This window comes from Hylobates moloch, unplaced genomic scaffold, assembly GCF_009828535.3.
Source record: "Hylobates moloch isolate HMO894 unplaced genomic scaffold, HMol_V3 SCAFFOLD_11, whole genome shotgun sequence".
Classification (NCBI taxonomy): domain Eukaryota; kingdom Metazoa; phylum Chordata; class Mammalia; order Primates; family Hylobatidae; genus Hylobates; species Hylobates moloch.
In genome coordinates, this window is record NW_026652286.1 from 69,357,948 (window position 1) to 69,430,036 (window position 72,089).

Here is a 72,089-nt window from a genome sequence, read left to right on the forward strand (position 1 = left end):
TAGAAATCAGAACTCTGTAGAATACTTGTGGGAGTGGCCGGAGACCCCAGCTGGGAGGTCCCTCCCTGTGAGAAGGAGTGGATCAGGGTCCTGTTTAAAGAAGCATTCTGGCCACACCTCAGGAAAACAGCTGTGCTATGCTGGGGAATCACCTCTGCCCTGGTCAGCTCGGAATCTCCAAAGTCTGCAGGCTGGATCGGTGGATTCTTCCAAACAGCAAAGATGGTGGCCTGCCCCTTCCCTTGGGGACTCTGTCCTGTTTCAGGCAGGTCCACCCTGTTGGAAGTGGCTGGCTAGAATTCAAAGTCAGTGGGTCTCATGAGGTGCCGTGGAAGTGGGGCCTATAGACAAATATTTCTCAGCCCCCTGGTTTTAGCTCCCTTCCTAGGGGTGTGTAGGGACCCTCCTGCCTTGCCTGAGTTTCAGTGACTTTGTCAGGATTCTGGGGCTGGAGTAGGTAAAGCTCCCAGGTCTCTGTGCATGTCTAAGCAGCTGCTCTGCTGCAACTCCACACAGCTCTGTGTTGGCCCCAAGGCCCTGGTGGTGTGGGCTCATGAGGGGACCTTCTGATCTGAAGGTTGCAAGGATTTTTGGGAAAAGCGTGGTTTTTGCTGGTGTTGCACATTCACTCACTGCTTCCTTTGCCAGTGGAGTGGGGGTTCCCTTGGCTCTGTATCTCTCTCATGTGGGCCGTTGCTCCCTGCTGCCCCCGCTTTTATTCGTTTTCCCTGGGTTGAGTTGTTTCCTCATCAGTCCCAATGCAAATACCTGGATATTTCAGTTGAAGGTGCTGTATTCACTCACCTCTTTCGTTTCTGTCCATGTGTGTCACTCACTGCAGCTGTTTCTATTCGGCCATCTTGGCCCCCTTGATAAAAAAGCAAATTTCTGTAAATATATAAATATTGTTCAATCTTATTAGTCACTTGAAAAACAAAAATTAAAACCACAGTGAGATACCTCTATATACCTTCCAATATTGCTAAAATACAATGTTCTGCTAATACCAAGTGTTGGGAAGGTGCTAAAAGTCTCACTGTTGATGGTGAATGAATTATTTTAATTATTGGGAAATATTTTGCAACTTCTACTGAACATATACATAATCAGTGATCCAGTATTCCAACTCCCAACTTTATACTCAATAGAAATCCAGGCATATATGCATCAAAAGACGTAAGAATACTCATAGAAGCATTATTTATAATAGTCAAAACTGGAAAGAATCCAATTTCTATCAACAGTAGAATGAATAAATTCATAGTGACAATTAATATAATTTAATATTACCAAGCAATAAACTATAATGTGGATGAATCTCACAAACGTAAATGTTAGCAAAAAAAGTCAAGTACTTAAAAAGTACATATATTTAATTTTATTAATAAAAAAATCCCCAAACCAGCAAACTAATATATAGTAAGTTGGTTTAGATATTACCCTGTTGGAAAGTATAGATAGAGATTGGGAGAGGCCAAGTGGGGAATTTTCTCTCTAGTTGTTAATGTTTTATTTTTTGATCTGGGTTTCCATTGTAAAAATTCCCAGAGCTGTATTCTTATAATTTGAGTACATTTCTATATTTTTAAAACTTTCAAAATAAATATATTGAAGAAGTGGTTTCAAAACAGACAGATTGGTACTATTTTTCTTTTGTCCCTTCTATGCCTCTGAAATTAAAAAAAATAGAAATTCTTACATAAGCTGAGACTTCTGGAAATGCCATTGTTGACCTTTTGGAATTAAAAATGCCCTCTGTTTCCTAAGTTATCATTTCTCTTTTATTTTTGTTGAAAATATATGATAAGTGAAACAACTAAATAAAATGTTTAATAATTTCATTCCTAAATCCAATGGATCACCTCATGTTTCCTCAGTTTGTAGATATAGTTCCCACTGCAGAACAGTTGAATAAAAGTCTCAAGCTAATGGAGTCAGGCAGTAGTTATTTAAAAGTGTTTATAGAATCCTAGAGGTTCAATGAAGAAATTTCTTGGGCCCAGTTAGGCTAAAGGAATTTGAATGGAGATGACAAATGAGGAAGAAAGAGGTTTCAGAATGTAGTGATGGATAAGCATAAACTCGTATATTACCATTTTGAATTTTTTTTTTTAAAGATTGGTCTTCATTTGAAGTGGATGGAGATTCTGTTACTAAAAGTAGTACATAATAAAACAAGATACTGTCATGATATCTGGAAACAAAATGATATCCAATTTTTAGAACTGGGGAATAAGTTGTGATTTTTCATCACAGGAACAAGGAGGAGCCTAGAGATTAAAACTGAGAGACCAGAAATCAGAACTAAAAATGATGTTGGCTTGATTTTGAATAATCTGAGAAAATGGGAAAGAATAGGAGGGGACTTCAAAAAGTTCCTAGAAAAATGGAATTAAAAAATAAAAATAAGAAAAAAGCCCCTTTATTTCTCAACATAGGCTCTGTCAGGGTCAAGATACTTTTATAAGCAATGTACCAGCCACTTAGTTCATTCCTAAAGAACTGAAGGTCCTGGGATGCCTCAATTCAATCTTTAAAAAAAATATTTTATTATATTGTTAGCTGAAAAAAAATGGGTGCCCTTTACAGATTAAGATTAGGAAAGAAAAAGGAGTCAGGAGAAGCCAAATTAGGACACTAAGATACATGCCTGGTGATTTCTCAATTAAAGTCACAAAATCACCCTTGCTTGATGAGAGGAATGAGCGGGAGCATTGTCATGGTGGAGAAAGACTCTTCTGGTGAAATTTCCTAGGAAGTTTTTCTGCTGAATCTCTGGCTAGCTTTCTCAAAACACTCTCGTACTGAGAAGATACTATTGTTCTTTGGCCCTCCAGAAAGTCAAGTAGAAAAATGTCTTGAGTGTTCCCCAAAAAACTGTTGCCATGACCTTTGCTCTTGACAGGACCACTTTGCTTTGACTGGACCACTTCCACCCTCACTAGCCACTGCTTTAATTGTACTTTGTCTTCAGGATAGTACTGGTAGTCATGTTTCATCTCTCGTTACAATTCTTTGAAGAAATGCTTCAGGATCTTGATTCCACTTGTTTAAAATTTCCACTGAACGCTCTGCTCTTGTCTGCAGTTGATCTGGACACAACAGTTTCTGCACCCATCAAGTGGAAGTGTTGCTCAACATGTTCAGTCAGAATTCTGTAAGCTGAAACAGTAGAGATATTCTATGTTGTGGGCTATTGTTTCTACCATTAATTGTAGGTCTTCTTCAATTAAGGCATGAACAAGATTAATTTTTTTCCTCACAAATTGATGTGGATGGCTTGACACCATGGGCTTCAACATCAACATCATCTCATCCCTTTGTAAAATGAGTTGTCCATTTGTAAATGGCTGATTTCTTTGGGGCACTGTCCCTATAAACTTTTCATAAAGCATCAATGATTTTATTGTTCTTTTACCCAAGCTTCACCATAAATTTGATGTTTGTTCTTGCTTCAATTTTAATAAAATTTATGTTGCTCTGATAGAGGTTCTTTTCAAACTGATGTTGTATCCTTCTTAATGCCTCAAACTAGATCCTGTTCAGGCATACTGTAACACATTAATACAAGTTTATTTTAGTACAAAAAGTTCTTGAAATCTACCTATAATTTTTTGATAATATGCATTTTCTGTGATCTATTTGAAGAAGGCTTATATTTAAGATGTTCTAGAACTTATCTAAAACAGACTTTTATGGCCTCCATAGCCTCCTGTAGTTATTGTCCTATTTCTTTGCTCCTGCAACCACCAATTTTTCTAGAGTTATTGTGACTTTCTCCTGTTTACTTTTCAATCCATTGCAATTTGACTGCTCTCATCATGCCACTGAAATGTCTTTTGGTGAGAACCTTAGAGAGCTCATCTCACTTGCATAGCTTAACATTGTTAGCTCATGGTTTCCTTGCTGAAACACTTCAAACACTCTTTTCCACTGACTTTCATGACGCTACACTCTTCTAGTTTCCCTCCTGTTTAACTGATCATTCTAGACTTATTTTCAACTCTACTTCCTCTAATTGAATATTAAATTTTGGACATTCTCAGGGCTCAATCTTTGTCAACTACATTTACTTTCTGGGGAAATCTCTTCTACTTCCATGTTTGAAATGAGACCTCTATGCCAAATTTACAGTTCAGACCTGTTTTAAATTTCATAGCCATATATTCAACTGATATTTCCTTGTGCATGTCTCAGAGTTAGCTCAAATTTGACATTCTCCCCCCAAATATAACAAACAAATCACTTATCAATTTTTCTGTACCTCCAATAATTGGTAACATTGTGCTTCCAGGCATGAAAGCCAGAATTGGCACATTAGTATTTCCTAGACCCTATTTTAAAATCAAACAATATTTATTCTAACTTTCAAATAGTTTTAGAAGGGAATATTGTAAATTCCAAATAATTCCCTGGATTTTTATCTCTCTTCATTCCTACAAACATTCTGCTAATCAAAGCCACTATCACTTTGTCCTTGGACTCTTGCATTCTTCCTTGAATTTTGGATTCTGATAACTGGCTTTGAGTCATAAATTTTGGAATCTCCATAGCCTCTTGCCCATAAAAGAAAATAGGCAAATTTTTCTTAAAAGAATATATATAATCTTATTATTACCCTGCTGATAACTATTCAATGGATTCCCCAGAGCACTTAGAATAATGCCCCAAGTCCGTAACTGGGGTCACAGTCACAAGGATAACTGCTCACCTCTTTAGCCTTATCTTATGTTATATGTCCCTCTGCCCATGGGATTCCAGTCATGGTAGCCTCTTTCATTGTTCTTACTTACTAAGCTCCTTCCTAGCTCAGACTCCTCAGACAAAATCTTGTTTTCTTATTTCTGTGAGTCTGGGTTTTCTCACTTTCTGAATTCTGTCTTCCATCCCTACCCTGCTTTCCTTCTGGACATTACTAATCATTCTCCTAATGCCACTTCTTAGGGGCAGCCTTCTAAGATTCTTGTAGTGTTTGCTCTCATTGCACATTGCATATTTCCTTTGGATAAATTTTCACAATTGTTATTTAAGTGTACATTATTAGTTATTTAATGTCTATATTCCCACCAAATTAAAAATTACTTGAAGGCAGGGTTGTGTCTATTTATTTATTATTATAGCAGTGTTGTGTCTATTTATTTATTATGATACCAAGTCCTTAGGCCAGAATTTGGCATATATTGGTTGTTGGATGTATTATTTGTTGAGTGAATCCATAAGTGAATGAGTAAAGAATAGCCTTTAACTGAGCCACCCTTAGACATTACGTTAGGTAACTTGTTCTGACCTGTACTTAACTACTAACCAATACTGACCTTGAACAAAAGACTTGAATGATTCAGACCTTCATTTTTCCTCACTTATGAAAAAGGGGATTAATCTAAATCACTAAAATTGTACCTAATTCTATGACTTTGGGTTTGATTTGTCTGGATGGCTATGGAAACACATTTTACCAAAAAAGTTACGGTTTATAACAGGTTTCTACTAGAAAGTCACATTGTAACTATGATAAGTATATTAGATTCAGAGAGTATCTTTCATTTGCTAGACATCATTCTAGTTTAGACTGAATATTCTACTTTATTATGCTTTGAATGTTTGTCCCCTCCAAAACTCATACTGAAATTTAGTTGCCATTCTAATAGTATTAAAAGGTAGCACCTTAAAGAAGTGTTTAGGTCATGAGTGTGGAGCCCTCATGAATGAATTAATGACATTATCACAGGTTATTTCCCCTGCCTTTGCCCCTTCTGTCTTGGGATGAGACAGCAAGAAGAGCCTCACCAGATCTTGGCCTCTTAATGTTGGAGTTCCCAGCTTCCAGAACTGTGAGCCAGTAATCATCTGTTTGTTATAAATTACCCAGTCTTTGGTATTTAGTTACAGCAGCAAAAATCGACTAAGATACTTTAATATTTTGACTACATTTAGAATATTTTCGAAAACAAAGGGAAAAATATTTTCATAGTAACTACAGCCTGCTGGGTATTACTAAGGAATGATGTATCCATGTCTTACTCATTGTAGCAGTTAAATAAATTACAGTCTTTTAAAATGTATTATTTTATTTATTACTTTGATATCTTTAATCTTGTTCTAGTTAGTTTTCTTACGTACATAAAGGGTTCATAAATAGTACTATTAAACTATTTGATCCTAAATCCCTTATAAAATTTAGAAGTGGTGTAAGACATAATATAAAATGCTTAAACCTCAATGTAAAACTGTACAATCCTCCCTGGATTGACTAGCTTCTGGTTTTTAATATCATTAGTAAAATGATCTTCCTCTTACTGAATATTGTGCTCAGTTATCTTTCTTGTATTCCAGAAGAGAATTATTATTCTTTGCAGATTCTCACTCATGCAGACCTGACCATAAAAAGCAAAGAAGTTCACATTTCTTAGCAATTGAAGACCTGTAACACTGACATTTGTGGCTTTGAGGATACCGTAAAGAATGAGCATATGTTTGAAAGAATTTCAGGAAAACAATAGAACCTTAAAGGTGGCAAGCTATAAATACATGAAAGAACATTTTTATAAAAAGAAAAGAAAACACATTAAGAACCTACTCTCTCAAGGGATGTTACATGCATAAAATTTAAATATATTTATAAAGAATTTAAATAAATTTATAGGAGAGAGGAGTGCCTTTTTGGGAAGACCCGGGTTCTGGTACTTGTTGAGTCCTTGATAAAAATCACTTAACCATTATGAAGGGCTCAGTTTTTCTCATCTGAAAGGGCATGATTATAATGGTATGTGCTGTTTTTCATAGGTTGTTTCAAAGATGAAATCAAATAATGTGTGGGGAAGTGCTAGCATGAAATCTGGCAAACAATAAGCATTCAACAAATTTTTTTAGAAATCTGAGCCTATTTAACATGAAAAGCCCAGGGGAATGATTTAGGGGGATGATTGCAGGGAATGGAAGATAAAAAAATTAGAAAACTATTTGGGAGTTAGAATGGAAATTCCCTTCTACAACTATTTGGGAGTTAGATGTGCTATAGTTCAGGGCTTAATCAGGTGTTTATTGCAAGGGAATGCCATGAGTCTTTGGGAATAATTTCAAGAAATACAAAAATTATCAGGTGTATGAATTCACTTCTATTTGTCACCTGTAGATTCTTAGATAAGAAGGGAAGTAGATTTGAAGTGTACAGTTTAATGAACTTATTGTACAGAATGACTCTAACTAGAGGAGATAGAAAGCAAGTGGAAGTGAGACAATGGCCTCTTTAGTGCCAGCTTCAGCTTGGCAAGGATCTAGGAGACATCTTTGACCTTATAAAACTTGGATTGTGGCTTTTCTGGTTTTCAAAAATGAGTTATTATAGGAAAGATTTACAAACTTGTGATATTCTCCATAGCTCCAGGCTGAATGAAGTTTTACTCACAGCAACTGCTGGACTATAGATCTTCTCTAGGTGGCTTCATCATTCTCCTCTGTTGTGTTGTTTATGTCCTAAGTATTCAAGGATATGTGTGAGGACCCAGCAAGCCATAGGAAACAGGAAGAAGGAAAGCTCCAAATTCATGTGGAAGCGGAGAGTAAAGCAACGTAATGGTGCCCAAAGCAGAGAAACAGCAGCAGGGAGAAGTCTATGCTGGCAGGAGAAGCTCAGCATTGCCTGTCAGGAAAGAAAATGAGGTCCCACATAATAAAACTCCTGATGGGTAGCGCTGCAGCCATTGTTTCTGGAACAGCCTGTGAACTTGGCTAGGGCAGGATGAACTGATTTCTGGCTTGTTGATGACACAATAGTTTTCTCATTTTTATTTCTAGTCATAGGTAACTGTATTATAAGCTGAAGCAGAAAGACACAAAGGGAGGCAGCTCCTGTTCTATCAGGATGTGGGTGTTTATCTTCTCTACTTATTCTGATATCTGTACTTAATTTTGCAAACTGAAGCTCAAGTTCACTTCTTTTCTTATCTTTATAAAGGGCACTCAATAACTAAAAAAAGACTTAAAAGAGCCTGCGTGTTTCATATTAAATAATCAATATTCAGTTAATTTTTTTTAAAGGTCTCCTAGAAGAGTAAATCAGCTTCTTTAGCTTTTCGCTCATGACCCCTCTCTTATTGTTACGTAGCCAAATGTGAACCCATCAGTGTTCCCTCCATACTGTGTGGTACCAAAAACAAATCCATGATAAGGATAATATCGTTATCACACCCATGGCCTGTGCTGCATGCACTGCAGATAGAACTTACTCATTCCTTCCTGTTCTATGACCACATATTAATCTCCAGATAGCGCTGAATCAGGGGTTGCAGATCTACTTTGAACTAAATGTGAGTGTTCTTAGATTTATACCTTACCTTGTACAAGGGCATCTTATGTGTGAGACAAGACTCAACTTTCATCTACTTTGGGCCTTTAGACCATTTTCACCATGTGGTCATAAAACCACCTTTTCCTTTCTTTTAATTTGTGCACTTGGTTTTACTTCCCATGGATACTTAGCATAATACAAATTTTTCTGTTTTATAACTTCTCTGCATCTTATGATTATTTCGAATTCTAATTCTTAAGTAACTTACCATGATTATTCTGAATTCTGCAAATATAAGAAATATAATCAGTTTCCATTCTACTAGTTCAAAGTCATTATGTGAATTATAAATACTTTTGCTGACTATATGATATATACAATTTCTAGAATGAATGGAGACCTTTTTTATTAAATTACTCTCTGCAGTCAGTCTTCTAGTCTTATATTTTAACGTTCTCCCTTAGAACCTATTTCCTCATTACGCTTATATCCCTCACTTGGTCTGTTTCTCATAACTCAACTAGTATGCTTCCAATCAGTGTTTTCTCTTTTGTACTTATATTTATCCTGCTGGAGTCTTCTTTTTTTTAAGACTTGGTAAACATATACCGAGGTATAACATGTAGAAAAATTGCATATAGCATATATTTATAACTCACTGGATTTTTATAGACTCTACCATGTCCTTGCTTTTTCTTTACTAGGCTTACAGTCCATGGTCCATCATTATAATCACTCTTTTTCATCACATTCAACAAATTTGCTCCCTCTAGATTTATTGTGTGCACTTGGCAAAACCCCACTTCTGATTAAATCAAGCTCCATGCCTACCCAGTTCCTCCTCCTGCATAGTAAACCTTGATGACTGTATTACTTTCAATTCATGGCCAGTTCCTTTAAATTGACATTTAGTGCTGGGTGGCAAAAATACCAAATTCTCTTTCCTACTCTTGGGAACAAGTATTTTTGTCAGCTCTTTATTAAAAATTCCAACATCTCTTCTCTCATCTCATTCTCAGTTAATGATCCTTCTTCTACTTGCTAAAAACATAGACGTTATCAGAATATAGTTTCACAAGCTCCTGTCACAGCATTTTCCTACTTGGCAGTATCCTTGCCTCCAGATTGTTCTCTCCCTTTCTTCATGTTACTGAAGAGGGACCGCCCCCATGCCCCTATCTAAGTGTGTACTTGTCACTGGATCCTATTGGCTCTCACCTACTAGAGAGAATCTCTGCAGTAACAGTTCCCTCCCAACATCGCATCATGAAAACTTCCATTCATTTTGTGTCTTTCTTATAGGCATAAAAAACAAGTTTTCATTATTCCTACTTTAACCATTTAATCCCTTTTAACCCATTCATCCACCATGCACTGCCTCTTTTCTCAGATCCTCTTTACAGAAAATCTCTTTGGAAGGGTAGTCTCTATTTCTGTTCTCAATCTCTCTTTTCCCAGTCATGCCTTGATTCACATAACTTACTGAACACTACTCTTTTGTCAAGGCCATCAGTATCCTCCATATTGCTAAATCCACTAGTCAGTTCTACATTTTCATTGCTCTTCTATCATCCCTATTTGACAAAAATATTATTCCCTTCTCTATGAAATGCTGACTTCACTTGAATTCCAGGATGCCACACTCCCCTGGTTTTTATTTTATTGATCACACCTATCATATTTTCTAGACCAGTAGTCAGTATACTATTTCTGTAAATGGTTACATAGTAAAATATTTAGGTTTTTTGGACTACCTATGGTTGCTGTTGCATATTCTTTTGTTTTCTTTCTCTTCACAGCACTTAATATATGTAAAAACAACATTCTTAGCTTGTGGGCTGCGCAAAAACAGACAGCAGATGAGATTGGGCCCACTAGCCATAGTTTGCCAGCTCCTGTTCTAGACTTCTAAATTATCAAATGGTCCCAGATATTAGTCCTTGGATCACTTCTCTGGTATGTGTAGAGTAAAGATCATTCATGCACTTGGTGATATCATGCAATTTTAAGGCTTTAAATTTCATATATTTAATGATAGTGTATACCTAAATAGTATATACTTAGCTCAGGCCCTGCTGAATTCCAGGATCTAACTGCCTACTTGGTATCTCTGTTTGGACATTCACAGTTAATATGCTTGAAAGTAAAATCCCAATCTTTTCCCCAAATCTGTCTTATCTTCTATATTCCTCATTTCAGTAAATGCAACTCCCGTATTTCAGGCTCAGAAACTGGTGTTGCTGTTGATTTTGTTGTAGTTACTGCTATCTTATATCTCATATTTAATCCATCATCAAATCCTGCGAGGATGTGGGCATATATATACCTGTATCTATCTATATAGAAATGAGTCATTTTCCTTGACTCACACCACAACCAGGATTTAAGATGCCATCCTATTTTACTTGGCTCATTGCAGTCATATTGTAAAGCAATGCTTCACAAATTATGGCCCATCAAAGGCCTCATGGTCCACAAGGAGAGAAACAGCTTATACCATAATGTAAGTGAACTCTATTACTACACATACAGTTGAGTTTGTTGTTGTTGTAAGACTTTCTTGACACACGAAGCAGTGCTTTGGTTTACTTTTTGACATAAATATCTTACCTGTGAACTAGTATTTTGAGTATCCCTGTCCTAAAGGTCTTTTCTACTTATAGCCTTTCCCATATTTTATTCTTTTTTTTTTTACAGTTTCAAATTTTATTTTATTATTTATTTTTGTTTTAAAAATTTTTAATGGACAAATAATTGCATATATTTATGGAGTACAATGTGATGTTTTGTTCTGTGAATAGGGTAGAAAGACTCAATCAAGCTAATATATCTATCACCTCACCAACTTATCATTTTATTGCTGTGAGAATATTTAACAATCTGTTCTTTTAGTAATTTTGAAATATACAATACCTGATTATCAACGCTGGTCACCATGCAGTGCAATAGTGCAGTAGATCAATAAAATTTATTCCTCCAGTCTGAGACTTTGTACACTTTGATCAACACCTTCCCTTTTCCCAACTCCTCCTCAACCCACCTTTCTACTCTCTGTTTTTATGAGATTGACTTTTTAGATTCCACAGTATTTATTTGTCTTTCTTTGTCTGGTTTATTTTGCATAGCAAAATCTCCTTCAGTTCCATCCATGTTGTCACAAATAACAGGATTTCCTTCTTTTTAGGGCAGTATAATATTCCACTGTGTTTATATACCACATTCTCTTTATCTGTTTTTTTTCATTGGTAAATACTTACATTGTTTCCATATCTTTGCTATTGTGAATAAAATGCTGAAATAAAAATGGGAGTGAAGATATGAACATACCAACTTCAGTTTATTTGAATATATACCCAGGGGTGGGATTACAGAATCATCTGGTAATTCTACTTTTGTTTTTTGAAGAACCTCCATATTATGTTCCAAAATGGCTGTAGCAATTTACATTCCCACCAGCAGTGTACAAGGGTTCCCCTTTCTCTACATCTCTGCCAATACTTGTTATCATTCATATTTTTGATAGTAGCCACTCTAAACGGAATGAGGTGATATTTCATTGTAGCTTTAATTTGGGTTGCTTGCATTTCTTATGTATTTTGGAAATTATCCCCTTATTAGATGTATGGTTTACAAATATGTTCTCTTAATACATGGGCTGTCTCTTCACTCTGTTGTTTCTTTTGCTGTGCAGAGACTTTTTGGTGTGATGCAATCCCATTTTTCCGTATTTGCTTATGTTGCCTGTGCTTTTGGGCTCAAATCCAAAAAACGTTGCCCAGACCAATGTCATGGAGATTTTTCCCTATATTTTCTTCTAGTAGCTTTATATTTTCAGTTCATACATATTAGTCTTTTGTCAAATTTTTAGTTAATTCTTGTATATAATGTGATATGTGTCAAATTGTATTTTATTTGCATGTGGATGTCCAGCTGTCCCAACATCATTTATTAAAGAGACTTTGTTTGTAAACCGTTGATTGATGTGTCTGTTTTCATGGCAATTGATATGTTTTGGATCTATGTTCCTGCCAAAATCTCATGTCAAATTGTAGTCCCTTATGTCGGAGGTGGGCCTGGTGGGAGGTGATTGGATCATGGGGGTGGTTTCTCATGAATAGTTTAGCATCATCCTTCTAGCTGCTGTTCTCGTGATAGTGAGTTCTCATGAGAATTGATTGTTTAAAAGTGTGTAGCACCTATCTGCTCTCTCTCTTGCTCCTGCTCTGACCATGTAAGACGTGCCTGCTTCCCTTTGCCTTAGGCTATGATTGTAGATTTCCTGAGGGCTCCCCATAAGCAGAAGCTGCCATGCTTCCTGTACAGCCTGCCGAACCATGAGCCAATTAAACCTCTTTTCTTTATAAATTACCCAGTCTCAGGTACTTATAGCAGTATGAGAACAGACTAATACACTAATACCATACAATTTTGCTTAAAATAGCTTTATACTATATTTTAAAATCAGGGAGTGGGATGCCTCCAGCTTTGTCCTTTTTGCTCAAAATTGCTTGAGTTATTTGGAATCTTTTCTGATTGAATGAAAAAATTCATTACAAGTTTAGGATTTTTTTAAATTTCTATAAAAATTCACATTAAAGTTTTGATAGAAATTGAATTATATTTGTGGATCCTTTGGGGTAGTATGGACACTTAACCAACTTCAATTCTTTCAATCTGTGAACATGGAATAGCTTTCTATTTATGTCTTCTTCAATTTCTTTTATGAATGTTGTATAGTTTTCAGTGTATAGATCTTTCACTTCATTAAATTTAGCCCTAAATATTTCATTTTTGATGCTATTGTAAATTGTTTTTAAATTTCTTTTTCAGATAACTCGTTGTTAGTGTATAAAAAGTGCTACTGAGTTTGGTACGTTTATTTTATAACCTGCAAATTTACTGAATTTGGTTTTCTGTTTTAACAGGTTTTTGGTGGAGTCCTTAGGGTCTTCTATATATAAGATCAGGTCATCAACAACAGACAGTTTCACTTCTTTTTTTTTCCAATTTGGATGTTTTTCATTTCTTTTTTTTTTGTTTTCTTTTTTTGCCTAGTTGCCTTCTCTAGGACCTCCAGTACTATATTGAATGGAAGTGGTGAGTGGAAATCTTTCTCTTATTTCTGATATTAGAGAAAAAGTTTTCAACTTTGAACATCGAGAATATTAGTTGTGGACTTGTCTTACAGAGCCTTTATTATGTTAAAGTAAATTCCTTCTCTACCTTTTTTGAAAGAATTTTGATCATGAATGCATTTTGAATTTTGTCAAATACTTTTTTTTGCATCTATCAAGATGATCAAGTGGTTTTAGTCCTTCATTTTGTTACTATGGTGTATCACATTTATTGATTTGCATACGTTGAACCATCTATGCATCCCTGGAGTAAATCCCACTTGATTATAGTGAGTGATCTTTTTATTTTTTATTTTTTTTTTTTTTGAGATGGAGTCTTGCTGTGTCGCCCAGGCTGGGGTGCAGTGGTGTGATCTTGGCTCACTGTAACCTCTGCCTCCTGGGTTCATGCTATTCTCCTGCCTCAGCCTCCCATGTAGCAGGGACTACAGGTGCATGCTACCATGCCCAGCTATTTTTAGTAGAGATGAGGTTTCACCATGTCAGCCAGGATGATCTCAATTTCCTGACCTCCTGATCCGCCCACCTCGGCCTCCCAAAGTGCTTGGATTACAGGCCTGAGCCTCTGCACCTGGCCCAGTGAGTGATCATTTTAATGTGCTGTTGAATTTGGTCTGCTAGGATTTTGTTGAGGACTTTTACATCTGTGTTCGTTAGATATATTGGCTATTTGGAAGAGTTTGAGAAGGATTGGTATTAGTTTGGATTAAACATTTGGTAGATTTCAGCAGTAAAGCCATCAGGTCCTGAGTTTTCTTTGAAGGGAGATTTTGATTACTGATGTAATCTCCTTACTTATTATTTGTCCATTCGGATTTTCTATTTCTTCCTGATTCAGTGGTAGGTTGCATTTTCTAGGAATTTATCCATTTTTTTTAGGTTATCCAATTTGGTGATGCATTAGGTATTCATAATAGTTTCTTATGATACCTTGTTTTTCTGTGGTATCAATTGTAATGTTTTCTCTTTTATTTCAAGTTTTGCTTATTTGTGTCACCTCTCTTTGTTAGTGTAGCTAAAGATTTGTTGGTTTTGTCTTTTCAAAAAACCAGTTTTTGTTGATATTGTCTATATTTCTATATTTTCTAATTCTATTTTGTTTAATTCTTCTCTAATCTTTGTTATTGCATTTCTTCTGCTAAGTTTGGGCTTACTTTGTTCCTTGAGGTGTAATGTAAAGTTATTTTTCAGGTTTTGTTTTCTTTTAATGTAGGTGTGTGTATTGCTACAAATATCCCTTTTTGGATTTCTTTTGCTGCGTCCTATAAGCTTTGGTATGTTTTGTTTCCATTTTTGTTTGTATCAAGATATTCTTAAAGTTCTCTTGTAATTCCTCCTTTGAGCCCATGGTTGTTTAGGAGCATTAATTAATTTCCACATATTTGCGAGTTTTTCAACATTTTTCCTATTGTTAATGTCTGTTTCATTCCATTGTGGTCAGAAAAAGTATTCAATATGATTTCAGTCTTCTTAAATTTTTTAAGACTTGTTTTGTGGCCTAATATATTGTCTACCCTGGATAATGTTCCATGTACACTTGGGAAGAATATGTATTCTCTTGGATGTTTCATTCTTATTATAGCAGTCTAAGCAGCCATTTTAAAAACATGTAGTAGATCACGTCAAAATATCCCAATGGCTTTAAATCTCACTTAAAGTACAATCCAGTCCTTAAATGACCTTCATGATTTATACATTCCGTCTTTCCTATTTCCTCTCTGAATTTCTTCTTATTCTCTGCCTCTTGCTCACTTCATTCTAGCTGAATAGGTCTATGTTTTCCTGAAACGTGCCAGGGAAGCTTCCTCTCTTGGGATTTTGCATTTACTGTTTCCTCTTCCTGGCATATGTTCTCCAAGTTAGCTGTAAGTCTCACTTTCTTAAGTCTTTTGGATCTTTGCTCAGATGTTACCAAAGTTATCAACAAAGCCTTCCACCATCATTCTATTTAAATTTTCACTCTTATCTTTAGCACTCTCTATCCCCATTTCTTGTGTCATTTTCCTATATGTTTTTGTATATATATATTTATTATTTATTCAATAAGGCATTCCCAGTGTCTAGAACAATGCATGATAAATAGTAGGCACTAAAAAGATATCAGTTGAACCAGTTAATGAACAGGTTATATTGCAAGCTCTTATTATAGCACTTATAGTGGTGTAATATTTTTACATATCTCATTTTTACAATGTAAATTACTCAGTGGCAGAGACCTTTATTTATTTTTATAGCAATAGTTCTTAGCACAGGGTCTGTAGGAAAGAATGCAGAAGGCATTCAGGAAATAGTTGTTAAATGCAAGACTCTATAGGATTTTTACCTGCATTTTGAAATTTATATAATCAGATGGTGATATTTTATTATAAATAAATAAGATATACTGTCAAAGGTTTCTAAAAACTTGAAAAACAAAATTCGTGTACACAAAAATATATAAAATGGAATTTATTTTTATATTAAATAACAAGTGCAAACTTCAATAGCAGATCAATGTTGTATTAAGTTGTGTAATTTAGGATGCAATTTGATATTTAAAGGACATGAAATTATCACCCCTGAGGTACATTACCACATCTAATTTCCTATTATCTGTGACATTACATAAACTTTTAATGGCCAATTGATTTCAAAACCCTCTCTGATACTTCTTTTGGAATCAGGAGTCTTTTTAGATAAAATAAGTATTATCACTGGTATCAACTTTTGTGGGTTTTTTAAAAGCAGACTTTTATTAACTTTTCTTATTTATTAAAAATAGTTCTCACACTCTCATGGGCTTTAACACCGGGAAACATACCAGGTTGATGGTTAAAGATGAAGAAAAATTTCGTGAATCTGGGAAGGGGAAGGGATGGTATAGTTGTCCCTCTGTATCCACGTTTCAGGAACCCTTGTGGATATCAAAATCTGCAGATGCTCAAGTTCCTTATATAAAATGTTGTTTTTGTGTATTACCTATGCATATCTTCCCATATACTTTAATCTCTGGATTATATATAATACCTAATACAACGTAAATGCTATGTAAACATTTGTTATACTGTATTATTTAGGGAATAATGACAAGGAAAAAAGTCTGTACATGTTTACTACAGATAATTATCCTTATTTTTTTTCCAAATATATTCAATCCATCATTGGTTAAATTCAGGAATGCAGAACTCATGGATACTGAGGGACAGCTATTATCCTTATAAAATATGTCTAAAGACTTCTCCATAAAAAATGCCCACTCTCCAGGGAAAATGATTTTCCTAAAGATTTATCCCAGTTTAGGGAGGGATTTCCTTCCATTCCAGGAACCTCCAGTCTTCCTTTTTCACCTGAGGCAGGAAGAAAGAAATTTAGTAAATAGGAGTTTGAAATTAAAAAAAATCCTAGAAACATTGTAGTCAGAGGTAGAAATAGGAGGCAAGTGGAAAATCTATTCTACTGGAGAAACATTGTTAAGGTCACAGCTCCAAGGCACAGATTCACAAAAATACTGATATAAGGGTATAAGATTGCTACTACATACCAAAACAACAGTGTACTACAACAGTGGATGACATCTGAAAAAGCTGAGAAATACAGACTTGCCCACAAGAGAGTGACTTAAGGAAGCCTGAAGTCAAGCGAAGAGACAAAACGAAGGCACTAGAGGCATTTGAAGCCTCTGGCACTTACAGCTATACCAAACATTAAACACAGCCCAACTCCTACCCAGGTTACCATAATCCCTCATGTGAAAGATCACTTTATTTCAGCTCCTATTACTCATTCCAACATGTATGGTTTTCAACAACGGCAAAAAATTTTAATGCATTCCAAAGACAATTAAAAACACAGCCTTGAGAGACAAAGCCATCATCAGAACCAGATATAGATAGGACACAGATGTTGGAGGACAGGCAATTTAAAATAATGATGTATTTAATATGTTAAGGGTTCTAATAGAAAAAGCAGACAGCATGCAGGAAGAGATTGGTAGTGAAAACAGAGTGAGGGAAACTCTAAGAAGAATCAAAAGGAAGTGCTTCAAACCAAAAACAGTGTAAACAAAATGAAGAATGCCATTGGTTTGTTGATCATAGTCCAGAAAATGGTTAAGGAAAGAATCAGTAACTTGAAGATAGGCCAAATAGAAATACCCCTAACTGTGAAGCCAAGAGAAATAGAATGAATAAAACAGAGCAGAATATCAAGAACAATGGGGCAATATCAAAAGATATAGCATGATCATAATTGAAATATCAGAAGGAGGAAAAAGAGAAGGCGAAGGACAAAAAATATTTGGAGTTATAATGCCTGAGAACTTTCCCAAATGACTAATAGATACCAAACTAAAGGTTCTAGAAGTTCAGAGAGCACCAAACAGGATAAATACCAAAGAAAGTCATACCTGGACATATCGTATTCAAACTACAGAAAACCAAGTTAAAAGGAGGAAATCTTCATGATGTCATAATGTTGGTGGTGAACCTTATCTATGAAAAACATGGATTTCTTATCAGAAATCATGAAGAAGAATAGAGTGGAGTGAAATACTTAAAGTGTTGAAAGAAAAAGTCCACCAACCTAAAATTCTGTATCTCCTGAAATTATCCTCCAAAATGGAAGTGAAATAAAGACTTTTCCTTGACAAACAAAATCTGAGGGAATTCATCCCTAGCAGACAACCCTGAAAGATAGTTTAAAATAAGTTATTCATGGAGAAGAAAAATGATATGGATCTAGAAAAAAGGAAGCATGACAGAGAAAGAATAAATAATGGCAAAACAAAACATTTCCCTTATTCTTAACTGCTCTAAAGAAAACTGTTGAAAGTAATCTTAGTAATGTTGTATTGTGTGCTAAAGCATGTGAGTCAGTGAAATGAGTGGCAGCAATGTCATAAGGGATGGGAGAGAGGATCTATGCTACAAGTAAAGTGGCATAATGTTAGTTGAAGGTGAATTTGATGAATTAAAAATTCATATTGTAAACTGTAAGGAAATTATTCAGAAATTTTCAAAAAGAATTATAATTCATACACACATACTAATTGAACATTCAACTAAATTTCAATCAAACCAAACTAAATTGGATGAGAGGAAAAAAAAAGAACAAATGCAACCAGTAGAAAATAGTTACAAACATGACAAATATTAATTCAAATATATCAACAATCATTTTCAGTATGGATGGTCTAAAGGCAGATTTTAAACATCAATATAAGAAAAGACCAAGTACATATTATTTAAAAGAAACCTACTTAAGATATAACGATTCAGATGGTTAAAAAAAAGAGATGGAGAAAGCTATATCATGCTATTACTAATCAAAAGAAAGTTGGAGTAGCTATATAAATTTCAGATGAAGCCTATTTCAGAAAAAGATTATCAGGGAAAGAGAGAGGCATTATAATAATAAGCAGTCAATTTTACAAGAAGACATAATAATCCTAGCTGTTTGCACCTAACAATGCATCATCAAAATACGTGGGGTCAAAAACTGTAGACTAAAAGAAGAAACAGACAAACCGACTAGTATAGTTGGAGATTTCAACACCCCATTGTCAATGATTGATAGATCAGGCAGGCAGAAAGTCAGGAAGCATATAGAGACGTACAACATCAGTCAACTTGCTTCAATTGACATCTGTAAAATACTCCACTCAACAACAGTAGAATACACATACTTCTGAAGCTTGTGTAGGACATTCACAAAGATAGAGCACATTCTGGGCTATAAATACACCTTAGTAAATTTTTAAAAATGGAAATAATCTCAGTCCACATTAAAGTTATACTAGAAACCAAAACAGAAGATTCTTGAAGAATTCACAGATCCTTGGAAGTTGAACAGAACACTTCTAAACACCTGAGTCAAATAAGATGTCTCAAATGAAATTAAAAATAAATGTAAAAGAAAATACAACTTAAATTTTGTGGAAATTGAGAAATCAAGTTCTTACAGAAAAAGTTATAGCTTTAAATGCATGTTAGAAAAAGAAATCTAAACTCAATAACCTAAGCTTTCACCTTAGGAGACCAAAGAAAGTAATACAAATTAAGCATAAAGTAAACATAAGAAAACAAAACAAAATAAACATTTGGGAGAAAGTGTGATATCAATAAGCAGTTGTCCCAGGTGACTGCCTTGATAAAAACTGGAGTTGTCACAGTAGATATGAAGCAGCTCTTTGGCATGACAAAACATTTGAACTATTGTAGGTGTTAGTTTTAGTGTTAGTTTAAGCATTTTTCTATTATTGGTGCCTTTGCACAAATTGAAAAAAACTCTATGTATCTTTTGCTTATCCTTAGAGTCTGTGAGATAATATATACAAGACATCTTTTCCTTGTGATTTTTCTTCCATTCAGATTTAACATTACCTTCACACTTTCTATGACTCATAAAATAGTAGAGGACACAGAACTACAAATGAATGATGATAGGGTCATCAGGACATGAAGAATTAATGACTAATCTTGACAGGAGGAATTGGGGAGTGTTTTTCCAAAAAGGCACAGTGTGTGTTATGTCCTGAATCACCATTCAGGCACTTTATAATATCACTCTAACACTGAGTATGGTGGAGGGAAGGATAGAGCACATGTAGTTTGTAAAGATGAAGTTAGACTGTAGTAGGTTAGATTAATGCTGTGAAAGACTTTGTATATATCATAGTAAGGAGCTTGGAATTAATCCTACAGGTAATGGGAGTGTTAATGAAAGCAAAGTTGAATAAATAAACTTTGAAAAGAGAGCCAGAGTTGGACCATAGAAACAACTGGAATTAGGGTCATCATCTTTGATACTTTCTCTTGTTTTCTTGGGTTCTAGTCTCTCGCATAACAAACTAGTAATCTTCACAAGTTGAGGAATTTGTTGGCTGATGGCTCTATGTTAGAGCTGCAATAATGTTCTTTCTCAGTTCCAGCTAGGAGAATGCTGAAGAGGAATCTTACTGGCTTCCCAGAGATCACCCCTTTGTCATCATTGTAGCCGGGGAGATGGGATAATATAATAATATGGTGGCCCAACCACTACCATATGGCTGACAAATGAGAAGTAGTTTCACCCAAAGAAGACTCAGCAGAAGGCAGGGAACTGGGTGGAAAAACAACAGGAGTCAATGGAAGAGATTATGCAGAATTTTATACTTTATAATTATTTGGAATTTGGAAGATTGGTGGAAAACAATAAAATCACATTACAATCTCAAAATTAAAAAAAATAGGGAACTCATGAAAATCTCAATGCCTATTACATCTAAAGTCTTTTCTTTGCACTAAGTAACTAGGGATAGTTACTTAGGCATAAATTCTCAGTTGTCTTGTTTATGTTCCTGTTAACCTGGCCAGGATATACTAGACTGAGAAATATGAATTCTAAGCATCAGCAATTACTTACAGGCTAGAAATAGGGAATCTAGACTCTCTAAGATGTAGTCTACTTATAGAGAAAAACCGTGTTGGATGATAACTAAGTAACCAGTCAGATATTAAAAGTTCTGAATGTAAGACCAATAAACACAGAGGTAGTAAAAGATGAAGTGACATGCTTAAAATGGAGTGAGAAGTAGAGATGAGAAACGCTGAGTTAGAATGTGTTACTGACATATTAGAGTATGACACCTGTTTCTGAGAGATTTTCAAGATGATCAAATTACCTAAGTGACTTGTTGCAGATTGCATTCCGTGGGAAGCAGACTCTGAAACAGAGATTAGGGTGCAGGACATTTATTATGGAGTCCTCTTCAGAATGTGGGTAGAAAGGGTGGGAATCAGGATAGGGCAGAGGGAGAAGTTGAGCTATGATGGAATTTGGAGGAAGTCTTCAGACAACCCCATGAAGAGATCTAAAACTGGGATAGCCTTGCAGTTTTCCTAACTTGGGGCAAGAGGGTCAGACTTGACACTCACATGATGATTAATCATTTCATCAGGGCTGCCTGATCCAACCGTCTGAAAGCTGTAGGCCAACTTCCAGCAGCACTCCCAGGAGCCAGGGGAATGTCCTCCTTCCTTAAGGAGAATCTAGGTGACACACCACCTAGGGGTGTAAAAAATTGTCTGCTTCATAAAGTGGTCAGTAAGATTGAGTCAATGTGTAAATAGCACTTGAAACAGCATCTGACACATAGTAAACATTGTATAATTATTGCTGCTATTTTTCTTAATAATTGAATAGAGAACATTAATAAGGCACTGACAGGTTGGTTTTGGCATGTTTATGTTAGTGGTTTCATCAAATGTTTTTCCTAATAGCATCCAAAAAGAGTAATATTTAACAAATTGAAATGTTTCCTTCATTTCATGTGGTAAAATAATACACAGAAGAAAAATATAAGTGTTACCCTAATCTGTTTGAATATCTCTTGATTCAGGTTTAAATCATAGAGTTGATCTCAGATGCTCCAAGTTCTCCTGTCCAGATACACTATCCTGAACTAAGCTCTTATGGGTTCCATTGTTGTAGTCTGAGAGGCTTGGCAGCATATAGCTTTTTTTTTTTTTTTTTTTAATACTTTAGGTTTTAGGGTACATGTGCACAATGTGCAGGTTTGTTACATATGTATCCATGTACCATGTTGATTTCCTGCACCCATTAACTCGTCATTTAGCATTAGGTATATCTCCTAATGCTGTCACTCCCCCCTTCCCCAACCCCACAACAGTCCCCGGAGTGTGATGTTCCCCTTCCTGTGTCCATGAGTTCTCGTTGTTCAATTCCCACCTATGAGTGAGAACATGCGGTGTTTGGTTTTTTGTCCTTGCGATAGTTTACTGAGAATGATGTTTTCCAGTTTCATCCATATCCCTACAAAGAACATGAACTCATCATTTTTTATGGCTGCATAGTATTCCATGGTGTATATGTGCCACATTTTCTTAATCCAGTCTATCGTTGTTGGACATTTGGGTTGGTTCCAACTCTTTGCTATTGTGAATAGTGCCGCAATAAACATACGTGTGCATGTGTCTTTATAGCAGCATGATTTATAGTCCTTTGGGTATATACCCAGTAATGGGATGGTTGGGTCAAATGGTATTTCTAGTTCGAGATCCCTGAGGAATCATCACACTGACTTCCACAATGGTTGAATTAGTTTACAGTCCCACCAACAGTGTAAAAGTGTTCCTATTTCTCCACATCCGCTCCAGCACCTGTTGTTTCCTGATTTTTTAATGATGGCCATTCTAACTGGTGTGAGGTATCTCACTGTGGTTTTGATTTGCATTTCTCTGATGGCCAGTGATGATGAGCATTTCTTCATGTGTTTTTTGGCTGCATAAATGTCTTCTTTTGAGAAGTGGCTGTTCATGTCCTTTGCCCACTTTTTGATGGGGTTGTTTGTTTTTTTCCTGTAAATTTGTTTGAGTTCATTGTAGATTCTGGATATTAGCCCTTTGTCAGATGAGTAGGTTGCAAAAATTTTCTCCCATTCTGTAGGTTGCCTGTTCACTCTGATGGTAGTTTCGTTTGCTGTGCAGAAGCTCTTTAGTTTAATTAGATCCCATTTGTCAATTTTGGCTTTTGTTGCCATTGCTTTTGGTGTTTTACACATGAAGTCCTTGCCCACGCCTATGTCCTGAATGGTATTGCCTAGGTTTTCTTGTAGGATTTTAATGGTTTTAGGTCTAACATTTAAGTCTTTAATCCATCTTGAATTAATTTTTGTATAAGGTGTAAGGAAGGGATCCAGTTTCAGCTTTCTACATATGGCTAGCCAGTTTTCCCAGCACCATTTATTAAATAGGGAATCCTTTCCCCATTTCTTGTTTTTGTCAGGTTTGTCAAAAATCAGATAGTTGTAGATATGCGGCATCATTTCTGGGAGCTCTGTTCTGTTCCATTGATCTATGTCTCTGTTGTGGTACCAGTACCATGCTGTTTTGGTTACTGTAGCCTTGTAGTATAGTTTGAAGTCAGGTAGCGTGATGCCTCCAGCTTTGTTCTTTTGGCTTAGGATTGACTTGGCGATGTGGGCTGTTTTTCGGTTCCATATGAACTTTAAAGTAGTTTTTTCCAATTCTGTGAAGAAAGTCATTGGTAGCTTGATGGGGATGGCATTGAATCTATAAATGACCTTGGGCAGTATGGCCATTTTCACGATATTGATTCTTCCAACCCATGAGCATGGAATGTTCTTCAATTTGTTTGTATCCTCTTTTATTTCATTGAGTAATGGTTTGTAGTTCTCCTTGAAGAGGTCCTTCACATCCCTTGTAAGTTGGATTCCTATGTATTTTATTCTCTTTGAAGCAATTGTGAATGGGAGTTCACTCATGATTTGGCTCTCTGTTTGTCTATGATTGGTGTACAAGAATGCTTGTGATTTTTGTACATTGATTTTGTATCCTGAGACTTTGCTGAAGTTGCTAATCAGCTTAAGGAGATTTTGGGCTGAGACAATGGGGTTTTCTAGATATACAATCATGTCATCTGCAAACAGGGACAATTTGACTTCCTCTTTTCCTAATTGAATACCCTTTATTTCCTTCTCCTGCCTGATTGCTCTGGCCAAAACTTCCAGCACTATGTTGAATAGGAGTGGTGAGAGAGGGCATCCCTGTCTTGTGCCAGTTTTCAAAGGGAATGCTTCCAGTTTTTGCCCATTCAGTATGATATTGGCTGTGGGTTTGTCGTAGATAGCTCTTATTATTTTGAGATACGTCCCATCAATACCTAATTTATCGAGAGTTTTTAGCATGAAGGGTTGTTGAATTTTGTCAAAGGCCTTTTCTGCATCTATTGAGATAATCATGTGGTTTTTGTCTTTGGTTCTGTTTATATGCTGGATTACATTTATTGATTTGCATATGTTGAACCAGCCTTGCATCCCAGGGATGAAGCCCACTTGATTATGGTGGATAAGCTTTTTGATGTGCTGCTGGATTCGGTTTGCCAGTATTTTATTGAGGATTTTTGCATCAATGTTCATCAAGGATATTGGTATGAAATTCTCTTTTTTGGTTATGTCTCTGCCAGGCTTTGGTATCTGGACGATGCTGGCTTCATAAAATGTGTTAGGGAGGATTCCCTCTCTTCTATCGATTGGAATAGTTTCAGAAGGAATGGTACCAGTTCCTCCTTGTACCTCTGGTAGAATTCGGCTGTGAATCCATCAGGTCCTGGACTCTTTTTGGTTGGTAAGCTATTGATTATTGCCACAATTTCAGAACCTGTTATTGGTCTATTCAGAGATTCAACTTCTTCCTGATTTAGTCTTGGGAGGGTGTATGTGTCGAGGAATTTATCCATTTCTTCTAGATTTTCTAGTTTATTTGCATAGAGGTGTTTGTAGTATTCTCTGATGGTAGATTGTATTTCTGTGGGATCAGTGGTGATATCCCCTTTTTCATTTTTTATTGCATCTATTTGATTCTTCTCTCTTTTCTTCTTTATTAGTCTTGCTAGCGGTCTATCAATTTTGTTGATCTTTTCAAAAAACCAGCTCCTGGATTCATTAATTTTTTGAAGGGTTTTTTGTGTCTCTATTTCCTTCAGTTCTGCTCTGATTTTAGTTATTTCTAGCCCTCTGCTAGCTTTTGAATGTGTTTGCTCTTGCTTTTCTAGTTCTTTTAATTGTGATGTTAGGGTGTCAATTTTGGATCTTTCCTGCTTTCTCTTGTGGGCATTTAGTGCTATAAATTTCGCTCTACACACTGCTTTGAATGTGTCCCAGAGATTCTGGTATGTTGTGTCTTTGTTCTCGTTGGTTTCAAAGAACATCTTTATTTCTGCCTTCATTTCATTATGTATCCAATAGTCATTCAGGAGCAGGTTGTTCAGTTTCCATGTAGTTGAACGGTTTTGAGTGAGTTTCTTAATCCTGAGTTCTAGTTTGATTGCACTGTGGTCTGAGAGACAGTTTGTTATAATTTCTGTTCTTTTACATTTGCTGAGGAGAGCTTTACTTCCAACTATGTGGTCAATTTTGGAATAGGTGTGGTGTGGTGCTGAAAAAAATGTATGTTCTGTTGATTTGGGGTGGAGAGTTCTGTAGATGTCTATTAGGTCCACTTTGTGTAGAGCTGAGTTCAATTCCTGGATATCCTTGTTAACTTTCTGTCTCATTGATCTGTCTAATGTTGACAGTGGGGTGTTAAAATCTCCCATTATTATTGTGTGGGAGTTTAAGTCCCTTTGTAGGTCACTGAGGACTTGCTTTATGAATCTGGGTGCTCCTGTGTTGGGTGCATATATATTTAGGATAGTTAGCTCTTCTTGTTGAATTGATCCCTTTACCATTATGTAATGGCCTTCTTTGTCTCTTTTGATCTTTGTTGGTTTAAAGTCTATTTTATCAGAGACTAGGATTGCAACCCCTGCCTTTTTTTGTTTTCCATTTGCTTGATAGATCTTCCTCCATCCCTTTATTTTGAGTCTATGTGTGTCTCTGCACATGAGATGGGTTTCCTGAATACAGCACACTGATGGGTCCTGACTCCTTATCCAGTTTGCCAGTCTGTGTCTTTTAATTGGAGCATTTAGCCCATTTACATTTAACGTTAATATTGTTATGTGTGAATCTGATCCTGTCATTATGATGTTAGTTGGTTATTTTGCTCGTTAGTTGCTGCAGTTTCTTCCTAGCCTCGATGGTCTTTACAATTTGGCATGTTTTTGCAGTGGCTGGTACCAGTTGTTTCTTTCCATGTTTAGTGCTTCCTTCAGGAGCTCTTTTACGGCAGGCCTGGTGGTGACAAAATCACTCACCATTTGCTTGTCTGTAAAGTATTCTATTTCTCCTTCACTTATAAAGCTTAGTTTGGCTGGATAGGAAATTCTGGGTTGAAAATTCTTTTCTTTAAGAATGTTGAATATCAGCCCCCATTCTCTTCTGGTTTGTAGGGTTTCTGCTGAGAGATCAGCTGTTAGTCTGATGGGCTTCCCTTTGTGGGTAACCCGACCTTTCTCTCTGGCTGCCCTTAACATTTTTTCCTTCATTTCAACTTTGGTGAATCTGACAATTATGTGTCTTGGAGTTGCTCTTCTCAAGGAGTATCTTTGTGGCATTCTCTGTATTTCCTGAATCTGAATGTTGGCCTGCCTTGCTAGATTGGGGAAGTTCTCCTGGATAATATCTTGCAGAGTGTTTTCCAACATGGTTCCATTCTCTCCGTCATTTTCAGGTACACCAATCAGACGTAGGTTTGGTCTTTTCACATAGTCCCAAATTTCTTGGAGGCTTTGTTCATTTCTTTTTATTCTTTTTTCTCTAAACTTCCCTTCTCACTTCATTTCATTCATTTCATCTCCCATCAGCGATACCCTTTCTTCCAGTTGATCACATCTGCTACTGAGGCTTCTGCAATCTTCGTGTAGTTCTCGAAACTTGGCTTTCAGCTCCATCAGCTCCTTTAAGCCCTTCTCTCCATTGGTTATTCTAGTTATCCATTCTTCTAATTTTTTTTCAAAGTTTTTAACTTCTTTGCTATTGTTTTGAATTTCCTCCCGTAACTCAGAGTAGTTTGATCGTCTGAAGCCTTCTTCTCTCAACTCGTCAAAGTCATCCTCCATCCAGCTTTGTTCCGTTGCTGGTGAGGAACTGTGTTCCTTTGGAGGAGGAGAGGTGCTCTGCTTTTTAGAGTTTCCAGTTTTTCTGCTCTGTTTTTTCCCCATCTTTGTGGTTTTATCTACTTTTGGTCTTTGATGATGGTGATGTACAGATGGGTTTTTGGTGAGGATGTCCTTTCTGTTTATTAGTTTTCCTTCTACCAGACAGGACCCTCAGCTGCAGGTCTGTTGGAGTTTACTAGAGGTCCACTCCAGACCCTGTTTGGCTGGGTGTCAGCAGCAGTGGCTGCAGAACAGCGGATTTTCGTGAGACCACAAATTCAGCTGTCTGATAGTTCCTCTGGAAGTTTTGTCTCAGAGGAGTACCTAGCCGAGTGAGGTGTCACTCTGTCCCTACTTGGGGGTGTGCCTCCCAGTTAGGCTGCTCAGGGGTGAGGGACCCATTTTAGGAGGCAGTCTGTCCGTTCTCAGATCTCCAGCTGCGTGCTGGGAGAACCACTACTCTCTTCAGAGCTGTCAGTCAGAGAGGGACATTTAAGTCTGTGGAGGTTCCTGCTAACTTTTTGTTTGTCTGTGCCCTGCCCCCAGAGGTGGAGCCTACAGAGGCAGGCAGGCCTCCTTGAGCTGTGGTGGGCTCCACCCAGTTCGAGCTTCCTGGATGCTTTGTTTACCTAAGCAAGCCTGGGCAATGGCGGGTGCCCCTCCCCCAGCCTTGCTGCCTCCTTGCAGCTTGATCTCAGACTGCTGTGCTAGCAATCAGTGAGACTCCGTGGGCATAGGACCCTCCGAGCCAGGTGCGGGACACAATCTCCTAGTGTGCCGTTTTCCAGGCCCGTTGGAAAAGCTCAGTATTAGGGTGGGACTGACCGGATATTCCAGGTGCCGTCTGTTACCTCTTTCTTTGACTAGGAAAGGGAACTCCCTGACCCCTTGCGCTTCCCGAGTGAGGCAATGCCTCGCCCTTCTTCGGCTCGCGCACAGTGAGCTTCACCGACTGTCCTGCACCCACTGTTTGGCACTCCCTAGTGAGATGAAACCGGTACCTCAAGCAGAAATGCAGAAATCACCTGTCTTCTGTGTCACTCAGGCTGGGAGCTGGAGACTGGAGCTGTTTCTATTCGGCCGTCTTGGCTCCACCTTGGCAGCATATAGCTTAATACTGATTCGCAGTTGGATTCCTTTCAATTTTGGCTTCTCTTTACCTGGATCATGGTTATGAACTCGGTCAGCCTCCAGATGCTATTCTGAAACATAATGGGAGGGTCATGCAGGAGGAGAGAGGCAGCGTGTGTTGGATGTGCATGAATAATTTGCACCATCATATTTTACAACTCTGGAATCCAAGGCAGAAGCACAGGTGAGATGGTCTGAGTTCAGGCTCCTGTTTTTTTTCATCTTGGACAGCATTCCAACCAGACCTAACAATGCTCAGAGTCATGTAGAGATGAACTTGCTTAGTTCCCTGGAAGATTTTTCAAATAATTTATCTTATTCTTAGAAATATTCCTTTGTGTCATGCAATTATATGTAAATTATAGAATCATAGCGTCTATCTGTATATACACACCCTTTTCTATATGGTGTAAACAATGATGGATGGCAATTGGCAAAAAGGCAGAAGAGTTGCTGACTCTTTATAAAAGTCTTCTTCATTTTCAACTTTTCAAGTTCTTTGGCTATGAAAAATACTTTTATAAGAGTGACTATCAGTGCTGGCTGGACATAGGGATCACCCATGGAGTTCTTAGAAAGACTGTACTGTGCATACTGAATAAATATCTCTTAAGATAGGGTTTGGCATCTCTGTTTGTAAAATTGTTCCACAGTTGATTCTGATGCAAGCCAGGGTTTAGAACACTGATTTATATAAACTTATTCATTATGATCTGCTCCTTTAAGGAATACTGATGAATACTATTTTGTGTCAGGTACTTGTTAAGGACTTTCTCTGCAACATTCCATTATTATAATCCACCTAATGACCCTATGAGTTCTATCTCATTATTTCCATTTTATGAGGAGCTCAGTGGGGTTGAATAACTTGCCTAAGTTTTCTCTGTCTGACTCCACAGCCTATGTTCACATCACAAATTCACAGAGTTAAGCATGCTTAGAATTCAAGAGAGTAGTCTAAGGCTCTCTACTGAATTGTTAGGATTATCCACACCGTTTTGTTGATGCTCAAACTACTAATCATCATAGCTCATAAGAGAGCTATTTAATGTGTGTAACTTCTTACTATTCTCATGACAAATGTAGTATAGTAAAAATGCACAAGAAAGGAGAAAAATAGTCTTTACTCTATTAATTTTTACTATCACATTTTAAGTCTGAAGCTGGAGAAATAATGTATTATTACCAGACACATTAAATAGCCCAGCTAGCAGATCAATAACAAAGTGCGAAAACCACCAAGTCCCCTCTTATCTCCGTCTTTTAGACATATATAAAATTTATCACCATCTGTGGATGCAGTTCTTCTTGGCTTCTACTAAATTAGTTTCCTCGTAGTCCTGTACCCTGGATCCACCTTCCACTCTGTTAGAGTTGGCTTTTTGGCTGTGCTACCATCATGCCCCAGTTTGATATCAGAGGGCTGATAATCCTAACTGCTTGATCAAAAAAAGTCTCGTGTGGATCTTCTATGTTAGGTTTTGTTTTTCACCCTCCATGTCATGGCAATGCTTTTTAATTTCAGTATATGGGCTCAGGACACACAAGTATTAATAATTTAAGCAACTGCAATATGTTAAACTACTGGAATATTCTTATAGGCCATTAGATTTTTTTTTCTGCTTATTTCCTCAGTTATTTTAGATCATTAGTTATTGGATTTGGCATAGTTCTAGTGAGGAAAAATGGAAGGACCCTAAAGTTAGGTTCTTTATTTTTATTAGCCAGGACTGTTTTTTAGCTTGTAATCATTTACCTAAAAAAAGGAGAATCTGTGACAAAATGCTATGATTTCTCTAGGATTGCCCTTAATCAGAATAAAGAGCAGTGTTAATTCACCACACAGACAACTGTTATCTACTTGAGCAGTGCTTCTAACCTGTTTACTGATTGAATGTGTGTATATGCGCAATGTTTTATATTAAAGCTTCAAGTTAGAGATATTTATGTGAAGCTCTAGTCACATGCTTAAGGCTTCCATTGAATGTTTTGCATGTCAGCTGATTCAACACAGCTGCATTAAATAAAGCAAATGTGACCTGAAGGGATGAAAACAGAGCCTGATTGACTAAAATTGAGTGGCATGGTTACTTTGGTTCATCAGTTATTGAGATGAACCATACTGGTGGGAGCTAGTAGTAAAATATGCATGCTATTTAGAAAGGACAGAGGCATAAACTGTCCTCTAGGGTGGCAAATGGCTTATAGTCCTTATGGTTATACTAAGGAAATAACATAGTCTCCAAAAGCTCACTTAAACATTTTCCCATACGGCAAGCCACAGCTGTTAACCTGAATGCAAAAAAAGCATTCTGGGAGTTTACCATTTCCTTATATGTCAGCATTAGTTCAGTAAGATAGTATCTTATCTTATATGAATCACGTACTGTATTTCATAGCATCTGTCCATGTCCTCTGAACACATATTTATCTTGTTGAGTTACTGAATATAATTTATTTTCTCATTTATAAATACATCAATGTACTTACTATGCTTACCTATCTTTGTATGCTATTTCCTCTGTCGGCAACTGCCTTTCTTTTAATTACCCTTCTTTATTCTTAGAAATATCCCATTCTTTATAAAGCTCTCCCTAGAGTATTACTGAGGCAAACTTGAGAGCCATTGGGGCTTATTTTAACACAAGTTTCATGCATATCGATACATCCTTTGAAAATTACTAATAATCATACATTTATCAATTATTCTGTTATTTTCTTTGGATTAAAATCACTGAGTTCAAAATCTCTTTTTGAAATTTTGTGTGCTGGGAGTGCTTTGACTGGCTATCAAGGATGGGAAGTCTAGAATTTAGTGAATTGAATAAAAGATCAATAATGTGACCTGGTGGTAAACACACAGGTCGGGAAAGGGGCATAGGATTTTAGTCTCATCTCTATTAATATCTGCTGTGTGACCTTCGTCTACTAACTTAATCTTTCTGGCCTCTTCCTTTAAGTGTAAAATGAAGTATTCACTTGAACTAGACTGGTGATTTTAAAAACAATTTCTTAACAGAGAAATGCACTCTTAAATTAAGTGGGAAAAGTGATCAACAGATAAAAGAAATGCTGTATTGGCTAAGGTAAGGTGATGAGGACCCCTGAGTCCAGCTTACTTTGTTTCCATCCCCTGAAGCAGCCCTGAGACACATTTATACACTCTCATAGAATCCGTAGAAGCCAATACTAAAACAAAAGAAAAGAAAAAATAAGTATCTCTAATGTTCCTTCCAGAACTAATTTTCCAAGTATCTTTACAATCTGAAGGTGTACATTCATTGAAATAAACCCTCCAGCCTGTGTACCAAAGCCAAAGCATCCAGTTGTCTATGTTTCAAACCCTCCCCACTCCCCAGGGTACATTGACTGCTTACTGCCTTGTGTTGTTTGTTCAGCAGTACAGATCTATACCCACACAAATGAGAGGACAGCCCCCTTTGTGAAGCACAGCCACCTGAGAGTATAAAGCACACTTGCAGTTCAATGGTTCAAATGATTGGCTGCAGATATGTTTAGGATGGAAGATACCACAGATGATGGTCTTTACTTGCTATAAGACTGAATGGAAAAAATATTTATCTTCCTCTCAGTGCTAGAGCAAAGTTCTTTTCCTCTCCTTATTTACATCTTCCCCCTAGCCCCCACCTGACTTAAGGAACACTGGAGTGGTTAGTTTCTTTTCACTGGCATTTGTTTTCTAATTTACATAATTGAATTCTTCGCTGAACTTTCAGCTCTCAAATATGATTTGAATCTGTTTCCTTTTAAAGAGACCACAAATATAACACAACAGACAATTTATAAAGAGCGCTACTGAGAGGTAAGGGTGATGCATTTCAATTAAAAACAACAACAAACAAACAATAAAAGGTACCCTAGAACTTGAAGTATAATAATAAAAAAATTTAAAAAAAGGAGCCCAGTGAAGCCTCATCGGAGCTAAAGGATGAAAATATCAGCTTCCAATGTTAAGACTCAAATGATTGCCAGGTAAAATTTCAATGTGGGGTTCATATATTGAGATTTCTGGAAGTTTGTGATGCAAAGACATTTTGGGATGTAAATTATTTGGAATTCATAAAATAAAATTATTCAATTTTCTTAAGCCTCTTTTGATGAGTTATTGTAGGATCTTATAAAACTAATTGGATAGAAAATGCCAAAGCATCTTAAAATCATATATATCTGAATTCTTTTTTTAAAAATTATACTTTAAGTTCTGGGTTACATGTGCAGAATGTGCAGTTTTGTTACATAGGTATACACGTGCCTTGGTGATTTGCTGCACCCATCAACCCGTCACCTACATTAGGTGTTTCTCCTAATGTTATCCCTCAACTACCCTCCCACCCCCACAGGCTGCAGCGTGTGATGATCCTGTCCCTCTGTCCATGTGTTCTCATTGTACATCTCCCATTTATGAGTGAGAACATGCAGTATTTGGTTTTCTGATCTTGTGACAGTTTGCTGAGAATGATGGTTTCCAGCTTCATCCATGTCCCTGCAAAGGACATGAACTCATCCTTCATTATGGCTGCATAGTATTCCAGGGTGTATATGTGCCACATTTTCTTTATTCAGTCGATCACCAATGGATATTTGGGTTTGTTCCAAGTCTTTCCTATTGTGAATAGTGCCGCAATAAACATATGTGTACACGTGTCTTTATCATAGAATGATTTATAATCCTTTGGGTATATGCCCAGTAATGGGATTGCTGGGTCAAATGGTATTTCTAGTTCTAGATCCCTGAGGAATTGCCACACTGCACTGTCTTCCACAATGGTTGAACTAATTTACACTTCCACCAACAGTGTAAAAGCGTTCCTATTTTTCCACAACCTCTCCAGTATCTGTTTTTTCCTGACTTTTTAATGATCACCATTCTAACTGGCATGAGATGATATCTCATTTTGGTTTTGATTTACATATTGCTAATGACCAGTGATGATGAGCATTTTTTCATATGTCTGTTGGCTGCATAAATGTCTTCTTTTGAGAATTATCTGTTCATATCCTTTGCCCATTTTTTGATGGGGTTGTTTGGTTTATTCTTGTAAATTTGTTTAGGTTATTTGTAGATTCTGGATATTAGCCCTTTGTCAGGTAGATAGATTGCAAAAATTTTCTCCTATTCTCTAGGTTGCCTGTTCACTCTAATGGTAGTTTCTTTCGCTGTGCAGAAACTTTTTAGTTTAATTAGATCCCATTTGTCAATTTTGGCTTTTGTTTCCATTGCTTTTGGTGTTTTAGACATGAATTCTTTCCCGTGCCTATGTCCTGAATGGTATCGCCCAGTTTTTCTTCTAGGATTTTTATGGTCCTAGGTCTTACATTTAAGTCTTTGATCCATCTTGAGTAGATTTTTGTATAAGGTGTAAGGAGGGGGTCCAGTTTCAATTTTCTGCATATGACTAGCCAGTTTCCCTAACATCATTTATTAAATAGGGAATCTTTTCCCCATTGCTTGTGTGTGTCAGGTTTGTCAAAGATCAGATGGTGGTAGATGTGTGGTGTTAATTCTGAGGCCTCTATTCTGTTCCATTGGTCTATATATCTGTTTTGGTACCAATACCATGCTGTTTTGCTTACTGTAGCCTTGTACTATAGTTTGAAGTCAGGTAGCATGATACCTCCAGGTTTGTTCTTCTTGCCCAGGATTGTCTTGGCTATGTGGGCTCTTTTTTGGTTCCATATGAAGTTTAGAGTAGTTTTTTCCAATTCTGTGAAGAAAGTCAGTGGTAGCTTGACAGGGATAGCATTGAATCTGTAAATTACTTTGGGCAGATAGGCCATTTTCACAATATTCTTTCTTTCTATCCAAAAGCATGGAATGTTTTCTCATTTGTTTGTGTCCTCTATTATTTCATTGAGCAGTGGTTTGTAGTTCTCCTTGAAGAGATCCTTCACATCCCTTGTAAGTTGTATTCCTAGGTATTTTATTCTCTTACTAGCAGTCGTGAATGGGAGTTCACTCATGATTTGGCTCTCTGTCTGTTATTGGTGTATAGGAATGCTTGTGATTTTTGCACATTGATTTTGTATCCTGAGACATTGCTGAGGTTGCTTATCAGTGTAAGGAGATTTTGGACTGAGACGATGGAGTTTTCTAAATATACAATCATGTCATATGCAAAAAGAGAAAATTTGACTTCCTCTCTTCCTATTTGAATATCCTTCATTGCTTTCTCTTGCCTGATTGCCCTGGCCAGAACTTCCAATACTATGTTGAACAGGAGTGGTGAGAGAGGGCATCCTTGTCTTTTGCTAGTTTTCAAAGAAAATGCTTCCAGTTTTTGCCCATTCAGTATGATATTGGCTGTGGGTTTGTCATAAATAGCTCTTATTATTTTGAGATATGTTCCATTGATACCTAGTTTATTGAGTTTTTAGCATGAAAGGCTGTTGAATTTTGTTGAAGGCCTTTTCTGCATCTATTAAGATAATCACATGGTTTTTGTCATTGGTTCTGTTTATGTGATGGATTATGTTTATTAATTTGCATATGTTGAAACAGACTTGCATCCCAGGGATGAAGTCAACTTGATTGTGGTGGATAAACTTTTTGATGTGCTGCTGGATTCGGTTTGCCAGTATTTTATTGAGAATTTTTGCATCGATGTTCATCAGGGATATTGCCCTAAAATTCTCGTTTTTTGTTGTGTCTCTGCCAGACTTTGATATCAGGATGATGCTGGCCTCATAAAATGAGTTAGAGAGGATTCCTTATTTTTCTATTTATCAGAATAGTTTCAAAAGGAATGGTACCAGCTCCTGTTTGTACCTCTGGTAGAATTTGGCTGTGAATCTGTCTGGTCCTGGACTTTTTTTGGTTGGTAGGCTGTTAATTATTGTCTCTTTTTCAGAACCTGTTATTGGTCTATTCAGAGATTCAGCTTCTTCTAGGTTTAGTCTTGGGAGGGGGTATGTGTTCAGAAATTTGTCCGTTTCTTCTAGATATTTTAGTTTATTTATGTAGAGGTATTTATAGTATTATCTGATGGTAGTTTGTATTTCCGTGGGATCGGTGTTGATATCCCCTTTATCATTTTTTAGTACATCTATTTGATTCTTCTCTATTTTCTTCTTTATTAGTCTTGCTAGTGGTCTATTTTGTTGATCTTTTCAAAAAGCCAGCACCTGGATTCATTGATTATTTGAAGGGCTTTTTGTGTCCTTATCTCCTTCAATTCTACTCTGATCTTAGTTATTTCTTGTCTTCTGCTAGCTTTTGAATTTGTTTGCTCTTGCTTCTCTAGTTCTTTTTACTGTGATGTTAGGGTGTCAATTTTAGATCTCTCTTACTTTCTCTTGTGGGCATTTAGTGCTATAAATTTCCCTCTACACACTACTTTAAATGTGTCCCAGAGATTCTGGTATGTTGTGTCTTTGTTCTCATTGATTTCAAAGAATATCTTTACTTCTGCCTTCCTTTCGTTATTTACCCAGTAGTCATTCAGGAGCAGGTTGTTCAGTTGCTATAATGTGATTTTGAGTGAGATTCTTAATCCTGAGTTCTAATTTGGTTGCACTGTGGTCTGAGAGACAGTTTGTTGTGATTTCTGTTTTTTGTTTTTTTTTTTGTTTTTTGTTTTTTTTTTTTACATTTGCTGAGGAGTGTTTTACTTCCAATTATGTGGTCAATTTTAGAATAAGTGCAATCTGAGAAGAATGTATATTCTGTTGATTTGGGGTGGAAAGTTCTGCAGATGTTTATTAGGTTTGCTTGTGCCAGAGCTGAGTTGAAGTCCTGTATATCTTTGTTAATTTTCTGTCTCAGTGATTTGTCTAATATTGACAGTGGAGTGTTAAAGTATCTCATTATTATTGTGTGGGAGTCTAAGTCTTTTTGTAGATCTCTAAGCACTTGCTTTCTGAATCTGGGTGCTCCTGTATTGGGTGCATATATATTTAGGATAGTTAGCTGCATATATATTTAGGATGGTTAGTTCTTCTTGTTGCATTGATCTTTTTACCATTATGTAATGGCCTTCTTTATCTCTTTTGATCTTTGTTGGTTTAAATTCTGTTTTATCAGAGACCAGTATTGCAACCCCTGCTTTCTGTTGCTTTCCATTTGCTTGATAGATCTTCCTCCATCCCTTTATTTTGCACCTATGTGTGTCTCTGCACATGAGATAGGTCTCCTGAATACAGCACACTGATGGGTCTTGACACTTTATCCAATTTGGCAGTCTGTGTCTTTTAATTGGAGCATTTAGCCCATTTACATTTAAGGTTAATATTGTTATATGTGAATTTGATCCTGTCATTATGATGCTAGCTGTTTATTTCGTCCATTAATTGATGCAGTTTCTTCACAGTGTCGATGGTCTTTACAGTTTGGCATGTTTTTGCAGTGGCTGGTACCAGTTGTTCCTTTTCATGTTTAGTGCTTCGTTCAGGAGCTCTTGTAAGACAGGCCTGGTGGTGACACAGTCTCTTAGCATTTGCTTGTCTGTGAAGGATTTTATTTCTCCTTCACTTATGAAGCTTTGTTTGGCTGGATATGAAATTCTGGTTAAAAATTCTTTTCTTTAAGAACGTTGAATATTCGCCCCCATTCTCTTCTGGCTTGTAGGGTTTCTGCTGAGAGATCCACTGTTAGTCTGATGGGCTTCCCTTTTTGGGTAACCCGATCTTTCTCTCTGGCTGCCCTTAACATTTTTTCCTTCATTTCAACTTTGGTGAGTCTGACAATTATGTGTCTTGGGGTTGCTATTCTCAAAGAGTATCTTTGTGGTGTTCTCTGTATTTCCTGAATTTGAGTGTTGGCTTCCCTTGCTAGATTGGGGAAGTTCTCCTGGATAATATCCTGAAGAGTGTTTTCTAATTTGGTTCCATTCTTCCCCATCACTTTCAGGTACATCAATCAAATGTAGATTTGGTCTTTTCACATAGTCCCATATTTCTTGGAGGCTTTGTTCATTTCTTCTCTAATCTTGTCTTCTAGCTTTATTTTGTTAATATGATCTTCAATCACTGATACCCTTTCTTTCACTTGATAAAATTGGCTATCAAAGTTTGTGTATGCTTAACAAAGTTCTCATGCCATGATTTTCAGCTCCATCAGGTAATTTAAGCTCTTCTCTACACTGGTTGTTCTAGTTAGCCATTAGTCTAAACTTTTTTCAAGGTTTTTAGCTTCCTTCCAATGGGTTAGAATATGCTCCTTTAGCTTCAGAGAAGTTTGTTATTACTGACCTTTGGAAGCCTACTTCTGTCAACTCATCAAACTCTTTCTGCATCCAGTTTTGTTCCCTTGCTGGTGACAAGTTGTGTTCCTTTGGAGGAGAAGAGGCATTCTGGTTTTTGGAATTTTCAGCATTTCTGCTCTGGTTTCTCCCCATCTTTGTGGTTTTATCTACCTTTGGTATTTGATGTTGGTGACCTACAGATGGGGTTTTGGTGTGGATGTCCTTTTTGTTGATATTGTTTGTTAGTTTTCCTTCTAACAGACAGGTCCCTCAGCTGCAGGTCTGTGGGAGTTTGCTGGAGGTCCACTCCAGACACTGTTTGCATGGGTATCACCAGCCGAGGCTGCAGAACAGCAAATATTGTTGTTTGATCCTTCCTCTGGAAGCTTCATCCCAGAGGGGCACCCACCTGTATGAAGGGTCTGTTGGCCCCTACTTGGAGGTGTCTCCCAATCAGGCTGCACGGGGGTCACAGACCCACTTGAGGAGGCAGTCTGTCCATTATTGGAGCTCAGACGCCATGCTGGGAGAACCACTGCTCTCTTCAGAGCTGTCAGGCAGGGACGTTTAAGTCTGTAGAAGCTGTCTGCTGACTTTTGTTCAGATATGCCCTGCCCTCAGAGGTGGAATCTAGAGAGCAGTAGGCCTTGCTGAGCTGTGGTGGGCTCCACCCAGTTTGAGCCTCCCTGCAGCTCTGTTTACACTGTGAGCATAGAACCGCCTACTCAAGCCTCAGCAATGGCAGACGCCCCTACCCCTGCCAGGCTCTAGAGTCCCAGGTCAATCTCAGAGTGCTGCGCTAGCAGTGAGCAATGCTCCGTGGGCGTGGGACCCGCCGAGCCAGGTATGGGAGGGAATCTCCTCATTTGCTGGTTGCAAAGACCATGGGAAAAGCCCAGTATTTGGACAGGAGCATACCATTCCTCCAAGTACAGTCACTCACAGCTTCCCTTGGCTAGAAAAGGGAAATCCTCCGACCCCTTGCACTTCCCATGTGAAGCGTCACCCCACCCTGCTTCGGCTTGTCCTCTGTGGGCTGCACCCACTGTCCAACCAATCCCAATGAGATGAACCAGGTACCTCAGTTGGAAATGCAGAAATCCCTTGTCTTTTGCATTGATCTTGCTGGGAGCTATAGCCCGGAGCTGTTCCTATTCAGCTGTATTGGAAGTAACCATGAATTCTTATATAAAATGGGGCACATATTGTACATCAAGTACAGGAGAAACAGGTTATTTTATTGATAATTAATATTAGTATTAATTAATATAACTTTTTAAAGTATCTATCCATCTTCCCTGATTTGAAGAAACTCACTTGAGGATACAGATACATACCTTAATATGCCCCACTGTGACTAGTGGTGTAACAAAAGCAGTAAGCTTCAGGGATGATTTATGGTCCTGTTAATGTCTACCAACTCTAACACCTGTGCCCCATATGTATACATGGCACCCTATAACTACTATTTCCTTATGTACTACCTCCTTGCATCCTACAATACTATCTTTCCCCCATTTGTGAAGTCATCTCTATTGTGTGTAGTTCTGAAGGGATGCAATGCCTCGCCTTCCACCATAGAACATGAGAGGAGAAATCCTGCCAGTCAGGATTTGAGCATTTGACTTATCAGCCAATCAAATTATCCCCAGAGAAGTTTCCCTCTCTCCTGTCTCCTTGGGTGAAGGATACAAAGAGAATAGAATGGACAAAATCTTGGGATAGCCTGCAATGGCAGTGTGGGATACAGCAGTAGTATCCAGTGTCAGTGGTTGTGCTAAGCAAGGATAATGGCACGCAGTATAGGAGTTAACTAGAGTGATGGAATATTCCTCCTGCTGGCTCAGCCCAGAGCTGACTTAGTTCCCTCTCCTTTGCTAAGCCTGTCTTTGATTCTGTGAATACCGCTTAAGACAATCAGAGTTGGTATCTTTTACACATCAGCAGGAACCGTGATAAATGCCATTAGGATTTTAAAATCATGTCTACATGGTGCCAACTGGGCATATATTAAATAGTCTGAATAAAAATGACCAATTGTTTTACAACATTGGCATTTACTCAACAATGAATTTATTCAATGTATACTTATCATGCAATTATGTACTAGTAATTTTACCACACTATTAAACTGGATTGAAATAGCAAACAAAATACTACCTTAAGTATATTTAGTACTGTTGATTATGTAAAGTGCTTCTGTGTCAGAAACTACTCATAATAAAATAGTATTAATATTGCTACCTCAACTTTTAGTGTTAACCTATTAAGTTTTAAAAGTCTAAGAGGCAGCAGCTGGGGAGAACATTTAAAATCACATCATTGGCTAAGTTGTGATGCCTAGGATGTTTGTGTAGTGGTAGAGACTTTTAAAGGTCATACTTAAACTGGAAATCCTTCTTCTGCAAAGAGTCAAGGTGCAAAATAAAATCTCTTCTAAGGAAGAACTATATGTCACAGTGGTACAGAACAAATCTGATTACATAGGTAGCAGAGGAGCCATTTCTGGAATAGTGTGGTAGAGTTAATATTTCTCAGAACTTTTTTTTTTTGCAGAGAAGAAAATATTTTAAAACTTTATTTCGATATATGTAATATAAATTGTAAAAACAGTAGTAAGTAAATCTTTATAAGTCACCATTCTAAGGTAAACCAGCATGGGACTTGCATACTGACAGAATAAAACAATCAGGAAATGAGGTAGGAAAAGGTCAATGGAAGGAACAACTACTGTGAGTCTCATAGGTCCTAAGCAGGAACACTTTCATGAATCTGAGTAAACTAATCTGCAGTAAGAAGGAAGTAGTAGCTATCACTGGAACCAAATGCAGTCATTATACTTATATGTATAGTTCAGTTTAGGTTTTAGGTGATCAGTGAATTAAACATAGTTCATTCTATCAAGATGGATTCAATCATACTCATTTATCCTTTTATGGTTGGTTTTATGTCACCCTTGATTCTTTTCTTTCCTCAATCCAGTTAGTCCCTACTGATTCTTCTTCCTGATTTTTCTATACTTTTACCTCTTTTCTTTACTCTCAATGCCAACACTTTGGTTTAGAAGTTCATTATGTTTCACTTTATTATGGTTGTCTTTAAACTGGTTTTAAAACTCCAGATTTCTTCCTGCACAGCTGATCCTTCCTACTGCACAGAGTGCGATTACTAGAATCACACATCAAATTATCATTTCTTTCATTAGAATTATTCAGTAACAATTTATCATTTCAAGGTAAAGCTTTAAATTATTTTCATAACATGCAAGATGATATACAAGTTAGTTCCTGCTTATTTCTTTTTCCTTCTCGACAGATACCTTTTGTGCCACTAAATTTTATGTGGTTTCTTTAGAAGATACCACACCTCTCTTGCCACATGTCATCTTGCATTTGTTGTTTCCTGCAAGTGAATTGACCTTTCTCTATTTCTTGGCCTGCCTAAACCTCTTCCTTAAGATTCAGCTCAATCATCATCTCTTATGTGAAATCTCACAGTTGCATTAAGTGCTTCCAGAGCAACCAGTCCGTTTAGCAAGCTTTTTATTATTATCTGCTTGCTTTTCCCATGCTAGACTTTGAGTTCAAGAAGCCATACTCTCCTGATTTATAAATTTCCGTTGTCTCACATAAGATCCAACATACTTCAGGTGCTCAATAACGTTGGTTGATTGAATGCATTCATGAATGAATGATAGCATTTCATACTCATTAGCTTACTGAAAATTTACAAGATGTTCTATGGGGTTTGCTTTCTGTATTATTATAATAACATTTTCAATGAATATTGAAAGATTTGTATAAATTAAGAATGCATTCACATGTAGTAGCTTATCCAGTGCTAATAGCAGACTTTGCTTATGGATAAACTAGGTATTGTCATTTCAATTTTATAAATGAGAAAATAGAATTTAGTAAATTTAAGTAAATGTATCCAAAGCCACAGAACTAGTGGAAGAAAGATATGGATGAAAATATGAGGTTTTTTGATGCCCAAATAAATATTTTATATTTTTTTCTACTTCTCCTTTACCCTTGCTTCTCTACTGCAGTGTAGCTTCAACTTAGTGCATTTCACATTTAGAGGAATATAAGATTCCAAACATTCTAGAAATAGCAAATGATCCTTCTTGAAGAGTACTAGTAAAGCAACTACATTATGTGGCATTAAATGCAAGACAGTATTTCTAGCTGTGATACCTTGGACTAATTATTGTAACAAAGATTTTATCCAGTGCCTCCAGAAATAAAAAATCTTAGATTCAATCTTGGAAGAAATTTTGGAATTTCAGCTCAGGCCTCTAATCCTTGACTGACCTTTACAGAAAAATAAAACTACCTTCTCTCACATTTAAAATTAAATAGAGATTCTTTAAAAAAAAAAGCAGTGGCTACACCTGTTTTCTTTAATGGTGTAATTACTTTTTAAATTTAATTTTTTAAAAATTTGGTACTTACTCAGATATCATCACATAAAGAAAAAGGAAGTTATATTGCATAAATATTACCAACTAAAACTGCATAAACACACACATACGCAACACATGCACACACACACACACATTCTGGAGTGTGGAATACTTTTACATGTATTTTCAATTTCATGAGTGGAAAACTTGGGCTTCCGTCTTTTTATTTTACATGAATGTCCAAGCCTTTTATATTTTATAAAGACAGATTTCTGATTCTCACTTGGCCATAATTGTATAGAAATCACCAGCAAGTTTTAAATAGTTACATCATTACTTTAAATATTTTTATTATTTGAGGACTTATTTTACTGTTACTAAAATATAGCTAATTTACAACAATGAGAAGAGCATGGATTTGGAGTGGGAGAAATTATATTTAAATTCTGACTATGCCATCTACTGGCACTAACATTGGACAGTGCAATTAATCTTTCTAAGATTGCATTTATTTACCTGTAAAATAGACTCCTAGTTTCCTCCCTAGATTATTCAACCCCTGTAGAGTAAGCTTCTTGGTAACATAGGCTAGGTTGTGTCTACCAGTCTGTCCTTCATACCAAGAATGCCATTAAATTGTTATGAAGATCCAGTGGAATAGTGCATTGCAAACTGAAATATTTTACAAATCTAAGTTGTTGTTCTTGTGATGATATCTACATCAGCCCCTCAGGATACTTGGGGGATTGCTTCCAGGACCCCTAAGTATACACAAATCTGCTTATACTCAAGTCCCTCAGTCAGCCCTGTGAAACCTGTATATATGAAAAGTTAGCCCTTCATGTGTGGAAGTTTTGCATCCCACAAATACAGTATTTTCGATCCACGTTCGGTTGAAAAAAATTCTCATATAGTTGGCACTTTCAGTTCACAACCATGTTCAAGAGCCAAGAGCATTTCCATTGGTTGGAGGAGAAAGAAGAATTTGTAAATTCAAGACACCAAAAATATAGTGCTTGGTATTTATAAAAGGACTTTCAAGATTAAAAAAAAGACTTATAATATTTCTCTGTGATTAACATCCTTCTATATGTCTTCTGCACATGGGCAGAAATTGCTGCAAATTAAAGCCAGAAACGGGAGTTTTGCTACATCATTAATGTAACTGGGTCTTAGGGTAAGCGTACTTTTCATTATGCTTAAAGTTGCCAAATTGGTCTTTAAAATTCTTAGGTTATTTCACACTTCCACCACAATGTATAAGAATTTTCTTTACCTAACCTCCTCACAGTAACGGATATATTCAGATTTTACTTTTTGCTCTTTGTATGGGTATGAAGTGGCATCTAATTTATGCACTTAAAAAGTAATTGAACACCTATTTTATTAGTCAGTTCCAGCTGCTATCATAAATTGCCGCCGACTGGATGGGTTCTTAATGAGAGAACTTTTCCTCGTGATGTTCTCACAAGGCCTTTCCTTGGTGCATGGAGAGACAGGAAGAGAGAGATGGATATGGAAGTCTCACTTTCATGACCTCACCTAAATCTAATCACTTCTCAGAAGCCCCCACCCCCAAGTACCATCTATTAAGAATTAGGGCTTCAACATATGAATTTTGGGAGGACATAAACATTCAGCACACAATACTTACTATGTCTCAAACATTATGCTAGATGTGGGAGATAAAGCTCTTTCTTTTCTTTTCTTTTCTTTTTTTTTTTTTTTTGAGATGGAGTCTCAATCTGTCGCCCAGGCTGGAGTGCTGTGCCACAATCTGGGCTCACTGCAAGCTCCACCTCCCGGATTCATGCCATTCTCTCACCTCAGCTTCCGGAGTAGCTGGGACTACCTGCGCCCGCCACCACACCCAGCTAATTTTTTGTATTTTTAGTACAGACAGGGTTTCACCGTGTTAGCCAGGATGGTATCAATCTCCTGACCTCATGATCCACCCGCCTCAGCCTCCCAAAGTGCTGGGATTACAGGCATGAGCAACCGTGTCCGGCCGATAAAGCACTTTCTAAAACATCTGTTTCTATGAAATTCGTATTCTAGTGGAAGTGGCTAAAAATGAACAAAGAGATGTATAAATACAAAGCAAAGTAAGAGCATAGTGCCTATAGAACTGGGATGCTATCTTATATGGGATAGTCAGGCAAATCCACTCTGATGAGCTGATATTTGTGCAGAGGCTCAACTGAGCATGCCTCATCAGTGTCCCCTCAGCAATTACCATTTATGTACATCTGGCACCTTCTTACTGCAACTAGGACTCTCTGAGTGTGCGCATTATCTTGTTGCAAGAGTGTGCTTGGTCTATATATGGGTTATACCAGAAGTGTTGTGGTGATAACATCCCCAGAAATAGCCTTCAAGTAATGCTGGCTGAGATTAGTGGACAATGTCCCCAGTTTCTTTGTTCCACACAGTCCCTCAGAGGTCTCCAAGAGGCTTGAGCCCCAGTTTTCAATAGCAGCAACCTGTTTGTTTACACAACTTTATTGATTTCCTTCACTTTCCTGTTCAAGGAACTAATCTACCTGTGCTACTTGGGATCACTTCCCAAATAAACTACTTGCTCTGAATTCTATCTTCTGGAGTTTGCTTCAGAGAGAACATAATATAAGGAGTTTAGACCTTTAGATATCTAGGAGAAGGTAATTTCAAGTTGCAAGTACAGCATGTGCAAAGGCACATTGTAGTCTTTCTGATTACTAATTTTAATGTAGTCAAAATTAACAAAATTTTTCCCTTTATGGTTTGTGATTTGAAGTCTTGTTTGGAATTGTTTTCTATTCTGGCTTCATGAAGATACTCTTCTATTAAAATTTACAGTTCTTTAATCCATTTAAAATTGTGTTTAATGTGTCCATAGACAACCAATTTTTATATTTTCTATTAAAAATGGTCTGAGAAAAGTCTGTTTCCACCCACCTACCTGCAGTAACATTTATCCCACTTATCATATGTTGATGAGTACATGGGTCTGCTTCTGGACTCTCTATCCTAGGAGTTTGCAAAATGTTTAAGTTAAAAGACCAGATAGCAATTGTTATACATTTATGTGATTCTATGGTCTCTCTTGTAACTATTCAATACTGCGTTTGTAGTGGGAAAGCAACCATAGATAATATGTAAATAAATGAGTATGGCTATGTTCCAAAAAAATATTTATTTACAAAAACATGTTCTACCCCCCAGGCTGTAGTTTGCAGACCTGTGCTCTATTCTGTTCAATTTATGTATCTTTACACCAGTGCCAAGACGCTCAAATTATTTTAGTTTTTTAATAATGTTTGACATTTCCTAGGCCAAAAATTCTCTTATTCTTGAGTCATTGCATTTCCATATAGATTTTAAAATCAGCTTAACAATTCTATAAAAATCTGATTGGATTTTTATTGGAATGATACTGATTAATTTGGAGAGAATTGACGTGTATATGAGATCAACTTTTTAAATCTATGATTTTGATATATTTCTCCATTTATTTATGAATACATCGAGTTTTCTTTGACGTATTTTGGTACAGTGCCATAATTTTCTGTGTAAAGTGTTGAACATTTTTAGTCAATTTTTCCATAGATAATTTATGTGTATATTTATATTGTCATAGTAAATGATATATTTGAGCATTATATTTTGTGTTTAGCTGGTATATACAGTTGCCACTGATTTTTTTGATTTTGTTTTAACTTTTAAGTTCAGGGGTATGTGTGCAAGTTTGTTACATAGGTAAACTGTCATGGGGATTTGTCGTATAGATTATGTTATCACCCAGCTATTAAGCCTAGTAGCCACTGGCTATTTTTCCTGATCCTCTCCCTCCTTCTACCCTCTACCCTCCACCCTCTGATAGGCCCTGCGTGTGTTGTTCCCCTCTATGTGTCTGTGTGTTCTCATCATTTAGCTCCCACTTATAAGTGAGAACCTGCAGTATTTGGTTTCTGTTTCTGTGTTAGTTTGCTAAGGATAATGGCCTCTAGCTCCATTCATGTCCCTGAAAAGGACATGATCTCATTCTTTGTTATGGCTGCACAGAATTCCATGGTGTGTATGTACCACATTTTCTTTATCCAATCTATCATTGATAGGCATTTTGGTTAATTTCATGTCTTTGCTATTGTGAATAGCCACTAATGTTCTGATTCTTGATTGTATGTCTAGTAAACTTAATGAACTCCCTTACTAATTCTTCGTTTGTCTAGAGGTTCTTTTTTACCATGACACTTTTTATTCTTTTTCCATTTTTGTATCTATTATGCATTTTTATTTTCTTAATCGCCTGACTGGTATTTTATGGACAAAGTTTAATAGAAATGGTGATAGAAGTCCTTATTTTGTTCTTGATTTTACAGAATTCATTACCATTTGATATAATGTTTGTTGTAGGCTTATGATAAATGTACATTATCAGGTTATGAAAATTTTAATCTATTTCTAGTCTTCCTAACAGTTCTTCTTAAAACAATTGAAAATAGCTATTAATTTTTATTAAATATTTTTGTACCTGTTGAAATAAAAAATCATATGGCTTTTCTTCTTTCATCAACTAAGGTATTGCCTACATTAAGTATGTAATCTTTAAAGCTAGATAGATCTGGGCTGTTGTCTTGGTTCTTGCCTTTTCTTGTTTGCAATCCTGGGCAAGTTTCTTAACCTCTCTGATACTCAGTTTCATCATCTATGAATCAGGAATAAAACAAAAACTGTCCTGTATTACTGTGATGAATTACAATGCATATAAAATCTCTAACTTTTAGAAATTTTTTTTCCGTAAATATTAGTTGATGTTTCCTTGTGTTTTGTTCATGACTTATAAACTGCTGAAGTAAAAAGCTATGTTAAAAATTCTGGTGGGTGTAGCACTCCAGCCTGAGCAACAGAGAGAGACTCCATCTCAAAAAAAAAAAAAATTCTGATGGGTATAATAATAAGCAAGTATTTAAAATATTTAATTTTTGTTAAATAATTTCTAAAAGAAACTATCAGGAAAGCAAGTAAATAAATACAAACAACAAAAACCATCTGTTATACCCCTAGGTCAAATAATGAAATTAATTAGGATCTTACTGACATGTAAATGAATCATGCAAATGATAGAAGATTTTAAATCAAAGAAATATTGGGAAACTTTGTAATAATGAAACCTTAAATGGTCCTCAAACATACTTGACATTGACATAAAATGCCAATAAAGAAAAGCTGTGTAATAGCTACACTGCAGACAGATGGGTTACTAGAAGAAGTCATTGAAATTTTCCATATCAGCCACTTGCTATTGCCTCAACAGTGAACAATGAAATAACCAGGTGTTTTATTTTATGTTGCAAATAAAGTATTAATTTGACTTTTAAAATATTTTCAAGCATCATGTTCAATATTTATGCCTTTTTCTTTTATCTTGTTGAAATGAGCAGAAATCATTTATAGTGTTTTATCAATTTTGGTTGAGAAATTTCTTCTGCTTTTACAGTGAGTATAATTTTTGGCAGACAGAGAAATTAGTTATCTTGATCAACAGTACATAATCCTGCACATATATAAAATTCTATGTATATTCATTGTGCCTAAAATCCCATGGTACAAACAAACTTATGTTGTTTTCATCCTGTTGAAAGTCCTAAGCTTAAAAAAGTTAATTTTCTTGGCATACTGTGGTTATTCTGTGTATCATTTAAAAATTGTTTTTTAAATCTTCATTCTGAGTTATATCAGTATATTAAAGATTGCTATTCAAAGAAAAATACCAAACTTTTAAAATAAACACGCCTACATTCAAATAACTTTTTCTTTTTGCACAAATAAGCATTTGTGTTGAATTATAATGAAAGAATGTTCAGGAAAGGCTGACTTAAATCTAGTGATTCAGTCAATCAATATCTATGTCTTTGTATTTTATTTCTTTTTTGGCCTCCTGCTTCTTATATATGAGGCTGTTTGTTCTCAGAGAGTAGGATCATTTATATACTTCTATAGAGTACCAGAGAAGAAGAACTAAGAACATTCTTTAAAAATCATAACATGCTTTATGCTTTTATTTCTTTTAAATGGGAATGAATATAGGCAAAGCACATGAATCCATTTCCTTCATTTGCCATGTAGCATATGTTTCTCATGGTTGCCATTCCACATTAATTTAAATCAGATCCTTTTATTTTATAAACTATTGAATTGAATCACCTTGTACCACAGTCAATTATTTCATGTGGACAAATTTGCTTAATGCTTATGTTTTTCATTACTGTGCTAAAGGCATTTGATTGCACTTCAGTATCTTCAACTGTCAAAAAAGCCAGAATAAAACATCGGAAAGAATATCAAATGGGTTCCCTTTCATTACCTCTGCAAAGGAATCATTTTTTTTTTAATGTATATGACCATTCTAACTATGGCAGAATTTTATGATAAGGAAAAATAAGTTGTACCTAAGGTATTATTCCGATTTTGATGGATTGTAAAGCATGTTAAAATTGGTCATTATGAACTATAATTCTTCATGGATCCAAACCCTGTTAATATAATTTTTTTTGAATTATAAAAAATAGAGATCAATTTAGTTGGTGCTATTAAATGACAGTGCATTCAGACTGCAGCAATGTAAAATGACAGCACCAGATATCAGGGACTGGTATATTTGTACTCCTATTGTTTTGAATGAAAACAGCTTTGCCTCCTATAGGTATAGACAAGTGAGAATGACAGTGGGACCCAAATCATTGCTATGTTTGAGGCTTGAAGGACACTTGAATTTATATTTCACAGGAAAGAAAATAACTCTTGTTCCCTAAAAAGGCAGAATTCTTTTAAAATATGCTTATATAATAATTGAATTGTGAGGGTAAAATATGGTCATACACCAAATAAAATCTCAGAGAACAAAATGAGATCTGGTCTTAAACAGCAGAATGAAGCTTGGGTTTTAAACAATATGTTAATATAATTTTTCTCACAGATTTCTCAGCAGTCTTCTAACGATACTGAATTTCCCAATATAAAATTCTTTCCTCATAGGTCATATTTAAAATGTCATTTCTTCTCCTTTTCACTAATGGTTGGACATTCAGACCTGGTAGTATGCTAGACACCATCATATCTGGTTTCCTATTTAATTCACATATTTCATAGAGCAGGGATTATAATCCTCATAGGTATGGAAAATAAAGTTTAGGGATTACACAACTTTCTCTAAAATGCACAACTAACGGGGAAGAACTGGAACTTATAAGTTATCACTTATTTTTGTTCTAAATCTTTTGGTCTTTGATTTTTCTCGTTTTTATTCTTTTCCTCTTGCTTTTACTTTTCTTGCACTGCAGCTAGTATGCAAAAACACTTAATAAAAGTTTTCCAAATCTAAATAAAGTTTTTAATTTTGAAATAGAGTACGTTATTTTAAGCAAAGCTTAAAATAAAAAAACCATTATGGGGAATCTCAAAAAATATTCAAACTGCATAGATGAATCCCACAAGAATAAGTCCACTTTAAACACAAAAGAACAAAAACCAGATTCCTGTCTGACTACTCCACAACATTAAATGTTAGGGGGAAAAAGGAACATACAGCTGTTTTTTATTTTAAAGATTAAAACTCAAGATTTCTAAACTATGTATTAATACAAGATGTCAACAAAAGATGTTCTATAAAGAGAATAAAAAAAACCTCAGAAACCTTCTTGAATGCCTACCAGAATAGAGGTACTAGGACAATGAAGTAATGGATCGAAAGAATATACACATTTAATTATTAGAATAATTTCTTAAAGTTTTATAATGTGAGAAAAGGTCAAGAAAATGTTAGGATTTTAACTGCAGACTACATCCACAAAGATTGGAAAGTAGGCGTCCACAAAAGCAACAAGCTCCTTATTTTCCACCAACATAGTAAAAAAATAAAAATAAAATGAATTTTCGTTCATTGGGATAGCTTAATATGAAGAGACTATGAGAAAACTTTAACTTCTGTAGCACAATGCTGTGAGACAACATAGACCTTGGCATTTTTCAGTTCAAGATTTGAATTCTTGTTCAAACACTTTCAAATTTTATGATCTTGTGCAAATTAGTTACTCAGAGCCTGACTACCCACATCAGTAGTGGTAATATAATACCTATCTTACTGAATTATTTTGAAGGTGAAATTCCAGTGCAGCGCTTGGCATACTTACTTTATGTATAAACCTCTTCTCTCTCTCCCTTTATTTTATTTACATAGCTCAAACAATTTTTTGTAGGATTATGTTACATATTTTCATGTGACTAAAATATATTTCCATATGTATTTTCTGATTCCCTCTGTAATGTGAAAATAATTTTTTTCTTGTATCTAGACACTTCAGTGGAATAATTTTAATGGTTTCATTTTAATTTCTTATATTTTTGGTAAATATTATTTCATCTTTTATTTTGTTTTAAAATTTTGCTGTTTTGTCCATAACTTATTAGTGGCTTTAACTCATTATTTTTCTATTAAATGTAATGCTGACCATCTGATATATGTGTGCATACCTATGTACATATATACACATATTCATGTCAAGGATACCACATTATAATTAGTTGTCTTGTATCCTTTGGCTCCTCTAGATTGACATTTTCAGATTTTCCTTGTCTTTGAAGATTTTGTCAATTTTGAGGAGTAATTTCAAGGTATTTTGTTCGGGTGTTTTTGGTATGATTGTATCTGTTTCGTTTATACTACTGTTGTTATCCTATTGAAGGTCATCTTTTTTGCTTCCAGTTTTTAGCTATTTTACATAAACCTGCTATGGGCACTTATTTGTAGGTTTTTATTTGGGCATACATTTTTTCCATTAGTTGGATAATTACCCAGGAGCACAGTTTCCAGATTGTATGATAATACAATTTGCAATTGCCTGATGACAAATGTGCTGAGCTTCTTCCAAAATGCTTTAAAATTATATGATTATCTTCTTTGGTAAGGTATCTGTTCAGATCTTGTGCCCATTTTTGAAAATTTGTTTTTTTTTTTTCTTATTGCGTAGTTTTAAAAGTTCTTGACGTATTTTGGATGCAAATCCTTTTTCAGCCATATGTTTGCAAGTGTTTCCTCCCAGTTGGTAGCTGGGGACTTCAGTTTCCTATTGCTGGTATAACAAGTCAGTGACTTAAATAATACAAACTTATCCACTAACATTTCTTGGGGGTCAGAAGTCTCAGAAACATGGTATTGCCAGGCTATATTCTGTTTACAGCCATTAAGGGAGAATTCGTTTCCTTCCCTCTTTTAGCTTCTAGAGGCTGCCTGCATTCTTGGCTCATGGCCCCATCCTCCATCTTCAAAGCCAGCAGTACAGTATTTTGCAGTCTCTCTCTCTGACTCTTACTCTGCTGCCTCCTTTTATAAGAACCCTTGTGTTTACTTTGGGATAACCCAATTAATTCAGGATGATCTCTCTATCTCAAAATCCTTAATCACATCTGCAAAATCCCTTTTGCATGTAAAGTGACATATAGGATCTGGAGATTAGAATGTGGACATCTTTGGGGGTCATTCAACATCTGACACTTGTCTTTTGATTCTCTTGGTAGCCTATTTCCAAAAGAAGTTGTTTTAAAACTTTTAACAGAGTTCATTTTATAAATTTTCTTTGATGGATTTTGCTTTTGGTATGGTACCTAAAAATTAATTATCAAACCAAAGATCACCTAGATGTTCTCTTATGTTTTCTTCTGTAAGTTTTATAATATGCTGTATTCTATTTAGCCTTATGATTCAATGACTCATTTTGACTTAATATTTATGACAGTATAAGGTCTGCATTAGGATGCATTATTTTATACAGTATTAGTTCCTTATCACTGCTGTAAAAAATTACTACAAGTTTGCTGGCCTAAAACAACACAAATTTATTATTTTACAGTTCTTGAAATCAGAAATCCAAAATGGGTTTTGGCAGCTGTGTTACTTCTGGAGGTTCTAAGGGAGAATTTGTCTCCTTGTCTTTTCAGCTTCTAGAGGTCACCTCAATTACTTGGCTCATGGACACTCCCTCCACCCTCAAAGCAGTAGTGTGACATATTCAAATCTCTGCCTCTGTTTTCACGTCTTATTCTCTCATTCTTTCCCTCCTGTTTCCCTTTCATAACACACTATGATTGCTTACTTTGGCCTGGATAATCCTGTATAACATCCCATATCAGAATCTTCAATGTAATCACATCTGCAGGGTCCCTTTTATCACATAAGACAACAAAATACCAGCAAGCTATTTTGTAGACATCAATAAACTGATTTTAAACTTTATACAAAAGGCAAAAAGCCTAGAATAGGGAGTGCAATACTAAAAAAAAAACAAACAAAACAAAACAACAAAGCTGAAGGACTCACATTACATGATTTTAAGACTTGCTATAAAGCTATGTAATCAAGACAGAATTGTGCTGGTGAAAGAATAAACACATAGGTATCAAAAGAGCCCAGAAATAGAACCACATGAAGATGTTCAACTGACTGTTAAAAAGGAGTACAGACAAAGCATAGGGTATTGGAATAAGTGGATATCTATATGTGTGGTAGATAGGATAATTGGATATATAGAATAATAGGTTATATAGATTCAATGGGGTTGCATTTTAATCTATATAACAAGAAGGAAGGACTAATATCTGAACAACTTGGGTTTTCCATTCTATGAACATGGATTATTTATTTAGATATTTTAAATTTTTTATCATAGTTTTGTAGTTTTTGGTCTTGGAGTCTGTAAATGTTTTAAAATATTTTTTGGGTTTATACTGTTTTTATTTCGCTAGTACAACTGTAATTTCAAATTGGTTTTTGAATTTCAAATTCCAATTATTTATTTCTGCATATTCAAGACCGTAAGGCAATTAACTTTTGTGTATTAACTCATATCCTTCCTGCAACTTTCTATAATTGCTGATTTGTATCAGGAGATTTTTTTTATCAATTATGTAGGATTTTCTACATACACAGTTATATTTGTAAACAAAAGCTTTTTTCTTTCTTCTTCTGTATGTTTTTATTTCTCTTTTCCTTGACTTTCAGTACAATGTTGAGTAGAAGTAGTGAGAGAGTACATCCTTGCCTTGTTCCTGATTTTAAGGGAAAAGCACCCACCTTCTCACCACTAAGTATAATATTAGCTAAAGTTTTTTGTGAATATTCTTTATGCTGAGAGTTTCTTTTTTATCCTACATGGGTGTGATTTGTTTTCTGTATCAACTGATATGTTCATTTTTTTTCTTTAGTGTATTGATATGGTAGATTATTGAATCTGTTAATTTTTAAAAATAGATATAGCCTTTTATACCTGAAACAAATCCCACTTGATTGTGATCTATAATTCTTTGTATATATTGTTGGAATTGATTTGCTAATATTTTGTTAAAGATTTTTGCATCTATGTTCATAGCATGTATTGATCTGTAGTTCCTCTTCTTCATAGTGAAAATTTATCTGTTTTTGGTATTAGGGTAGTGCTGGCCCCACAAAATGAGTACAAAAGCATTTCCTCAGCTTCTATTTTCTAGACTAGATTATGCAGAATTGGTATCATTTCTGTATTAAATATTTGGTAGAATTCACTAGAGAAACTATCTGGGCCTAGTGCTTTCTTTTTTTAAAAAAGTTACTAATTATTGATTCAAAGTTCAATAATAGATATAGACCTATTCAGGTTATCTATTTCTTCTTAGATGAGTATTGGTAGTTCATGTCTTTCAATACATTTCTCCATTTCATTTAAATTATTAAATTTGTGGGCAGAGAATTGTTCCAAGCATTCCCTGATTATCCTTAGTGACCATGGAATCAGTAGTCATAATCTGTCTTTCATTTTCTATATTAATAAGGTATGAATTTTTAAAATTTCTTGATTAGCCTAGGTGGAGGCTTACCAATTTTATTGATCTTTTGAAGAACCAGACTTGTATTTTGTTGATTTTCTCTAATTTTTGTGTTTCCGATTTTATACTTTTTACTTTAATCTGATTATTTCTTTTTTTCTTTTGCTTGTTTTTGGCTTAATTTGCTCTTCTTTCTCCAGTTTCCTAAAGTAAAATTCTAGATTATTTAGTTTAAATCTTTTTTTAAATCTGTACTTCAATCCTGTAAATTTCCCTCAAAGCACTGCTTTTAGTGAATCCCACAAAATTTGATAAGTTGAATTGACATTTTATTTAATTCAGAACATTTAAAGGTTTTCTGGAGGCTTCTCAGATCTGTGCGTAAATTTGAAGCATGTTGTTGAATTCCCAAATGTACAAATTTTCTAGCTATCATTCTGTTTTTGATACCTTGTTTATTTCACTGTGGTCAGACAATACACTTTGTGTATCTTTTCACTCTTTTAAACTTGTTATGGTGTGTTTTATGGCCCAGAATAGTCTACCTTTATGAATGTTCTTCGTGATCTTGAGGATAATATGCATTCTGCTGTTGTTGTGTGAAGTATTCCATACATATCAAATAAATCAAGTTGATTAGTAGTGTTGTTCAGGTCAATTATGTCCTTATAGACTTTCTGCCTGTTCGTTCTATTAACTAAAGAGGAGTGCTGATAATTTTTTGACCTCACATATTTTGATGCACTATAGTTAGGTCAATATACATTAAGAATTGTTATGTCCTTTGGAGAACTGATCTCTTTGTTACTATGTTTTAGTCTTTCTTTACCCTGATAATTTTTCTTTTAGTCAAATCTGCTTTGTCTCAAAATTAACATAGGTACTCCAGCGTTGTTGTGATCAGCATGGTATATATTTCTCCATTCCTTTACTTTTAAATTACTTTAGTCTTTGTATTTAAAGTTGTTCTTTTTCTACACAACAGGTATTTAGTCTCTTTTTTTTTTCACTTTATTTAAATCCATCCTGATAATCTTTGTCTTTTATATGGTATATTTCTCTTGTTCCAGAGCTTAGAGAAATGGCCTTCAGTTTTTTCCTTAGTCAGTATATTAGCTGTGGGTTTGTCATATGTAGATTTTGTTATTTTTAAGGTAAGTTCTTTTTATATGCAGATTGATGGGGATTTTTACAATAAAGGGATGGTGAATTTCATCAAATGCTTTTTTTGGCATCTTTTTAAAGAATCATATTTTTTTCTTGAAATTTGTTAATGTGATGTAGCATATTAATTGAGTTGCATATGTTGAATCATCCTTTCATCTCTAGGATGAATCCCATTTGATCAGGGTGAATGGTCTTTTTAATGTGTTGTTGAATTCAGATTGCTAGTATCTTGTTGAAGATTTTTGCATCTACGTTCATCGGTGATGTTGGCCTGTACTTTATTGTTGTGCCCTTGTCAAATTTTGGTATTAGAGTAATGCTGGTCTCATAGAATGAGTTTGGAGGTATTTTCTGCTTTTTAATTTTTTTGAAGAGTTTGAGTAAAATTGGTATTAGCTCTTTAAATGTTTGTTAGAATTCAGCAGTGAAGCCGTCAGGTCCTGAGTTTTTCTTTAATCGGAAGCTTTTTTTTTTTTTTCTGTTTTAAATTCTTATTTATTTATTTATTTCATTATACTTTAAGTTTTAGGGTACATGTGCACAACGTGCAGGTTAGTTACATATGTATACATATGCCATGTTGGTGTGCTGCACCCATTAACTCGTCATTTAACATTAGGTATATCTCCTAATGCTATCCCTCACCCCTCCCCTCACTCCACAACAGGCCCCAGTGTGTGATGTTCCCCTTCCTGTGTCCATGTGTTCTCATTGTTCAATTCCCACCTATGAGTGAGAACATGAGGTGTTTGGTTTTTTGTCCTTGCGATAATTTGCTGAGAATGATGGTTTCCAGCTTCATCCATGTCCCTACAAAGGACATGAACTCATCATTTTTTATGGCTGCATAGTATTCCATGGTGTATATGGGCCACATTTTCTTAATCCAGTCTATCATTGTTGGACATTTGGCTTGGTTCCAAGTCTTTGCTATTGTGAATAGTGCTGCAATAAACATACGTGTGCATGTGTCTTTATAGCAGCATGATTTATAATCCTTTGGGTATATACCCAGTAATGGGATGGCTGGGTCAAATGGTATTTCTAGTTCTAGATCCCTGAGGAATCACCACACTGACTTCCACAATGGTTGAACTAGTTTACAGTCCCACCACCAGTGTAAAAGTGTTCCTATTTCTCCACATCCTCTCCAGCACCTGTTGTTTCCTGACTTTTTAATGATGGCCATTCTAACTGGTGTGAGATGATATCTCATTGTGATTTTTATTTGCATTTATCTGATGGCTAGTGATAGTGAGCATTTTTTCATGTCTTTTGGCTGCATAAATGTCTTCTTTTGAGAAGTGTCTCTTCATATCCTTTGCCCACTTTTTGATGGGGTTGTTTGTTTTTTTCTTGTAAATTTGTTGGAGTTCATTGTAGATTCTGGATATTAGCCCTTTCTCAGATGAGTAGATTGCAAAAATTTTCTCCCATTCTGTAGGTCGCCTGTTCACTGTGATGGTAGTTTCTTTTGCTGTGCAGAAGCTCTTTAGTTTAACTAGATCCCATTTGTCAATTTTGGCTTTTGTTGCCATTGCTTTTGGTGTGTTAGACATGATGTCCTCGCCCATGCCTATGTCCTGAATGGTATTGCCCAAGTTTTCTTCTAGTGTTTTTATGGTTTTATGTCTAACATTTAAGTCTTCAATCCATCTTGAATTAATTTTTGTATAAGGTGTAAGGAAGGGATCCAGTTTCAGCTTTCTACATATGGCTAGCCAGTTTTCCCAGCACCACTTATTAAATAGGGAATCCTTTCCCCATTTCTTGTTTTTGTCAGGTTTGTCAAAGATCAGATGGTTGTAGACAGGCGGCATTATTTCTGAGGGCTCTGTTAGTATAGCCTCAATCACGTTACTCATTATTGGTTTATTGAGATTTTCTGTTTTTTTACGTCTCAGTATTGGTAGGTTTTATGTATCTAGAAATTTGTTTATTTCTTCAAGGTTTTCCAGTTTGTTGGTGTAAAGTTCTTAATAGTCCAAAATGATTCATTGTATTTCTGACGTCTCAGTGGTTATATCATTTTTTGTTGTTTTAAATGTTATTTATTTGGGTCTTCTCTCTCTCTTTTTTAGTTAGTCTAGCCAAACGTTTCCTGATTTTATCATTTCAGAAAATCAAATTTTTGTTTTGTTGATCTTTTGTATGTTTTGTTGTTTCAATTATATGTATTCCTACTCTGATCTTTACTGTTTCCTTCTGCTAATTTGGGGTTTGGTTTATCCTTGTTTTTGTAGTTATTTGAGGTATATTGCTATGAACATCCCTCTAGTACTGCTTTTGCTGTATCCCATAGATTTTTATATGTTGTATTTCCATTTTCATTTGTCTCAATAAATTTTAAAATTTATTGTCTAATTTCTTCATTTACCCATGTATCATTGAGGAACAAGCTATTTAATTGACATGTGTTTATAAAGTTTCTGAGGTTCCTCTTTTTATTAATTTCTAGTTTTATTCCATTGTGGTCAGAAAAGATACTTCATATAATTTCTACATTTTTGAATTTTTTCAGATTTGTTTTGTGGCCTGAGATACGATCTACTCTGGAGAACGTTCCATGTGCTGATGAAAAGAATGGATATTCTATGGCAGATGGGTGAAATGTTTTGTAAATGTCAGTTAGATCTAGTGTGTAGTTTAACTCCAGTATTTCTTCATTTATTTTCTCTCTGGATGATCTATCCATTACTGAGAGTGGGGTGGTGAACACATAAGTTTCCTGGAGAGTGGCACACCCGGTGGGGGATGGAAGCTCCCTGTTCCTTTCCCCATACCTTGCCTTATGCGTCTCTTCGTCTCTATCTTTTGTAATGTCCTTTATACTGAACGGCAAACATAAGTGTTCCCCTTAGTTTTGTGAGCCTCCCTAGCAAATTAATTGAACCAAAAGATGGAATCATGGGAACCCCAACGTGAAGCTAGAGGGTCAGAAGTTTCAGAGGCTCAGAATTGTGACCATTGTCTGAAGTTGGAGGCAGTATTGGATCGGCACTTAATCTGTGGGATCTGATGCTATCTTTAGGCAGATAATGTCAGAATTGAACTGGAGGATACCCAGCTGGTGTCTACTGCAGAATTGATTGCTCACTTGATGTTGGAGAGAAACCACCCCCCAATACGTTATCATAGAAGTCTTCATGTTGAAGGCTGATGTGGTGTGAGAGCAGAGAAAAAACAGTGTGTTTTTTCCCAGACAGTATAGCATGATGTTTTGACATATACATGGTGAAGTGATTACTATAGTCAATTAAATTAACATATCCATCATCTCACATAGCTACCTGTTTTGTTTTGGGGTAAGGATAGGAGTACCTAAAATCAACTCTCTTAGCAAGTTTCTATAATATTCTTAGTGATAGACCTTGTGATGTAAATTAGATCTCTAGACCTATTTATCCAAATAACTGAATTTTTGTACACTTTGGCCTATATTTCCCCCACCTCTTCAATCCTGGTTCCTACCTATGTAATCTCTGTTTCCATGTATTTCAGTTTTTGTCTTTCCTCTGTCTTTTAGAGTTCCTATATAAGTTAGATTATACAGTATTTTTTATGTGTCTGGCTTGTTACATTTAGCATAATTCTGGGTTCATTTATATTGTCACAAATATCAGAATCTTCTTTTTTAAGGCTAGATAATATTCCATTGTGTGTGTGTGTGTGTGTGTGTGTGTGTGTGTGTGTGTGTGTGTATGGCAACTTCTTTAATCATCTGTCGATAAACCTTTAGGATGTTTCTATAACCTGCTATTGTAAATAATTCTGCTCAAATAAATTAGAAATGAAAGAGGAGAGCAGGATATAGATAGGAAGTAAGGTAAATAGACCTTGAGTGTGAGATCATATGTTATTCTATTAGCAGTTGGGCTGTTTTTAATTCTTGCTGTAGCTGTTGGTGATAAGAGACTTTTTTTTTGAGATGGGGTTTCACTCCTGTTGCCCAGGCTAGAGTCCAATGGCATGAGCTCAGCTCACCGCAACCTCCACCTCCCAGGTTCGAGTGATTCTCCTTCCTCAGCTTCCCGAGTAGCTGGGATTACAGGCATGTGTCACCACGCCCGGCTAAATTTTTGTAATTTTAGTAGAGACGGGGTTTCTCCATGTTGGTCAGGCTGGTCTCAAACTCCCAACCTCAGGTAATCCACCCACCTCGGCCTCTCAAAGTGTGGGGATTACAGGCGTGAGCCACTGTGCCTGGCCAGATAGAGGTAGTTAATACCACTAATGTCATATTTTTCTCCCCTCTTGGCTTTGGGCTTTTGAAAATACTATTTAGAGATAGTCTATGTTTTTGGGTTTTTTTTTTTGCAGTTTTTTGATAGATCTTGTAGTTTTTTTCAGCTCTACTCCACTCTTATAGTGTTACGTTATTTTTTTTTTTTTTTTTTTTTTTGCTGGAATGTGAGGGTATAGGGCAGGAGGAGCATTATATAATCTTTTGATGATGTTTCAGATTTTTAGCGGGCCTGCATCTTGTTGTTGTGACCTTCACCAGTTTTTCTCCACTGATGTACTTCCTCCCCTCTCCACCCCTGCCTCTTAATCTCTTTCTTGGTTCAGTGTTCCTATCTATTTCCTTGAAACACTGTCCCCTGTTAACTATGTATTTTTTCCCTTTAGAGAGTAAAAGGATTTTGAAGGAATCTCTATTGGAGAGGAATTCCCTTCCCCTAGCCGTGATAAGATTTCAAAATTATATTCTGGCAAAATACTCTTCTGTGGAGAGAAAGCTTTTATTATGAAGAAGGCTCTTGCCATGTCTTATAAAGGAGACTCTGTTTCCTTGCTAAGACCCAGAGGAACTCTTTCTTGGATCTTCATCATGAGAATCTGGTGGGTTCTTGATGGTAAGGTCCACAGAAATATGGGGATCCCTTTGAAACTGCAATTATATGCAGTTTTTTACTTTTGTATTGATCCATATTTGGCCTCCTGGAATCCACCAAAATTATATGCGTTCTTCTAAATTTATGTTTCCAGGGGCTTCTATTTCTAAGCATATTACAGTTGCTGTATCTCTCTGGATGTACCTGTCTCTCTAGATTGGGGGATTTTCTTTTTTTGGTCCTGTGACCTCAGTTTTCTGATAGGTTTACATAGTCATTGATTTTCAGTTTTCCCAACTTTTCTTGTTTTAAGAATGGACATTTATTCAACATAGTATTAGAAGTTCTGGCCAGGGCAATCAGGCAAGAGAAAGAAATAAAGGGTATTCAAATAGGAAAAGAAGTCAAATTGTCTCTATTTGCAGATGACATGATTGTATATTTAGAAAACCCCACTGTCTCAGCTCAAAATCTCTTTAAGCTGATAAGCAACTTTAGCAAAGTCTCAAGATACAAAATCAATGTGCAAAAATCACAACCATTCCTACATACCAACAGAGAGCCAAATCATGAGTGAACTCCCACTCACAATTGCTACTAAGAGAATAAAATACCTAGGAATACAACTTACAAGGGATGTGAAGGACCTCTTCAAGGAGAACTACAAACCACTGCTCAGTTAAATAAGAGAGGACACAAACAAGTGGAAAAGCATTCCATTCTCTTGGATAGGAAGAATCAATATCATGAAAATGGCCATACTGCACAAAGTAATTTATAGATTCAGTGCTATCCCCATCAAGCTACCATTGATTTTCTTCACAGAATTCGAAAAAAACTACTTTAAATTTCATATGGAACCAAAAAAGAGCCTGAATAACAAAGACAATCCTGGGCAAGAAGAACAAAGCTGGAGGCATCATGCTACTTGACTTCAAACTACACTACAAGGCTACAGTAACCAAAACAGCATGGTACTGGTACCAAAACCAATATATAGAACAATGGAACAGAATAGAGGCCTCAGAAGTAACACCACACATCTAACACATCTGATCTTTGACAAACTTGACAAAAACAAGCAATGGGGAAAGGATTCCCTATTTAATAAATGGTGTTGGGAAAACTGGCTAGCCATATGCAGAAAAGTGAAACTGGACCCCTTCCTTACATCTTATATAAAAATTAACTCAAGATGGATTAAAGACTTAAATGTAAGACCTGAAACCATGAAAACCCTAGAAGAAAACCTAGGCAATACCATTCAGGACATAGGTCTTAGCAAAGACTTCATGAATAAAACACAAAAAGCAATGGCAACAAAAGCCAAAATTGACAAATGGAATCTAATTAAACTAAAGAGCTTCTGTGCAGGAAAAGAAACTATCATTAGAGTGAACAGGCATCCTACAGAATGGGAGAAAATTTTTGCAATCTATTCATCTGACAAAGGGCTAATATCCAGAATCTACAAGGAACTTAAACGAATGTACAAGAAAAAAAAAAAAAAACCCATCAAAAAGTGGGCAAAGGATATGAACAGACACTTCTCAAAAGAAGACATTTATGTGGCCAAGGAACAGATGGAAAAAAGCTCATCATTACTGGTCATTAGAAACATGCAAATCAAAACCACAAAGAGATACCAACTGAATGCCAGTTAGAATGGTGATCATTAAAAAGTCAGGAAACAACAGATGCTGGAGAAGATGTGGAGAAATAGGAACACTTTTACACTGTTGGTGGGAGTGTAAATTAATTCAACCATTGTGGAAGACAGTGTGGCAATTCCTCGAGGATCTAGAACTAGAAATGCCATTTTGACCCAGCAATCCCATTACTGGGTATATACCCAAAGGATTATAAATCATTCTACTATAAAGACACATGCACACATATTTTTATTGCAGCACTGTTTACAATAGCAAAGACTTGGAACCAATCCAAATGCGCATCAATGATAGATTGGATTAAGAAAATGTGGCAAATATACACCATAGAATACAATGTAACCATAAAAAAGGATGGATGAGTTCATGTCCTTTGCAGGGACATGGATGAAGCTGGAAACCATCATTCTCAGCAAACTAACACAGGATCAGAAAACTAAACACCACATGTTCTCACTCATAAGTGGGAGTTGAACAATGAGAACGCATGGACACAGGGAGGGGAACATCACACACCGGGGGCTATTAGGGGTTGGGTGGCTAGGGGAAGGATAGCATTAGGAGAAATACCTAATGGAGATGATGGATTGATGGGTGCAGCAAACCACCACGGCACCTGTATACCTATGTAACAAACCTGCACGTTCTGCACATGTATCCCAGAACTTAAAATATAATAATAATAAAAAAGAATGAACCTGATGACTTCCAAGTGCTTTACATGTTAGAAGGGAAGTCAGAAGTCAGGAGAGGTAATTTAAATATTTACTGGCAGAAGCTTTCTTTAAAATTGTATGCTTCAGACAAAAATTCAATTTTTATCGTTAGAGGTATTCATTTTATGTAAACTTTGTCAGTGATAACTTTAGGTTTACTTTTTTCCTTTAATCAGTGTTTTTTCAATAATGTGCTGATGGAGTTTGGCTGATGGAGAGTGTTATGAGATTGATGGTGTACATATGGGGAGATCAGGCAGTGTGCTTGTGCCCAAGTCTTGGTGTTTGACAGAAACTTAGATAATATTCAGTTTAGCAATCTTTGCTCTCAAACTGTATTTTCCTTGTGATGTTTTCATTACTGCACATCTTTCCTGTATCTAAATATTGGACATATAATTGTGTGCTCTTTTACACTGCTTGATCATAGAGATTTTTATGTCTTCAGTGAAGCTGAGCCACGTAATGAGAGAGATATTGCTGGATAATTTTAAGTCTTTTCCAGCTATTGTCATTCTTCTTTCCCCAGGCATGTACTTGTTTGTATCCTCAGCTGAAATTTGCTTTTTTTTTCTCCTCCAACTTCACCCCTTTCTGCTTTGAATAACTCCCTTCTTTTTTTTTTTTTTCATACTAAATGCTGAAATGCTGTACGGGTTCCCTAAATCACACATTGTTTTGCTTGGCACACTTCTTTTGCACCTGTTTGGACCTAATATTCATTTCTTTCTTTTTTTGCTCAGTTTTTTACCTTCTAGACCCTCTCTCCTTTTAAGCAGCTTTCCTTGATTCCCCTTGAATGTATTACATAGTGATATGTTCCACCTGGCATTTTCCCAGCATTACATTTTTATCTCAGAACTTATATTCTTTGTAACAATTGTTTATTTAAATATTTCTGTCCTGCCAAAAAAAAAAGTGGGCTCCTTGGCCACAAGCGTTCCACCTGTCCCCCTCTCTCTTTCTTAACTTTGTGCAGTAGAGCTTAGCAGAGTCTGGAGCCTATAAATGCTCAGTTCACATATATAACACAGTGGATGATGAATGATTAAATCAATAATTGGTGTCATCTTGGTGACTCTCACTTTTGTCACTTCCAAGCAATCATTCATTTGAAGCTGCACTTTCAAGTTTCATATGAATTTCTCCTCTCTTTTCTTTTAACAATTCCAATTAAATTTTTTATAGTACTGAACATGTAGGATGCTTTATCCCCCCACAGACTGCTTATCACAGTATATAGATTAGAAGAGTTTCGTTGCTTTAGATTAAATGTGGGTTTGCAGTCTGATGCTCTAGGCTCCAGTTCTACTTTCATCTCTGCTTTTCAAATTATATGAACTTGATTAGAACTCACTTTATCTGTAAAATAATGTCTTCACATGGATTTGGCAGACTCTCTGGACTTTCAGTAAGAAAATACAGTTTTCTTAATTGCACTTGTATCATAGTTTGTCAAAATCCACTTGCAATGGAAATGGAAGTTCTTGGACAGAGTCTTAGTGCTGTGTGTTTGCTGCTGGCAATTGTACTCTTAAAATAGCATTTTGAGAAACAAACAACAGCTGTTGTAGAAATAAGAAATTGGATACTGGAGAGCTGAGCTGGTTAATGCCTTTATTGATAGCAGTGGTAGAAACTTAACATTTCTTGCAGGAAAAAGTATGTCAGATTTTCTTTTAAATAAACACTCAAACATTTTCTTATTTAATTCTCATAGTGATATTTTGAAATGGATGTTAGTATTATCCCCAGTTTACTGAGGAGAAAACCTGCAGCTATCTGACTCCAAATAAAGGATGTAAATTATGAACCTAGCAGCTACTATCACACTTCACCTAGAGATAGTTGCACAGAAATTCCCTTAGCTTAATTTGTAATGTGTACTCCTGCCTAAACTCTTGTAATGGCACAATCCATCTTCCTCACCCAAACTCCACATGTAGCTGCAGATACTGCAAATCTCAGTGTGGAGTTATGGACCAGAGATCCCGGAAGGAAGAACTTTCTTTATTGACAGCTAAGAAACAATTTTTCTCACTCCTTGTCATTGTGCCCAAATGTACCATAATGTATCTAAAACAGTAGTCCTAAGATTGAGAACCCAACTGGCCAAGAAATCTTTGGGGATGAAGAAACAGCTTTAAGATAGGCTTCTGTAACTGGCCATTCTCAACCATCTGTGACAGAGAAAATTTTTCATTTCTAGCACCGAAACACATGAGTTCTCTGTCAAAAACTGCATTAGTCAGAAATCCAATCCTAGTTTTAAATGAAGGTGTCATGTCTCTGCCACCTCAGTATGTCTATAAACAGTGAAACCTGTGTCTGGGTTGTAACATTTATGATTCATTTGTCCCTTGGTGAATTAAAATGTTTTTGACATTCCTACATTAGGCTGTAAAACGTGGGGGGATGTTAAGTGGATAGTATAAAACTCTGATTCATGACAGAGAGGAGTGAATGTACCATATTATCTGATCATTGCTTCAGCCAGTTTAGGGCCACTTTCTACATGTCTGGTGTGTAGAGATAAACTATCTTTAACGTCATATCATGCGAGTGGTGATGAATCATTCTTGGAAATTTTCTGATTGACACATTCTGAAGCTTTACATTCTCCTGCTGTAACATATCCAATGGGGAAGTCTCCCACTAGATAGGCATTATAACACTGTGGTTTTCCAATAGTCAAATACTTACATTTGCAAAAATAACCTGACTGTAAAGAACAGAGACTTTTTTATTGTTGGTTATCGTCTTAAAAAATCTAAATACTATTGATTTGGGAATTAAATTTATGACTGTGTAGCATAATTCTTTATAAATGAATCTCTGCCTTTCCCAAGAGTACCAAATATACTAGTTGACAGAAAATCACTTGGTAGGAAAGGGAATGTTTAATATTGCCTTGGGGCATAACTCAGGTGATCACTTTAATACATACTTTTCATGCTGGAAAGAATTGATAAGCAATGTCTCTAAAAGTAAAATATTCTGATGTAAGTGAGCCTGGGATCAACAGAGATAAAAGTTGTGGAAACAGATAAGGCCTGTTGGAAGTTTCCCCTGAGGGATTTTTGTATTACTTTGTGTAAGTGGGGAAAAATGAAGGGATTTTCTGGATTCTTCATAATCAGATTCAAATCTCCCCTTTGCACAGGTAAGCAGTAAATAGATATTTGAAAAGCTACTATTGTGGATGGACTTTTGCTCCTGCTGGACCTTTTCTGGTTCCAGTTACATTGGAAATGATGAAAATCAACGTGAAGACTGATGCATGCTGAAGGGCAGGGGTGAAAAAGGGTCCAGAGTAGTAATAATTTAAAGTAACTTCAGAAGACAACACATCAACTATGAGGAGATCAATTGAACCATTATTATTTTTTTAATTGTACTTGAGCAGTCTCAGTGCTGAAGGTTAGACGGCTGAGACTGTTGAGGCAGAAGGAGAGGATTTGGAGAGGGAAGCACCCTCCGGAGTACATCTGACTGGGAACTGGCATCAGAGGGGCGACACTGGGCACTGGGGACCACAATATTATGATGAGGAAGAACAAGAGCTTCAAACCTTACCCAGCCAGATCTTCTTCTTTTTTTTTTTTTTTTTTTGAGATGGAGTCTCGCTCTGTCGCCCTGGCTGGAGTGCAGTGGTGCAATCTCGGCTCACTGCAAGCTCCGCCGCCCGGGTTCACGCCATTCTCCTGCCTCAGCCTCTCCGAGTAGCTGGGACTACAGGCGCCCGCCACCACGCCCGGCTAATTTTTTGTATTTTTTTTTAGTAGAGGCGGGGTTTCACCATGGTCTCCATCTCCTGACCTCGTGATCCTCCCGCCTCGGCCTCCCAAAGTGCTGGGATTACAAGCGTGAGCCACCGCGCCCGGCCCCCAGCCAGATCTTCTAATGCTGCCTTTTCCCTCTCATATGTTAATTGTTTGTGTGTCACAGTGAGTTAACATGCTGTCACCTACTTTTGAGAACTTCCTACCTCTTTATCATCCTTCAATCCCAACAGCGTACATTAGCCAGATAATAGAGAACTATACATATTTTAATCTATTGTTTGCCTTGAATTTTTTGGAATGATCCTATTAGACCACCAAAAAAGTAGTTTATTTTTCTTTCTATCATCACTTCTCGCCTTTTTAAAAAATGCCTGAGAAATTAATAACTGAAAAATTGGTCAAAATTATTCTCTCCACTGACATTGCATACGCTACTTTCTTTAGGTTGATAGTAGGTAAACTGTAATTCTTACCTACCCCTAAGAATTAATGGTCTCCTAGGAGATTTCTAATTTTTCACAGGCTCATTTATTATTTGAAAATCACGTGCAAAAAGATAGCTTTGTCTTTCCTTTGGAAGCAGCTTCATCTTACAGTAGGACCATCCTTTTCTTTCTGCTATGGGCCTCCCGTACTCTACGGGTTTCATCATGTTCTTCTGCTGTCTCACCCTGCTGTTTGGATTATGACCAATATTCTTAATAATCCCAATCAATATTTTTTGATGACTCAGTTCTGAACATTCTTAAATGTCAAAGGCTGCTTTGATCTTAATAGAGCAAATGTTGCTATTTTAAATTTCTAAATTTGACACTATCAGTTTTACTCTTTTAGCTATTCTAGGGCATTTAGAGTAGCTATGACATCACCTCAAACCTCAAAAAGCTTAAAATGGGTAAGTAAAACATTGATAAATTGTGTTCATAAGTAGTTATGGCAGAACTAAAGAAAAGAAAGAACCATTCAAGAAATTTAACAGGGTAAACACGTGTCCTGAGGTGGTTTGTATGGGATGGTACTGGAGTAACTATTAATGGCCTCCTTATTTACTCTCAGACATGTCTTGATTTGGAAGATTAATTAATAAGTCCTTTTATATTAATTAAATAACATGACCCAAGAGGTACTTTAAGTTTAGGACAGCCAGTAACTTTTGTTAGTAATCTTTTTAATTGATTCTTAAAACACCTAGGTTTATACAGATAAGAATACAACTTGTGGAAGTGGACCCATTTAGGTAACTATTGCCAATAACAAGGGTTAAAATATTATCAGCACTCTAGAAACTCTCTCTTTGCTTTCTCCTAGCCCTGTTTTCTATCAAGGTGGCCACTATCCAAACCTCCACCTATCCAATTACTGTATCTCCATCTTTTGCTCAGTACTATATTTGTGATATCCACCTATGTTGTGCATGGAGTTCATTCTCATTGCTGAACAGTATTCAGTTATATAAGTATACCACCGTTTATTCACTCTACAGTTGCTCCACTTTTGGATTGTTATCAATTTAGGAATTGTAATACAGAAATGGTAAAGAGCTCACTTTGGAACTAACTGTAATTCTCATAAGTCATTCCAAATATTTTCAGTGTGTACTCTTCTATTTTTTAGAAACTGTTTATAGCCCCTGTATATAGTTGATCTTTAAATATACATTAAAATACATAATGTTGAAGTTTTATAAATTAAGTAATAATTTAGGTAAGTTTTTTGTTTTTCGTCATAGCTATATGTATTTGAAAATAGTCCTGTTTTCTGATGTGAGATATATTCCAATATTCTATGATTCTTTTGTCTGGGCTTGGGACCCATGGCAATACTTGACTTCTGCAATAACTCCAACCCCAGTGACTTGTACTCAAGATAATAAGAACTTGATTCAGAGTGATGGCAGAGAGATGAAAAGATTCCCTAAGCAATACTTTAAAATATCAATATAGTTTGGCAATAAATTAGATATTATGGGTGAATATACATAGATCACCTTAATAAAATGTCTTATTCACAGTCCCCTCTAAAGGAGAAACCCAACATTCTTGGAACATGATCCAAGGAAAATACATCGATAAAATAACAAAGTCAAATTTTCATTATCTTGCTTTATATAAAAAATACCATATTTCAACATAGACAGACATCTGATTGATTGTTAAAGCCAGATTTATAAGCTGGCATATTAATAATTTAAAATATAATCATTTTATAAAGTCAGAAAAGAAAGATTTCTTAATTTGATTTATTTTTAGTTATGAACAATAATACTTAGAACCTTATAAAATTGATACAGGCTGGAGTGGATAAACAGAGTTCTTTTTAGTTTGTTGTGAATCATGCACAAACCTCTTTTCACTGATTTGTGTCCAAGAGACACTGGCTATAGTTTAGATTTTATCTTTAATCTTAGGCAGAATAAAATAGAGTGAAGTCAGACATGAGTCAAAGAACTGCTACTTGAAGAACTGGGTTACTTTGGATATTATTTAACTCCTCAGAGTCTTAGTTTCTTCCCAGAAATGGAACATCTGGAATTAATAATATATAATATTTAGAAAAAATGCATAGCAAAACAGGGTGGGACTATATTAAGCCAAAAAATATCTAATTAGAAGGTCAAAGGATAAACCAAATCTGAGAGCATGAGAAATTGCAGTCATTGTTCATAAAGGGAGTGAGGGAGGTGCAGTCATGCATTGCTTAAGGACAGGGATACCTTTGCAGAAATACCTCATTAGACGATTTTGTTGTGCAAACATCACGGAATGTACTTACACAAATCCAGATAGTATAACCTACTACACATCTAGGCTATGTGGTATAGCCTATTGCTCCTAGGCTACAAACCTCCCAGCCTTTTGCTGTACTGAATACAGTAGACAGCTGTAAGCATAATGGGAATTATTTGTGTGTCTGAATATATCTAAACATAGAAAAGGTACAGTAAAAATATGGTATTATAATCTTATGAGATCACTGTTGTATATGCAGTCTGTATTTGACTGGAATGCTATTATATGGCTCATAACTGTAGACAGGCTACACTGTACCCCAGGTAAGGATCTTAGTGTCTGCTCTAGTCCAATGCCCAGAGTTCTATGTCTCCACATGACACCCAATTCCATACCCCCAACATCAACTTAGTAGGGGAGATAAAGCCAGTAAATTTTGGCATTAGATGTGAGAGTTGTCTTGACTGTGGACTACTATAAAAACTACTTCTGCAGCCAAGCAGAAGGATATTTCTAAATACAAATTATTACTTTAAATGTCTTATTTCTTTGCATGTTGTTTTGATAACCAAAAAGGACAAGCATACTATTTCTTGAAGGATTTGTATATAATATACATGGTTGTCATGAAGGTTAATAATTGAAATGTTTGTATATAAGGTCCTTATTATGGTGCTTGGTACAGAGTCGGAATTCACTGGTATCAACTTTCCTTACATTGGTGTGGCTATATCTCAAGATTCATTTAGGTCTCAGATGTCATGATAATATGTATTATCATATATTTAGAGGCTAAGATTTGCAACTGAGTATAATGGAAATTTTGAAAGAGGAATTTTTCTCCATTCCAGTTCTTATAAGCATAGTTGGTCCAACTTACAGAGTAAAATTAATATAGTATAATAAAAAAGCAATAGGTAAAACAGCTGGATATTATTATTCAAAGTTAGAGAGAACTGTCAGATTACAAGAAACAAAATAGATGAAAAGAAAAAGCAAAAAAGAAGTAAGAAGAACTCCCATTTTACATCCATGCAGTTGATAGCAATTAGGTAATAAGATCTGTGAGTTAGACTATATTGGTTATGGTTCTTTTCCAGCATAGCCTATTGCTTTTATTCATATAGGATATTTATAAAACTTATTTTACTGTAATTGTGCACCTATCCATTAGGTTAAAATACCTTTGATAAAATTGTCTAATTAATTCATGTATTTTGTCTGCTAATATATTTCAGTTTACACTATATGCAAGATATTGTTTTACACCCTGGAGATACAGTAATAAACAAAGATACAAAGCCCCTGTCATAGATAAACATAATACAGTGGGAAAGGACCTTATATTCTAGTGTCAAAAGATCAAAAATAAACAAATAGGCATATATAAAGAGGTAAAAAGATCCATCAAGAAAAATAAAACAGTCTAAAGGAGATAAAAATAATAAGGTATAATTTTATAGATGCTTGTCAGAGAACATCCACGTGGTAAATTAATATTTGAGCATAGACCAAATTAGAGACAAAAACAGGGAACTATGCAGATATTTTGGTTAACATTGTTTAAGGCAGAGGAAAGAGCATATACAAAGGTATCAGCAACCTCGGTATGTTTGAGGGATGTCAGGGAAAGGATGTTGATGAATCAGAGGAAGCAAGGGAAAGATGAAAGAGATGAAGTCAGAGGTTAAAATAACGTGTGTTATGATGCAATATAATAAGGATATTGGATTCTGCTTTCTGATAAGATTGAAAGCCATTGAACAAGGAGAGAGGTTGTCAATTATTTTTAAAGAATAACTGGCTGCTGTTTGGAAGATAGAGTATAAGAGGGAAAAGATATAAATTGGGATCAAATAAAGAAACTGAAGAAAATAACTTTTTCTTCAAGTTATCAAGCCAAGAGACTGAGTTTTTCTCGATGCTTAGCGAGATTCCTGAAAGGTTATCTTTTCTTTCTAAATATATATTTAATAAATAGTTAAACCAGAGACACAAATACACTGAAAGAAGTTTATGTTATTAGTTATATTTCATTTTGTTTAAAAACGATGATCAACTCGTTTGCGAATTAAAAATGATGTATCTAGTCTTGTGGAGAAAACCTTGTTGATTAAAATGATTAAATCTTTCATTTGATTAAGCCTTTTGATTATTTGTCTTGGAATTATTTTGTGAAGAGAGTTCAAGAAACATCAACTGAGGTGCCTTTTAAGTAAAAGGCAATGCGATAGAAGATGGGGATTAAAAAGATAAATATCACACATTCCCTGGAGAAGTTTATAATCAGCCTGAAGTTCAAGAAATCCTTCTTGGAGGTGCTGACACCTGAATGGAGTCTCAAAGTTTGAGTAGAAGTTATCCAATTAAATAGTAGAAGGACAAGAACTCAAGGTAGTGATAAAAGTAGGAACAAAAGTGTGAAGATACAGCTGGGCTCAGTGGCTCTCACCTGTAATCCTAGCACTTTAGGAGGCCGAGGCTGGTACATCACTTGAAACAGTCTGGGCAACATGGTGAAACCTCACCTCGACAAAAATTAGCTGATGTGTTGGTGGGCGCCTGTAGTCCTAGGTACCCCAGAGGCTGAGGTGGGAAGATCACCTGAGCCCAGGAGGTCAAGGCTGCGGTGAGCCATGATCACACCGCTGCTCTCCAGCTTGGGTGACAGAGTGAGACTCTTTCAGAAAAAAAAAAGTGTGTGAAGATACGAATATACAAAAAGAATAAGCATTTAGTATATTATTAGAGCATAAAGTGAAAGTACTGAGCGTGAGATGAAGATGAGTGGAGGATAAATTATAAAAGTCCTTATTTTGCCGTGTAAAATTATTGGACCATATTTCAAGAATGGTAAGCAAACTATTGGAGGATTTATTTAGGCATGTGACGTAGTCAAAATTTTGTTTTAGATATTGTATCAGTAATGGTAGGCTTTTAAGTTGAGATAACAACCTACAAATCTTCAATTTGGCTGGAAGAAGTAGGGTCTTCAGACCTAAATATTCACTCAAACCCTGGCTAACCTGTTTGCACTATCTTTTTGGCGGATGATGCAGGGGAATAAACAATGGAAAGTCACATACAGACTTTTCATCACCTCCACCTGTAAATAATTGCTTCTCTACACAAACCATTGCTCAAAGAAGTCATATGGTCCTACTTAAGTGTAAGAGATCTGAAAAGGTTGAAGTTTTTCTACATGCGAAAAGAGATAAGACCTCGAAATATGGTGAGCAGTAATAATTTCTGTTGCTGTCACACCTCTCTGGGGGCCTTGGGGAGCATGGGTTTCAGTGGTACAGTACTGTACACAGAAGGTATCTAAATTAACTAGGTAAAATATGATAAATGTATTGACCAGTCTGTAAAGATGTAGGTGGGACCAAGAAAGGAGCAATGATGTGATAAATATTTGGGAATTAAAATTATTGGAACTTGATGATTAATTTATTGAAATGTGAGTTGAGGTAATAATTAAGAGAATATAGGACTACCCTTGGGTTTCCTGAAATGGGCAGTCGGATAGATGATAGTACAATTAATCAGAGTAGAATAGAATACCGGGAAAACAGGATATTTCATTGGTAGAATAAAAAATAAGATTAATTTTTGAATTTGTTGATTTTTTTTGTTTGTTTTTTGAGACGGAGTC